The sequence below is a fragment of the Phyllobates terribilis genome, unplaced genomic scaffold, assembly GCF_046119375.1.
Source record: "Phyllobates terribilis strain yellow unplaced genomic scaffold, ASM4611937v1 Scaffold_13__5_contigs__length_258822181, whole genome shotgun sequence".
In the NCBI taxonomy this organism is placed as follows: Eukaryota; Metazoa; Chordata; class Amphibia; order Anura; family Dendrobatidae; genus Phyllobates; species Phyllobates terribilis.
The window spans coordinates 247,936,882-248,008,970 of NW_027362773.1; positions in this window are offsets into that span (position 1 = coordinate 247,936,882).

The following is a 72,089-nucleotide window of genomic DNA, read 5'->3' on the forward strand; positions in this document are numbered from 1 at the left end:
TACTAGAGGTCCCAGAGGACCAAGCAAACTGACAGAGATAGGCACCCAAGCACCAGGCTAGCAAAACAGTCAAACAACACTGAAGTCCAGCAAAGCCAGAAGGGCGGAGCTGGAATATATAGACTGATGGTCACGTGACCGCAAAACACAAGATAGAAAAAAGTAACAGGAGGGTTCTAACGGCTACATTTTTATATAACTTTGCTACAGTATTTTGACTGATAAGTAAAGCTTTGCTGATCTTCTTGTAGCCGTCTTCTTTCTTATGTAAACAACATATCTTGTGACATTTCTCTTCCATGTAGTGCTATAACTGATGGCATGAAATGGGAGGAGGTTTTCTTTCTTAATTAATGCCCTTTTATAGTCAACTCTCTACAGGACACCAGTTTAATGAATAATTCGACTTAACCGTGGTTGAATTCTTGTCAATTAGAATTTTGTAGTCTAAACTTTAGATTTGCTCTGGAGACTTTCATTGGGTTGTTTTTATTTTTGCAAAACACCAGACTGGCAAGATGTCTGAAAAGGCAGCAGATATATCAGAGAACCTGTAGTATTGAATTGCCTGCTTACCCTTGAAGGAGGAGAAGAACTTGCCCTGATACCCAGCTGCACCCAACTGTGTAGGATTCAGTGAAGGAAGAAAAAGAAGCAGGTAATTGGAGTGATGTGCACTACAAGTAATGATGATTAGCAAGGTAAACTGGGATTTTGGATGATTTTAGATGCCCAATGGGGTGTATCAACCCTGTATTGAGTGGAAAATTTGTGGACAGCATGTAGTTCAGCTTTCCAGTGTTAAAGGGAACCAGCCAGCTGATACATGCTGCCCAAACTGGGGGCAGCATGTATCAGCCCCTGGCTGTGTGATCACAGCCATATATGTTTTACTCTGAAACGGTGCTTCAGAAAAAAACATAGTTTTAATCAATGCCGGAGACCAAATCGCACTAATGACTAATCGTACAGGCAGGTCTCTGGCAGCTTCTCTCCACCCGCTAACAGCAATTGGCAAGCCTCATCCTACGTGTGCGTATAGTGTATATATACAAACATATATATAAACGATGGTGGCGCTTTACAGATGTAGAATTTGGAATGAATGAACACTGCAGTTAAGCTTCATTCAGACATTCCATGTTTTATCCATATTAATGCGTAGAACACATACCCATTATTGTCTGTTTTTGTTTTTTGCAGACAGTGTGCCCACGAGAAAATCATGGAGACATATCTGATTATTAAGCCAAGTCAGTGATCAACAGTACCTATTCAAGTCTATGGGTCCATAAAAATCATAGCACACATTGATTGCTTTCTGTTTTTGACATTGCAGTGGGTAGGAGAAACGTTGCAATTTTTTTTTTTTGCAGATGAGAAAATCACTCATGAAACACTGATCGTAAAAACTTTCACAATGACCAAAAACTGATCCAAAACGCAGATGAAACTCAATGTCCTACTATTGGATGACAATGTAGATAACTCATTGTCAGGTATCAAGGGTCTGTTCACAAATGTATAATGGAAACCACAGCACTCTTATGTTATTATTGTGTTGGCTACAAGTCATACACGGGTGATATAACCTTACATCATGATGTAGCCCGTTGCCAGCATACGCTCGTGTCATTAGTGTTTACTGGCCGTGCGGTGCCTGGTAATCATGTCTTGAGCTTCTTCACTCAATTTCTTTTTCCTAAAAATCTAATTTTCGGAGCACTGCTGAGCTGAGGACGTTCACAGCTTGAATAGTACCGATCTGTTTCCCCTTTCCACTTTTTGTGCATCAAGTGGAAGATTGCATTGATCTGTAATCTTTTGTCTCAAAGAATTTATGCATCGTATACATCAAAATATTTTTTTTTCAAGTCCTTAGATTTTCTTGTCCGCCACAGGGAGTGTGTATATATATTATTTTCATTTACTATGTCCACATCATTGGTCTTAATATTATTTTTCTAGCTTATAATAATTTATTTTTTTGACTTCTAAAGGGATTTAAGAATTGAATCCCAGTTGCAAGAGAAAATATTCTCATTTCAGATTTGTTGTTTTTATTTTACATTACAATACAGAATTTTTGTACATTATTATGGACACACACTATTGTATGCTGAGTGTATAATTATTCTGATTCACGTTTTATTTCATTTTTATTTTAATTATTAATTAAAGAGGTTTTAAATGCTTTTAATAGAGTCCTTTCTAAAAGTTAAACTTTATAATTACATTTTTAATGTTGCCCTTTATTTTTTTCCTTCGCTTATCTCAAAAGCCATAACTGTTTTATTTTTTTGTCAACAGAACAGTACAAGGGCTTGATTTTTGCAGGACGAGTTTCAATTTAGATTGACATTATTTCTTTATTAATGTGTTTTCATTTTTTGCTTCTCTTCTTCCCAGAGCCATAACTTTTATATTTTTCCGTCAATGTGACAGTGTGAGGACTTGTTTTTTGTGGGACGAGTTGTACTTTTGAACGACACCTTTGGGTTTACTGGAAAATGTTACGGATCCGGGTGGTGGAACCTCTGTGCTGCTGTGCAAGGAGGGACCAGAGGGGCGTAACTAGGTATCAACTCGGACTGACCAAGGTCGCACGGCGGCTCAATCAACTCCTTGAACCAGGGAAGGACCGAGCAGAGGGACCAGGTGCTACTCTGGACCAGTCCTTGTATGAGAGCAGGTGACTCCCATGGGTCAGAAGGCAGGGACTGACCGCTACAGCAGATGAGCACGGCAGGCAGGCTGACGGGTGATCCGGGAAGAAGGACTGGCAGACAACACGGGTAAATGGCAGGAGCCTCCAGATAGGCTGGCTGGTAGGCACGGCAGGTAACAAGCAGGAGCCTCCAGGTAGGCTGGCTGGTAGGCACGGCAGGTAACTAGCAGGAGCCTCCAGGTAGGCTGGCTGCTAGGCACGGCAGGTAACTGGTACGTTCTCTGGGCAGGCAAGCCTGGCCCATAGACAGACTGGTGGGTTTGGACCGTAAGCAGACTGTCGGGCAGGACTGGTAGTCAGGCTGGTGGACTGGACTGGTAGTCAGGCTGGTGGACTGGACTGGTAGTCAGGCTGGTGGACTGGATTGGTAGTCAAGCTGGCGGACTGGACTGGTAGTAAGACTAGCAGCGGGACCTGAGGGCTGTAGCAGAGTTTGAACACAGAGCTACAACCTTGCACGGGCACCTCCATTTTGGAGGAGGTGCCTTTTATATGAGAAGTCCTCCGGCCATTGGCCGGGGACTCCTTAGGATGGCGCGCACTGCCCGTTTAAGAGGGAGGGAGTGCACGCGCCCTAAGCACAGTGCCCCAGAAGCTGCGCGCGCCGGCAGCAGCAGCAGGAGAGCCGGAAGACGCCGGGCCAGGAGCGCGGCGGTAAGGGGGACGGCGTCTCTGCCTGTCAGGGGGCAGAGACGCCGATGCTACAGAAAACAGGGAAAAAAATTGCAAGTGCGGTGAAACTGCAAAAAAAATACAATTCCACAATTGTTTTTTTTTTTTATCATGTTCACTAAATACTAAAACTGACCTACCATTATGATTCTCTAGGTCAATACGAGTTTGTAGATACCAAACATGTATAGGTTCTTTTTATTTAAGTGGTGAAAAAAAGTACAAAAAAAAAAAAATGGTGCCTTTTTTTGCCTGCCAAGCTGACATTTTTATTGATAACATTTTGAGTTAGATACAATCTTTTGATCGCCCACTACTGCAATGTTGTGGTGACCAAAAAATGTAATTCTTGCAAGTGTGTAACAAAAATTCTCATCTGCTATGAGCGCCAACCATGGGGTTGCGCTCATAGCAGTTTGGTAATGACAACCACAGGGGTCTCCTGCAGACCCTGTATTGTCATGCCAATCCATCGGCGCCCGTGTTCATGTGACAGGGGCGCCAATGGGTGCAGCTAATGATATGCATCCGGTTTGCATGAGAATTAAATGCCGATGTCAGAGATTGACAGTGGCATTTAACTAGTTAACAGCCGCGGGTGGATAACAATTCCACCCGCGGCTGCTAGGGGCACATGACAGCTGATCAGATCAGCTGTCATATGCCGGAAAAGGTGAGTGATCAGCGCCTAAGCACCTACCAAAGAGAGGGAGGTGACCTATGACATACTTATACATCATAGGTCGTAAAGGGTTAAGGACACAATGTACCAGAAAACAAGTAAAAAAAAGTTTTTTAGTACAGGGAAAGGGAGGCAAAAGAAATTGAAATTCCGCTATTGTTTTTGGGGTTTTATTTTTACTTTGTCCATTGTAAGGTAAAATTGTCCTGGTAACATGATTTTCCAGGTCAACAGAATTATGGTGATACCATACTAGTATGGTTTTCTTTAAGTGGTGAAGAAAAATTTAGTAATCTGTAAAAAACACACATAAGTATATATATATATATAAAGCTATATATATATATATATTGTTTTATGTTGCCGTTTTCTTAGATCTGTAATTTATTTAAATGTTTCCATTTATGGAGCTGTGCAAGGGGTTTTCTTTTTTGCATAGCAAGCTGTAGTTATTATTTTGGGGTACGTACAATGGGTATACTATTTTGGGATACTTTACAATGTTTGATTGCTTTTATTGCAAATTTTGTTCAAAAAGATGAAAGTGGTTCAAAATAATGGAATTTGTCCTGGTTTTAGTCTTGGAATAATGTAGCAGAGTCTATGCCATTCATTGACATCCATCTCTGTCTTGATCTCGTGCTCTATGCATATTCGTCAGCATTAGAGATGAGCGAGCACTAAGATGCTCGGGTGCTCGAAGCTCAGGTCGAGCACATTGGAATACTCTGGTGCTCGACCCGAGCAACGAGCCCAATGTAAGTTTATGGGAAACTCGAGTATTTTTCTGGCGTTCACCCAGAAGGTCAAAAATTGCTCAAATCGATGGGATCAGTGCTCAATTAAAGTCAGGCAAGCAGAATATATAGGCAGACAGGCAGGCAGGATATATAGGAGGGTGCATGAAAAACATAGCAGGGCACTTGGAACACACTAGTGCCCTCCGATTTTCATGCACCTGTCTCTTTAAAAAAGCCGGTCGGCAATTCATCAGCGGCATACACCGGTACCCGACAATTTTGAACAGAAAGAATAGAGCATCACACATAGATTAGATAGATAGAAACATGTCAGTCACATATATAATAAGTAGAGTGACAGTATTGGTTGCTGTACTTGTCATTTAGTGTTAAAATAAAGGATTTATTAAAAAAAAAATTGGCGTGGGGTTCCCCGTAATTTTAGTCTCTAGCGGAGGTTAAGCAAACGGCTGGGGCAGATGTTGGAAGCCTGGGAAGGGGGTAATACCCACGGAGCTTCCCAGACTACTAATATCAGCCCCCAGATGAATACCTAGCCTTTACTAGCTATTAAAATGGGGGAGCAAAAAAAAAAAAATGACGTGGGGTCCCCCCTATTTTAATAGCTAGCAAAGGCTAGGCAGACAGCTGGGGGCTGATATTAATAGCCCAGGAAGGGTGCCATGAATATTGGCCCACTCCCAGGCTAGAAACACCAGCCGTCAGCCGCCCCAGAAATGGTGCATCCATAGGATGCGCCAATTCTGGCATTTGGCCTCGCTCTTCCCACTGCCCTGTAGCGGTGGCAGTGGAGTAATAGGTTTGGGGTTCATGTCAGCTTATAATGCCAGCTGACATCAAGCCCAGGTTAGTAATGGAGAGGCATCTATAAGACACCCCCAGGTCACGCGACCGCCGACATTACCAGTCGCGTGACCCGTCACATGACTAAATGACGTCATGGCAGGTGCTTTTAGACCATCGCGAGCTGCCAGGAAGACCGGACGCATCGCTATGGAGACCGGGGGCAACAGAAGGTGAGTATGATGTATATTTTTTATTTTAATTATTTTTTTTACAGGTACTATGGTACCCGGGTCTGGAGGAGAGTCTCCTCTTCTCCAAACCCGGGTACCATGCGCACATTGAATCGCTTAATATTCGCATGTGCACAAGGAGTCATGCGGATATTAAGCGATTCAATGCAAGTCAATGGTAGCGAAAACGCCATGATTACGCAAAATAATTGGTAGTGCTGTGGATTTTTCCGCAATGATAATCCGCAGCGGAAATTTCCGCAGCATGTGCACAGCACATGCGGATTATCATTGGGGAACATTGCAGACCTTCTACCAAGCGTTTTTTAAGCGTTTCTGCAGTGGAATTGCGGCTGCGGAAACGCTTAAACAATGCATAGTGAGCACACAGCCTAATACAGAATTATTGTAGTGCATGACCTTAGTGTTCAAAAAACTCTATGGTCTTGTCCCCTAATGGAACAAAAAAAATTAAAATAAGTGAAATGTTAAAAAAAAACAAGGCTGAGGTACCTCTTCAGCCTCTCAATCAGTATTAATTGATGTACTCCCTTTGAACAATGGTTTTCACGAATGCATTTCTTTTACTGAGGTTCATGATCCTACAATTACCTACCAGCCAGCAGGTCTGGCCTGTGCTGATGTCCACTCTGGGGCTTACATATCATTGGTGCATCCTGTGCAGTTGCACAGGGGCACAAGAGGTAAGGTGGCCACTTCTACCGCCAAAGCAAGTAGAATTGTGCATTATTATGATGAGTTATTGGGTAGTGTCTGGTGGAGGCATATTCATATTTAGGACACTCAGTATGCTACGATGATGAAAAAAGGCTGCTCGGGAACGAAAGGCAAGAGTGGTTGGTAATTACCATGTTCCCTTTTGAATATAGCTGAAGAAGGGTGTTCAGCATGAACGTATTTGTCACGTTTTCCGACCACTTTTCCTGCTAAAATATTTTTCCGGTGTCTTTCTATATCTATTAGAATTTGATGATGAAGAACCTTCTTGTGTTTTACTATTTCTTACACAATCAAGATAAATTCTTCACTCTTCAGCATTTACGCAACCAAAACCCTAGAGAAGTTAAAAAAGGATCAAACAAATCGAGCTTACGAAAGGCTATAATAGGACAATAGAAGTATTAGCAATAACCACACAAATCTGCATTTATTTCAACAGACCACAGGCAGCACGGACAATGCTGGCTGCAAATCTTACAACCTACAGATCCCTATGCCTCGACCATCTGCTTCCCTCAGCATGCTTCCATGCATAGTGTGAGAAAAAACACTGTCAAATATAGTGACAGATGCTTCCCGTGTGTTTTGCATGGTGTGATACTTTAAAGTTGTGTTACTGTCGGCCTCATTCCCTGGCAGTTTGACTATCAGTATATAACAAATCAACACACAACTGTCACCTTTTCTTGTTTTAGTCAAAGCTAGTAACCTGGTTCTTCCCTCTTCTGAGATACTTTACTACAAGAAATTTAGATCAAGGTTTTTTAAAGCAGATTCACGTTGCAAAACATTAGTAATAATGTTCATATTTTTTGTCTGAATAATGGATGCAGACAGATAGATAAAAATTATGATATTGGCCTTCATTACAATCTGTCTGTCAGCACAAAATGACTGTTCAAACCAAGCACAGGCTCTCAGTGCACCATTGATGTAGCCAAACCATTCAATGCATCTTCCAACTTACATGCCTTCCATCTTTCTCCAGCCCTCTCTGGTTCCTGCAAATCCAGTATACTCACCTTCCGATGGCCCCTGGTCTCCTTATCCGATGCGTTCGGTCTTCCCGGTGTCTCGCGGTTGTGTAAAAGGACCGAGTGGGGTTGAGATAAAGTGCTGTGCAAACGTTTTAGGCAGGTATGGAAAAACTAATCCAAAGTAAGAATGTTTTCAAATATAGATGTGTTAATAGTTTATTTTTATCAATTAACAAAATGCAAAGTAAATGAGTAAAAGAGAAATCTAAATCAAATCAATATTTGGTGTGACCAGGCTTTGTCTTCAAAACAGCATCAATTATTCTAGCTACAATTGCAGAAAGTTTTTGAAGGAAGTCAGAAGGGAGGTAGCGTCAAACATCTTGGATAACTAACCACTGATCTTCTTTCTGCAAATCCTTCTATTTCCTCATGTAATCCCAGACAGACTCAATGATGTTGAGATAAGGGCTCTGTGGGAGCAATATCACATGACTCATGGCTCGTAGTTCTTCTTTACACTGAAGGTCGTTCTTAATGACATTGGCTGTATGTTTGGAGTCATTGTCCAGGTGTAGAAAAAATTTGGAGCCAATCAGACACCTCTCTGATTGTATTGCATGATGGTCAATTGTCTTTCTGTATTTGATGACACCAAGAAATGGGCAACAAGAAGAATTGTAGATGCAGTGATCGGCCAAGGAAACTTAGTGCAGCAGATGAAAGACATATCACGCTTAACTCTCTTCAAAACTGGCATCTGTCCAGCAGTACCATAAGCTCAGAACTGGCTCTGGGACCTTGCTGCACTCAGATACCGTGCAGAGAAGCTTGGCCAGAAGTGGTCTTCATGGAAGAATTGTGAACAAAAAACATAATTTTGACAAGAAAACAAGGATAAGTGACTCATCTGTGCATGAAAACATGTGAACTGTGGTGCAGAAAATTGTCAGCAGGTGTTCTCAAACTGTGAAATATTTGGCTACAACAAATTGCTGATGAGCTGTACAGTGGCACAATATTGAGCATCTGCAGGCAGCAGTAAAGCATGGTGGAGGTTAGTTACACGTTTGGGGCTGCCTTTCAGCAAATGGAACTGGGGAGTTGGTCAAGAATAATGACATCTTGAATGTTGTGAAATGCTGACAGATACTTATGCATCATACAATACCATCAGAAAGGGTGATTGTTTCAAAATCTATTTTGCTGGGCAACAACCACATACTTACAGCCAATGTCATGAAGAACTATCTTCAGCATAAGGAAGAACAAGGAGTCCTTTAAGTGATTATATGGACCCCACAGAGCCTTGATCTGAATATCAAGACTTTCTTGGGTTACATGAGGAGACAGAAGGATTTGCACAAGCCTACTTCGCAGAAGATATGTGGCTAGCTCTCCAAGATGTTAGGAACAAACTCCCTGTTTTGACCCCTTACAATGACTTCTGCATTCCCTGCCTCAGACTTTTATAGTGGCTTTGATAGTTCTACCTTATTGACTAATATTTATGTATTTGGAATATAATTATTCATATTGTTTATTCAATTCTGGAATATTTTATGTATGACATGTATCCGCAGCTGGTATGTAGCAAGTTATATGTGGTTTATTTACTAGCATTTTGTTTCTATTGACAATTTGAGGTTCTAATTTGTATAGATTCATGTATGCTATATCTCTACAATAAAGATGTGCCCTATGCTGCTGAAGGAGGGATAAAGACTCATCTCATGTTACTAATTATTCACTAGTGTTTTAACATTGGCATGATTGGGACACTTAATACCAACAGTAAAATGACATGCTGTTCGCTTAGTGGCCCAAACTGACCATCAGGTTCCCTTTAAAAAAAAGTCCAATATCTAAAAGCAATATCTGTGTTTGACAGTTCGGTTTATAAAGAACTGAAGTAGAAAATAGTAAAGTTTATTATTTATGGTGGCTTCACCACACAGGCCCAAACAAAGATTCAGCTACATGTTATGGCTCAAGTAGAAGAATGGTGACATCTCCAGCAGGAGAGGACACCATATGTATATGATCAATGTCATGCAGAATAATATGAAGGCAGTGCAATGAAGATGGAATGCATAAACATTGGAAAAAGATGAAGGTTTATCGCCAAAAAGCGCATCGGGGTGGGCAAATTCCAGCAGAAGAGAATCTTTCTAATGGGTTTGTGCTTATATACTTTCCATTTAATGTCTTTTTCATATGTCGCAATTTTTATCGCAGGTACACTTCACCTGTGAGAGACAGAATCTTGAAAAAAAATCCAGAAAATCACATTGCATGATTTTTATATAATTACTATGCATTTTATTGCATGAAATAAGTATTTGATACAATAGAAAAACAGAACTTAATATTTGGTACAGAAACCTTTGTTTTCAATTACAGATGTCAGACGTTTCTTGTAGTTCTTGACCAAGTTTGCAACCACTGCAGCAGGGATTTTGGCCCACTCCTCCATACAGATCTTCTCTAGATCTTTCAGGTTTTGGGGCTGTCGCTGTGAAACATTGAGTTTCAGCTCCCTTCAAATATTTTCTATTGGGTTCAGGAGACTAGTGGCTCAGCCACACCAGGACCTTGAAATACTTCTTACGGAGCCACTCCTTAATTGCCCTGGCTGTGTGTTTTGGGTCATTGTCATGCTGGAAGACCCAGCCATGACCCATCTACAATGCTCTTACTGAGGGAAGGAGGTTGTTGGCCAAAATCTTATGATATGTGACCCCATTCATCCTCCCTTCAAAACTGTGCAGTCTTTCTGTTCCCTTTGAAGAAAAGCACCCCCAAAGTATGATGTTTCCCCCACCATGCTTCATGGTTGGGACGGTATTCTTGTGGCTGTATTCATCCCTTTTCTTCCTCCAAACATGGCGAGTGGAATTGATACCAAAAAGTTCCATATTGGTCTCATCTGACCACATGACCTTCTCCCATGCCTCCTCTGGATCATGCAGATGGTCATTGGTGAACTTTAAACAGGCCTGGACATGTGCTGGCATGAGCAGGGGAACCTTGCGTGCCCTGCAGGATTTTAATCCATGACAATGTAGTGTGTTACTAATGGTAATGTGTGAGACAGTGGTCCTAGCTCTCTTCAGGTCATTGACCAATTCCTCCAGTGTAGCTCTGGGCTGATTCCTGAACTTTCTCAGAATCATCCTTACCCCACGAGGTGAGATCTTGCATATCGCCCCAGATCGAGCAAGATTGACAGTAATCTTGTGTTTCTTCCATTTTCTAATAATTGTGCCAACAGTTGTTGCCTTCTCACCAAGCTGCTTGCCTATTGTCCTGTGGCCCATCCCAGCCTTGTGCAGGTCTACAATTTTATCCCTGGTGTCCTTAGACAGGTCTTTGGTCGTGGCCATGGTGGAGAGGTTGGAATTTGATTGAGTGTGTGGACAGGTGTCTTTTATACAGGCAACGAGTTCAAACATTTTCAATTAATAGAGGTAATGAGTGCAGAGTAGGAGGGCTTCTTAAAGAAAAACTAACAGGTCTGTGACAGCAAGAATTCTTGCTGGATGGTAGGTGATCAAATACAGCACAATTCATGCAATAGAATGCAATTTAATTATTTAAAAATCATACAATGTGATTTTCTGTTTTTTATTTTAAGATTCTGTCTCTCACAGGTGAAGTGTACCTACGATAAAAATTACAGGCCCCTCCATTCTTTGTAGGTGAGAAAACCTGCAAAATCAGCAGTGTATCAACTACTTATTTTCCCCATTGTATATATACACTGCTCAAAAAAATAAAGGGAACACTTAAACAACAAAATATAACTCCAAGTAAATCAAATTTCTGTTAAATCAAACTGTCCACTTAGGAAGCAACACTGATTGACAATCAATTTCACATGCTCTTATGCAAATGGAATAGACAATAGATGGAAATTATTGGCAATTAACAAGACACACTCAATAAAGGAGTGGTTCTGCAGGTGGTGACCACAGACCACATCTTAGTACCAATGCTTTCTGGCTGATGTTTTGGTCACTTTTGAATGTTGGTTGTGCTTTTTTTACATAGTTACATAGTTACATAGTTTATAAGGCCGAAAAAAGACAAGCGTCCATCCAGTTCAGCCTATTTCTTGTGCACTGCAGCTATTCCGCAGCGTTGATCCAGGGGAAGGCAACAAAAAAACATGCGGTATAGGCCAATTTACATCATTGAGGAAAAATTCACTTCCCGACACCAATCTGGCAGTCAGATTAAATCCCTGGATTAATTAACTAAGCATAAGTGCTTTCACACTCATGGTAGTATGAGATGGACTCTACAACCCACAGAAGTTGCTCAGGTAGGGCAGCTCATCCAGGATGGCACATCAATGCGAGCTGTGGCAAGAAGGTTTGCTGTAGTGTCCAGAGACAGAAGGCGCTATGAGTAGACAGGCCAGTACACCAGGAGACAAGGAGGGGGCCATAGGAGGGCAACAACCCAGCAGCAGGACCGCTACCTCCGCCTTTGTGGCCTGCTGGAGGTCATTTTGCAGGGTTCTGGCAGTGGTGCCACTGCCAGAACCCTGCAAAATGACCTCCAGCAGGCCACAAATGTGCATGTGTCTGCAAAAATGGTTAGAAACCGACTCCATGAGGGTGGTATGAGGGCCCGACGTCCACAGATGGGGGTTGTGCTCACAGCCCAACACCATGCAGGATGCTTGGCATTTGCCACAGAACACCAGGATTGGCAAAGTCGCCACTGGCGCCCTGTGCTCTTCACAGATGAAAGCAGGTTCACACTGAGCACATGTGACAGACGTGACAGAGTCAGGAGACGCCGTGGAGCTCTATCTGCTGCCTTCAACATCCTTCAGCATGACTGGTTTGGCAGTGGGTTAGTAATGGTGTGGGGTGGCATTTCTTTGGAGGGCTGCACAGCCCTCCATGTGCTCGCCAGAGGTAGCCTGACTGCCATTAGGTACTGAGATGAGATCATTAGACCCCTTGTGAGACCATATGTTGGTGCGGTTGGCCCTGGCTTCCTCCTAATGCAGGACAATGCTAGACCTCATGTGGCTGGAGTGTGTCAGCAGTTCCTGCAAGATGAAGGCATTGAAGGTATGGACTGGCCCGCCCATTCTCCAGACCTAAATCCGATTGAGCACATCTGGGACATCATGTCTCGCTCCATCCACCAACGTCACGTTGCACCACAGACTGTCCAGGAGTTGGCGGATGCTTTAGTCCAGGTCTGGGAGGGGATCCCACAGGAGACCATCCGCAACCTCATCAGGAACATGCCCAGGCATTGTAGGGAGGTCATACAGGCACGTGGAGGCCACACACAATACTGAGCCTCATTTTGACTTGTTGTAAGGAAATTACATGAAAGTTGGATCAGGCTGTAGTGTGTTTTTCCACTTTAAATTTGGGGGTGACTCCAAATTCAGGCCTCCATTGGTTAATAAATTTGATTTCCATTGATGATTTTTGTGTGATTTTGTTGTCAGCACATTCAACTTTGCACAGAACAAAGTATTCAATGAGAATATTTCATTCATTCAGATCTAGGATGTGTTATTTGAGTGTTCCCTTTAATTTTTTGAGCAGTGTATTTTTTTTCTGTAAGTTGGCTTTATATATATAAATAGATATATCCTTCTTCTTGGGGTCATGTTTGTGAATACCCTCTAAGTCCATGTGCATTAGACTGACGTCAGCCGAACCGCAAATGTTGATGGATTCTGCGGACAGTCTAATGCATAGATGGCATACTCTGGCCCGCATTGTAGTTATACTTAGCCAGTGAGAAGATATCAAATGTCTACTAGACCTGGCCCGCCAATAGACAAACTACACTACAAATCCTGCATTTCTAGTTACTGCTCCCTGGTTACTGTGAGGCTGTTTATAACACGCCCATAGTAACTCGATTCCCAGCTATGACGCACTTCCTGACCAGCATTCACCTGAGCCGGAAGTTCTCTCCTCTTCTCCCTACTTCAGGGCGCACTCTCCTTGTGCTCTCCTATACAACTCAGCACACATAGCACCTACTACCCGCTATCTCCACCACAAACTGGCACAGGTGTGCTCATGCCATGATTTATTTTATTGTTTTATTTGGTCATGTATTGTCCATTTTGTTTTTTATATATTGTTATCCTTTCCCTATGTATTGAGATCTTACCCCTTTTTGTTCACTCCCTCCCTACCCTCTTGACTCTGCAAATATTATTGTTTCAGTGCTATTTATGGACTTCCGATCTTCTCTACTTCCCTATATTTCCTTCTGTTTGAGAGTCACCACACCCTGTGCATTCTCCTGTATACTGTTATCTACCATCCCCACAATCCTAGCATCTCCTGTAGTATTGGGGTTCTCCCTAACTTAGGTAAATTCCACCCAGCCCATCCCCCCCTTTTTTTCTGTCACGATTAATGTTCTGAAAATCAAGGTTGGGCCACGACTTTCTCCAAGAATTTTAATTTTGGCACGCTGTGTATTTGAGTTTGACATCTCTGATGTAATGTACCTGGGAGCTTCCAACAGATGATTGTCAGGGAAGTTAAAAGGCCTGGGAGGGTGACATCCGAAATGCAAACCAGCACAGCACACAGGGGGGCAATCACCAAGCAAAGAGACTAGCACTTAGCCAGGACAGGAAGTAACAATTTTATAAATGGACAGGGATTTGTATGTCAAAAGGGCAGAAGCTAAAGTAGAGAGGGGCAAATTGCCATTGACTTTGTTCTGAGACTTTAATGGGGATTCCAGCTGTATTTGTGTTTTGGAGAAAATGTCTTAGTACCAGTTCAAGTTTAGAGGATAAAAGATGAAGGGGATCAAAGGACAGTCCTGATGGATTATTTGTGATAGAAAGTTTTGTAATAATTCCATAATGATGTTGACGGCACCAAAGGAGCGGAATATGGGCTACTACTCTAGAGAAGCTTTAGAGGCCCTATATGGAGTAATGTATGTAAAGAAAGTTCCAATTTTTGGGCTGGGCAAACACCTTTTCAGCGTCGATTGACAGTAGTAATATTGGGGTGGATGAAAGGGAGATACGGTTATGGTAGTTTAGGCTTTAGTTTCTTCAGACAACTTGATCCCTGTGGATAATGTGTAGAAGGCACAGCACCATACGGTCTCATTAAGATAGACAGCAACCTTAAAATTAAATTTCTAGTTCCAAGAGATGAACTAAGCCTAGCTAAAAATTTAATTTTATATGTCTAATCAATTTTGCAACTGGGATGGCAACTTTTTGGTGGTCCGACCATGATTCAGAGACAATAATAATATTTCCAAATACTTGTATCTCATTTCTAAGAATAGTTTATTTTTTATTAGACAGGAACACAAGGGATTATCCTGGCAGCACCAATTTACCGTACATCGGCACTCATCAGACTTATCATGAAGTACAATTTATCTGCAATACTGGCAAGCATATGATTATTATTATAGCTGTTACTGCAAGAGGAAAATGTACTACTTCTTGTAATTCAATTGAAGTCAGGGGTGATTGTCTAGCAGTGATCATTCCCAGCAGGCAGTGTAACTTGCTATTCACTTACGTTGATTTATATACATGTCTGACATACACATATTTGATATTGCCTCATCCGGAATGACCTGACCTATAAAACTGTCCTACTAGTTAACCCCTTTAGTGAACACAGTATAAAAAAAAACGATGCAAAAAACTATGCTTTATCATCATACCGCTATACAAAAAATGGACTAAACCACGATAAAAAAACGAATGTACATAAAAAGGTACCGCTGACACCGTCATCTTGTCCCGCAAAAAACAAGCCGCCATACAGCTCCAAAGGCCGAAAAATAAAAAAGTTATAGCTCTCAGAATAAAATGATGCAAAAACAATTCTTTTTTCTATAAAATAGTCTTTATTGTGTAAAAGCGCTAAAACATAAAAAAAAACAATATAAATGTGGTACCGCTGTAAACGAACTAACCCAAAGAATAAAGCTGACTTATGAATTTTACCACACACGGAACGGCATAAAAAAAATTCATGAATTGTTGGTTTTTGTTTATTCTGCCTCCCAAAAATCGGAATAGAAAGAGATCAAAAAATGTCACGTGCCTGAAAATGGTACCAATAAAAGCGTCAACTCATCCCGCAAAAAACAAGCCATCACATGACTGTCAGCCGAAATATGGAAAAACTATTGCTCTCAAAATATGGCGATGCAAAAACTCGTCTTTGCAAAAAAAGGGTTTGACAGCTGTCATTCATAAACCCCCCATATCAATCTGGTATCGCTGTAATCGCACTGACCTGAAGAATAAAGTCATCTAATGACTTATAATGCATGAGGAACGGCGTAAAAAATAAACTCTAGGGTTAGGGTTGTACTAGGGTTAGGGTTGTACTAGAGTTAGGGTTGTACTAGAGTTAAGGTTTGCTAGGGTTAGGGTTTTGCTAGGGTTAGGGTTGGGCTAGGGTTAGGGTTGGGCTATGGTTAGGGTTGGGCTAGGGTTAGGGTTGGGCTAGGGTTAAGGTTGGGTTAAGGTTGGGCTAGGGTTGTGCTAGGGTTAGGGTTGGGCTAGGGTTAGGGTTGTGCTAGAGTTAGGATTGTGCTAGGGTTAGGGTTTTGCTAGGGTTAGGGTTGGGCTAGGGTTAGGGTTGGGCTAGGATTAGGGTTGGGCTAGGGTTAGGGTTAGGCTAGGGTTAAGGTTGGGCTAGGGTTCGGCTAGGGTTAGGGTTGGGCTAGGGATAGGGTTGGGCTAGGGTTAGAGTTGGGCTAGCTTTAGGGTTGGCGTTAGGGTTGTGTTGGGGTTGGGATGTTTTCAGAAGTAAAGAAAAAAATTGATGACGATATGGCGATTATTGTTGAGCGCAAGTGCTACTTGAGTTTGCATCGGGTGCTCGGGTATGCACCGAGTATCACGGGTGCTCGAGTGACATGCTTGAGTCTCCGCCCCATATGTTTTGCAGCTGTTATACTGCCATAAAAATCTCGCTGGGATTGCCTGCCATGTACGAACGATCCCCGCATGTTTTTTTTTTGAGTGTCTAATAACCGCCCAAACAGTGGTTTTCCCCCACGTATTGCATGGTGCAATTTCTCTGGTTACCCTTATGAAAATGCAAAATTGGAGGCTGAAAAACATTTTTGAGGGAAAAATGTGAAAATTTTATTTTTATAGCTCAATGTCATAAACTTCTGTGAAGTACCTGGGGGTTAAATGTGCTCACCACACATCTATATAAGTTCACTGAGGGGTTTAGTTTCCAAAATGGGGTCACTTGTTGGGGGTTTCCACTGTTTAGGCACATCAGGGGCTTTCCAAATGCAACATTGTATCTGCTAATTATTCAAGCAAATTTTACACTGAATAAGTCAAATGGCGCTCCTTCTCTTCCGAACCCCGCCGTGCGCCCAGACAGTGTTTTGTTTTTTCCCCACATATGGGGTATCGGAGTGCTCAGGAGGAATTGCACAACAAATTTTGGGTTCCACTTTTTCCTGATACCCTTGCAAAAATAAAAAAATGGGGTCTAAAGTAACATTTTTGTGAAAAAAATAAATGTTAATTTTTTCTTCCACATTCCAAAAATTCCTGTGAAGCACCTGAAGGGTTAATAAACGTCTTGAATGTAGTTTTGACCACCTTGAGGGGTGCAGTTTTTAGAATGGTGTCACTTTTGGGTATTTTCTGTCATAAAGGCCCCTCAAAGTCATTTCAAATGTGATGTGGTCACTAAAAAAATAGTCTTGTAAATTTTGCTGTAAAAATTAAAAATCGTTGGTCAACTTTTAACCCTTATAACTCCATAACAAAAAAAAAATTTGGTTACAAAATTGTTCTTACGTAAAGTAGACATGTGGGAAATGTTATATATTAACTATTTGTGTGACATATCTCTCTGATTTAAGAGCATGAAAATTCAAAGTTTGAAAATTGCGAAATTTTCAAACTTTTCACCAAATTTCCATTTTTTTTCACAAATAAACGTAAGTTATATCAAAGAAATTTTACACTTTCATGAAGGACAATATGTCACGAAAAAACATTGTCAGAATCAGGGGAATCCGTTAAAGAGTTCCAGAGTAATAACCTCATAAAATGTCAGTGGTCAGAATTGTAAAAATTGGCCTGGTCATTACCGTGCAAACCACGCTCGCGGGTAAATGGGTTAAAATCCGAAATGTTGGCCTACTGAAATGTATGTTCAGTAAATGCACTCAATACTTGGCCGGGGCTCCTTTTGCATCAATTACTGTATCAATGCGGCGTGGCATGGAGGCGATCAGCCTGTGGCACTTCTGAGCTATTATGGAAGCCCAGGTTGCTTTGATAGCAGCCTTCAGCTCGTCTGCATTGTTGGATCTGGTGTCTCTCATCTTCCTCTTGACAGTACCCCATAGATTCTCTATGGGGTTAAGGTCAGGCGAGTTTGCTGGCCAATCATGCACAGTGATACTGTTTTTTTTAAACCAGGTATTGGTACTTTTGGCAGTGTGGACACAGAGTATGCAGATATGTGGAAGCACGGTACACAGACATGCATGCGTGCGCGGTATGCACACATGCACGTGGTATGCAGTCATGCACGCTGTATGCAGACATGGTACACAGATATGCACACATACAATACGCAGACACGCACATACACAAACAGATACACAGATAAGTACACATATAGGCATATGTACATATTTGAACACAAATTCTTAAAAACACATAAAATAGACATAAATATTAGTGTTGAGCGAGCATGCTTGACACTGCTCGGTACTCGCCCGAGCATCACGCTACTCGGGATGTTTGGCGAGCACCGAGCATTTCCAGGTTACTCGGGCGGGAGCTCGGGTCTCCGCCCTGCATGTTTGGCACTCTTTACAGAGCCAATGAACATGCAGGGATTGCCAGCCAGTCACTGTAATGCCGCAGCCATGTTGTTTGTGTGCATTACAGTGATTGGCTGGCCGCACATCATCACCTCGAGTATTCAAAACCGGGCACCGCCATCTTGGACACACTCGCTCCCGATTAGACAGTTTAGAGACAACGCTGCTGAGCTAGGGAGAGATTTATCCTGCAAAATAGTTCGTGTAGGGTCAGTAAAGGCTGCCAGATCAAAACAAACAGTCCTTCTCAAGACTAATATCCATCCCAGATATCAAGCAGGCATGCAGGCAGGCTGTGTAGGAGACGCAGTGGTTATACCAGCAAACACTGCATTATAGTCCTGTGAGCTCCTGTTTCTGAAATTGCTGGACTTAGCTCCAGGTCTCGGGGGCCAGTAAAAATCCTTTTTTTTCATGTAAATCCTCTTTTTTTTTCCTCCTTCACACTGTACAAATACCCATCTTATTAACCTATTGGTGTCGCCCCCCCAAAAAAAAAAAATGTGTGTCTCTGATTTTTCAGACACAAATATATCTGTTGAAAAGAGTCTGGTATAGGCCACATAAACAGAAGTGTAGTTTTGCAGTTCCACGGGTCAAATCTCTGTAGTATCCAGTTATGGGCCTTTTGTATCTAAAAAAAAAACATTTTGAGTGTGTCGCTCACTGTTAAGCCACAAATCTATATTTTTAAAAAAGTCTGGTATACACCAGTAAATTAAAACTGTTGTTTTGCTGTTCCATGGTAAAAAAGTCTCTATTATCCTGTTTTTCGCATTTTTTGCCTTAAAAAAAAACAGTAGTGTCTCCTGACTGTTGTGACACAAAAATATATCTGTTGAAAATAGTCTGTTGTAGGCCCGACAAATCCCAGTGTGGTTTTGCAGTTCCACGGGTCAAATCTCTGTAGTATCCAGTTTTGGGCCTTTTGTATCTAAAAAAAAACAGGTTGAGTGTGTCGCTCACTGTTCAGCCGCAAATCTATATTTTTAAAAAAGTCTGGTATACACCAGTAAATTAAAACTGTGGTTTTGCTGTTCCATGGTAAAAAATCTCTAATATCCTGTTTTTCGCATTTTTTGCCTTAAAAAAAACAGTAGTGTCTCCTGACTGTTGTGACACAAAAATATATCTGTTGAAAATAGTCTGTTGTAGGCCCGACAAATCCCAGTGTGGTTTTGCAGTTCCACTGGTCAAATCTCTGTAGTATACAGTTTTGGGACTTTCGTATCTAAAAAAAAAAAAGGTTTGAGTGTGTCGCTCACTGTTCAGCCGCAAATCTACATTTTTAAAAAAGTCTGGTATACACCAGTAAATTAAAACTGTGGTTTTGCTGTTCCATGGTAAAAAAGTCTCTATTATCCTGTTTTTCGCATTTTTTGCCTTAAAAAAAAAAAAAAACAGTAGTGTCTCCTGACTGTTGTGACACAAAAATATATCTGTTGAAAATAGTCTGTTGTAGGCCCGACAAATCCCAGCGTGGTTTTGCAGTTCCACTGGTCAAATCTCTGTAGTATCCAGTTTTGGGACTTTCGTATCTAAAAAAAAAAAAGGTTTGAGTGTGTCGCTCACTGTTCAGCCGCAAATCTACATTTTTAAAAAAGTCTGGTATACAACAGTAAATTAAAACTGTGGTTTTGCTGTTCCATGGTAAAAAAAGTCTCTATTATCCTGTTTTTCGCATTTCTTGCCTTAAATAAAAACAGTAGTGTCTCCTGACTGTTGTGACACAAAAATATATCTGTTGAAAATAGTCTGTTGTAGGCCCGACAAATCCCAGTGTGGTTTTGCAGTTCCACTGGTCAAATCTCTGTAGTATACAGTTTTCGGCCTTTTGTATCTAAAAAAAAAGGTTTGAGTGTGTCGCTCACTGTTCACCGCAAATCTACATTTTTAAAAAAGTCTGGTATACACCAGTAAATTAAAACTGTGGTTTTGCTGTTCCATGGTAAAAAAGTCTCTATTATCCTGTTTTTCGCATTTTTTGCCTTAAAAAAAAAAAAAAAAACAGTAGTGTCTCCTGACTGTTGTGACACAAAAATATATCTGTTGAAAATAGTCTGTTGTAGGCCCGACAAATCCCAGCGTGGTTTTGCAGTTCCACTGGTCAAATCTCTGTAGTATCCAGTTTTGGGACTTTCGTATCTAAAAAAAAAAAAAAGGTTTGAGTGTGTCGCTCACTGTTCAGCCGCAAATCTACATTTTTAAAAAAGTCTGGTATACACCAGTAAATTAAAACTGTGGTTTTGCTGTTCCATGGTAAAAAAAGTCTCTATTATCCTGTTTTTCGCATTTCTTGCCTTAAATAAAAACAGTAGTGTCTCCTGACTGTTGTGACACAAAAATATATCTGTTGAAAATAGTCTGTTGTAGGCCCGACAAATCCCAGTGTGGTTTTGCAGTTCCACTGGTCAAATCTCTGTAGTATACAGTTTTCGGCCTTTTGTATCTAAAAAAAAAGGTTTGAGTGTGTCGCTCACTGTTCACCGCAAATCTACATTTTTAAAAAAGTCTGGTATACACCAGTAAATTAAAACTGTGGTTTTGCTGTTCCACAGTAAAAAAATCTCTATTATCCTGTTTTTCGCATTTTTTGCCTTAAAAAAAAACAGTAGTGTCTCCTGACTGTTGTGACACAAAAATATATCTGTTGAAAATAGTCTGTTGTAGGCCCGACAAATCCCAGTGTGGTTTTGCAGTTCCACGGGTCAAATCTCTGTAGTATCCAGTTTTGGGCCTTTTGTATCTAAAAAAAAACAGGTTGAGAGTGTCGCTCACTGTTCAGCCGCAAATCTATATTTTTAAAAAAGTCTGGTATACACCAGTAAATTAAAACTGTGGTTTTGCTGTTCCATGGTAAAAAATCTCTAATATCCTCTTTTTCGCATTTTTTGCCTTAAAAAAAAACAGTAGTGTCTCCTGACTGTTGTGACACAAAAATATATCTGTTGAAAATAGTCTGTTGTAGGCCCGACAAATCCCAGCGTGGTTTTGCAGTTCCACTGGTCAAATCTCTGTAGTATACAGTTTTGGGCCTTTTGTATCTAAAAAAAAACCAGTTTGAGTGTGTCGCTCACTGTTCAGCCGCAAATCTATATTTTTAAAAAAGTCTGGTATACACCAGTAAATTAAAACTGTGGTTTTGCTGTTCCACTGTAAAAAATCTCTATTATCCTGTTTTTCACATTTTTTCCCTTAAAAAAACCCAGTAGTGTCTCCTGACTGTTGTGACACAAAAATATATCTGTTGAAAATAGTCTGTTGTAGGCCCGACAAATCCCAGTGTGGTTTTGCAGTTCCACTGGTCAAATCTCTGTAGTATCCAATTTTGGGACTTTCGTATCTAAAAAAAAAAAAGGTTTGAGTGTGTCGCTCACTGTTCAGCCGCAAATCTACATTTTTAAAAAAGTCTGGTATACACCAGTAAATTAAAACTGTGGTTTTGCTGTTCCACAGTAAAAAAATCTCTATTATCCTGTTTTTCGCATTTTTTGCCTTAAAAAAAAACAGTAGTGTCTCCTGACTGTTGTGACACAAAAATATATCTGTTGAAAATAGTCTGTTGTAGGCCCGACAAATCCCAGTGTGGTTTTGCAGTTCCACGGGTCAAATCTCTGTAGTATCCAGTTTTGGGCCTTTTGTATCTAAAAAAAAACAGGTTGAGAGTGTCGCTCACTGTTCAGCCGCAAATCTATATTTTTAAAAAAGTCTGGTATACACCAGTAAATTAAAACTGTGGTTTTGCTGTTCCATGGTAAAAAATCTCTAATATCCTCTTTTTCGCATTTTTTGCCTTAAAAAAAAACAGTAGTGTCTCCTGACTGTTGTGACACAAAAATATATCTGTTGAAAATAGTCTGTTGTAGGCCCGACAAATCCCAGCGTGGTTTTGCAGTTCCACTGGTCAAATCTCTGTAGTATACAGTTTTGGGCCTTTTGTATCTAAAAAAAAACCAGTTTGAGTGTGTCGCTCACTGTTCAGCCGCAAATCTATATTTTTAAAAAAGTCTGGTATACACCAGTAAATTAAAACTGTGGTTTTGCTGTTCCACTGTAAAAAATCTCTATTATCCTGTTTTTCACATTTTTTCCCTTAAAAAAACCCAGTAGTGTCTCCTGACTGTTGTGACACAAAAATATATCTGTTGAAAATAGTCTGTTGTAGGCCCGACAAATCCCAGTGTGGTTTTGCAGTTCCACTGGTCAAATCTCTGTAGTATCCAATTTTGGGACTTTCGTATCTAAAAAAAAAAAAGGTTTGAGTGTGTCGCTCACTGTTCAGCCGCAAATCTACATTTTTAAAAAAGTCTGGTATACACCAGTAAATTAAAACTGTGGTTTTGCTGTTCCATGGTAAAAAAGTCTCTATTATCCTGTTTTTCGCATTTTTTGCCTTAAAAAAAAAACAGTAGTGTCTCCTGACTGTTGTGACACAAAAATATATCTGTTGAAAATAGTCTGTTGTAGACCCGACAAATCCCAGCGTGGTTTTGCAGTTCCACTGGTCAAATCTCTGTAGTATCCAGTTTTGGGACTTTCGTATCAAAAAAAAAAAAAGGTTTGAGTGTGTCGCTCACTGTTCAGCCGCAAATCTACATTTTTAAAAAAGTCTGGTATACACCAGTAAATTAAAACTCTGGTTTTGCTGTTCCATGGTAAAAAAAGTCTCTATTATCCTGTTTTTCGCATTTTTTGCCTTAAAAAAAACCAGTAGTGTCTCCTGACTGTTGTGACACAAAAATATATCTGTTGAAAATAGTCTGTTGTAGGCCCGACAAATCCCAGTGTGGTTTTGCAGTTCCACTGGTCAAATCTCTGTAGTATACAGTTTTGGGCCTTTTGTATCTTAAAAAAAAAGGTTTGAGTGTGTCGCTCACTGTTCAGCTGCAAATCTACATTTTTAAAAAAGTCTGATATACACCAGTAAATTAAAACTGTGGTTTTGCTGTTCCACAGTAAAAAAATCTCTATTATCCTGTTTTTCGCATTTTTTGCCTTAAAAAAAAACAGTAGTGTCTCCTGACTGTTGTGACACAAAAATATATCTGTTGAAAATAGTCTGTTGTAGGCCCGACAAATCCCAGTGTGGTTTAGCAGTTCCACGGGTCAAATCTCTGTAGTATCCAGTTTTGGGCGTTTTGTATAAAAAAAAACAGTTTGAGTGTGTCGCTCACTGTTCAGCCGCAAATCTATATTTTTAAAAAAGTCTGGTATACACCAGTAAATTAAAACTGTGGTTTTGCTGTTCCACGGTAAAAAATCTCTATTAACCTGTTTTTTGCATGTTTTGCCTTAAAAAAAAACAGTAGTGTCTCCTGACTGTTATGACACAAAAATATATCTGTTGAAAAAAGTCTTTTGTAAGCCCGACAAATCCCAGTGTGGTTTTGCAGTTTCACGGGTCAAATCTCTGTGTTACGGGTCCGGGGGGTGGAACCTCTGTGCTACGGTGCAAGGAGGGACCCAGAGGGGCGTAAATAAGTATCAACCCGGACCGACCCTGGTCGTACGGCGGCAAATGACTCCGTGACCAGGGAAGGACCGAGCCGAGGGACCAGGTGCTACTCTGCGGACGACCTTGTAAGGGAGCAGGTGACTCCCATGGTACAGATGGCAGGGACTGACCGGAATAGCAGGCAGGCACAGCAGGCAGGCTGGCGAGCAGAAGCCTCCAGGTAGGCTTTCAGGTAGACACGGCAAGTGATGGCAGAAGTCTCTAGGTGGGCTGGCAGGTGGTCACGGCAAGAGACGGCAGGAGTCTCTAGTTGGTCACGGCAATTGACGGCAGGAGTCTCTAGGTGGGCTGGCAGGTGGTCACGGCAAGTGACGGCAGGAGTCTCCGGAAAGGCACGGCAGGTAACAAGCAGGTAACAGGCAGGTCACAGGCAAGTGCTCCCAGGTGAGCGGGATGGCAGGCACGGCAGGTAACAGGCAGGTAACAGGCAGGTAACAGGCTGGCGGGCAAGACTGGTAGTCAGGCTAGCAGCGGGATCTGAGGGCTGAAGCAGAGGTCAGAAACACTGTGCAACAACTTTTGCTCGGGCACCTCCATTTTGGAGGAGGTGCCTTATATATGGGAGGACCCTCGGCTATTGACCGGGGACTCCTTAGGACGGCGCGCGTGGCCCCTTTAAGAGGGAGGGAGCACGCACGCGCCATGAGCACAGTGCCCCGGGAGCCGCGCGCGCTGGCAGCAGGAAAGGGAGCGCTGGTGAACGTAGAGCGGGGAGCGCGGGGAGCGAGGAGGTGAGTGGGACGGCGTCTCTGCCTGGCAGGGGGCAGAGACGCCGATGCTACAGTACCCCCCCCCCCTTTATGCCCCCTCTTTTTTAGGACAGAAAGGAATTTTTCAAGGAGAAGCGGGGCATGAATGTTCTTCCTGGGTTCACAAGTTCTCTCCTCTTGGCCAAACCCCTTCCAATCCACTAGAAAAATGGTCTTTCCTCTTACCCTCTTAGTGACCAGAATGTTCTCTACCTCAAAAACGTCCTCAGCAGAAATCAGAGCAGGGGGAGTATCTAGATTGGAAAAAGAGTAAAACACAACTGGTTTGAGGAGAGATACATGGAAGGAGTTGGGAATTCGCAGGGTGTCCGGGAGTTTTAACTTGTAGGCCACTGGGTTGATTTGTTTGAGAACTTCAAATGGACCGATAAACCGAGGACTCAACTTATAGGAGGGTATTTTGAGTCGGACATGTTTGGAAGAGAGCCAGACTTTATCTTCCAGGCGGAATTGAGGCGGATCCAGACGTCTCTTGTCAGCATGTTTCTTCATCCGCTCAGAGGACTGAAGAAGTGCGGACCTAGTATTTTCCCAAATGGTGGAGAATTCGCTGACAAGAGCCTCCGTGGCAGGGTTGTCCACCGAGGCGGAGATGGGAAAAGGAATCCGGGGATGTTGACCGTAGACCACAAAGAACGGGGATTTAGAAGTAGATTCGCTCTCATGGTTGTTGTAGGAGAATTCGGCCCATGGTAGGAGCTCCACCCAATCGGTATGGTGAGCGTTAACAAAGTGCCGGAGGTAGCCGGTAAGGATTTGGTTGATAAGCTCCACTTGGCCATTGGACTGTGGATGGTAGGCGGAGGAGAAATCCAGGGTGACATCCAGTAGCTTACAGATAGCGCTCCAGAAACGTGAGGTGAACTGGACCCCTCGATCCGACACAATGTGGAGGGGTAGGCCATGGAGACGGAAGATATGACGGAAAAAATCCTTGGCCCGCTCCGATGCAGACGGGAGACAAGGCAGAGGGATGAAGTGGGCCATCTTAGAGAAGTGGTCTGCGACCACCCAAATGACTGTACAACCGGCAGAAACAGGAAGATCAGTAATAAAGTCCATGGCAATGTGCTGCCACGGGGCAGCAGGTACGGGAAGAGGCAGGAGGCGACCAGCTGGAAGATGTCTGGGAACTTTGTTGCGGGCACAGGACGAACAGGCTGAGACGTAGTCTACCACATCCTTGCGCAGGGTAGGCCATCAGTAATGTCGGGTAATGAGTAGGAAGGTCTTCTTTTTGCCAGCATGGCCGGCTAGTTTAGATGAATGACCCCAGTGAAGAACCTTCTCACGATCTGGTACCGCTACAAATGTCTTACCGGGTGGAAGATGAGTCAGATCCAAGGGGGCCACATTCATCACTTTGGAGGGATCGATGATGTGCATAGGCTCCTCCTCTTGATCGGAGGACAGGAAGGATCGGGACAAGGCGTCGGCTTTGACATTCTTGTCCGCCGGGCGGAAATGTAGGACGAAGTCGAAGCGGGCGAAGAACAAAGACCACCGGGCCTGACGCGGATTGAGTCTTTGGGCATTCTGGAGATATGCCAGGTTTTTGTGATCCGTATAGATGATCACCGGGTATAGAGCCCCTTCAAGCAGGTAACGCCACTCCTCCAGCACCAATTTAATGGCTAACAGTTCTCAGTCTCCTATGGAGTAGTTGCGCTCAGATGAGGAGAAGAGTTTGGAGGAGAAGCCGCAGGTTACCATTCTCCCGGATGAAGACTTTTGGGTGAGCACCGCTCCGGCTCCGGAGGAGGAAGCATCAACCTCCAGGTAGAACTGTTTGTTGCAGTCCGAACGGTGCAGCACTGGGACAGAGGAGAAAGCTTGCTTTAAGGAAAGGAAGGCCTCCACAGCTTCGGGCGACCATTCCTTGGGATTTGCTCCCTTACGGGTGAGCGCAGATATGGGAGCAGTCCGGGAAGAGAAGTGCGGGATGAAGAGAAGATAGTAGTTGGCGAAGCCCAGGAATCGCTGAATCGCCTTCAACCCCTTCGGACGGGGCCACTTTAGGACAGCAGAGAGCTTCTCGGGATCCATTTGTAGGCCTGTCTGGGAGATAACATAGCCCAGGAAAGGAAGAGAGGTCTGCTCAAAGAGGCATTTCTCGAATTTTGCATAGAGGTGATTCTGCCTGAGCCTAAGCAGGACCTGACGAACATCCCTCCTGTGTGTGGGAAGATCCGGAGAGAAGACCAAGATATCGTCCAGGTACACCACCACGCAAGAGTAAAGAAGATCACAGAAGATGTCGTTGACCAATTCTTGGAAGACGGTGGGAGCATTGCAGAGACCGAAGGGCATGACACTGTATTCATAGTGACCGTCCCGGGTATTGAATGCCGTCTTCCGCTCGTCTCCTTGACGGATTCGGACCAGGTTATACGCCCCACGTAGATCTAGCTTGGTAAAGATCCTAGCTCCCTTAAGACGGTCAAACAACTCGGAGATGAGGGCAGGCGGTATTTGTTTTTTACCGTGATTTGGTTGAGTCCTCTATAGTCAATACAGGGGCGTAATGAACCTTCTTTCTTCTTGACGAAGAAGAATCCGGCTCCAGCCGGGGAGGTAGATTTCCGGATGAATCCTCTGGCCAGATTCTCCTCAATGTACTCCGACATGGCCCGGGTCTCGGCCGACGACAACAGTTATATATGCCCACGGGGTGGAGTGGCGCCGGGTACCAGGTCGATCGGGCAATCATATGGCCTATGGTGGCAGTGTCTCAGCTTCATTTTTACTGAAGACATCTGCACAGGGCCAGTAAGGTGCCGGATGACCGGGTAAATTAGCCGGGGTAGATGGAGGATGAACCGGGTGAACCGGAACCAGGCAGATCCTATGGCAATCCTGCCCCCACCGGAGTACTTCACCAGATTGCCAGTTCAGCACGGGTTCATGTGTCTGGAGCCAGGGTAGACCTAGCAATAGGGAGTGAGAGAGTCCAGACAGCACATGGAAGGAGATCTTCTCAGAGTTCAGCATTCCCACCTGCAGGGTTATGGGTTCAGTGGCGAGCAGGATGGTCACCGGAAGGAGTCTTCTATCCATGGAGGCGACTGACAATGGTTCAGCCAGAGGTTTGGTGGGAATCCGGTATCTCTCTACCAGGGACTGGGAAATGAGGTTTCCAGCAGCTCCAGAATCCAGGAGAGCAATTTCAAAGAGACGAGTCTCTCCCCAGGAGATAGAGACAGACAAAGTCAGGGATGGAGAGGGCTTACTTTTGCCTAGGACGACCTGTCCGAGTGGTCTTAGACCCTGGAGTTTCCCGGCTTCTCCGGGCAGGAACGGATGAAGTGCTCCTCACTGCCACAATAGAAACAGCTCCCCTCGGCTCGGCGTGACTCTTGGTGAGATTTGACCATCTTGGTCTGGTCGATCTGCATAGGTTCGGGCAAGTGCACCCGGGGAGTGACTGGTTGAGAGGCAGGTCTCTGGAAAGTAGGAGCAAGATGAGGAAACTTTCCCTCCCGGGTAGTCTCTTTGGTACGTTCATGGAAACGGATGTCAATCCATGTAGCTAGTGACACCAGGTCATCCAGGGTGGTAGGAATGTCCCGACCGGCTAACTCTTCCTTAATCCGACTGGAAAGACCCTCCCAGAAGACGGACACCAGAGCCTCGTTGTCCCAGGCAAGTTCGGAAGCGAGGGTACCGAACCGTATGGCATATTGGCCACGGTGAGACTCTCTTGGCGGAGACGTAGCAGAGAGGAGGTTGAAGAGGATTTTCGTCCTGGTTCATCGAAGACTTTCTGGAAAGCAGCGAGGAAAGACGATAGGTCGGACACCAGGGGATCCCCTCTCTCCCACAGGGGATTTAGCCATGCCAGTGCTTCCCCAGTGAGATGAGAAATGATGAATGCCACCATGGCCCGGTCGGAGATGAACTGATGTGCCAAGAGTTCAAAGTGCAGGGTGCACTGGTTTATGAAACCTCGAGCTAAGGCGGGGTTGCCAGCAAAACGTGGAGGTGCCGAGAGCCGGGGTCCATAGCCGGACGCCATAATAGGACTAGGTTGTGGTGCCGCGGAAGCAGGCGCTGCCCGACCAGAGATGGACACAGACGGATCGGACAAGGCGCCTAGGCGAGAGTTAACAGACGGAAGGAAGGACAGGACCAACTCCTGTTGAGCCCTCTGACGTAAGACCTCCTGGTGCAGGTCGAAGATTGCGGGGGTCTGGTAGCCACCGGGTTCCATGGCCCGAGCAAACTGTTACTGGTCCGGGGGGTGGAACCTCTGTGCTACGCTGCAAGGAGGGACCCAGAGGGGCGTAACTAAGTATCAACCCGGACCGACCCTGGTCGTACGGCGGCTAACGACTCCGTGACCAGGGAGGGACCGAGCTGAGGGACCAGGTGCTAATCTGGGAATGACCTTGTAAGGGAGCAGGTGACTCCCACGGTACAGATGGCAGGGACAGACCGGAATAGAAGGGAAGGCACAGAAGGCAGGCTGGCGAGCAGAAGCCTCCAGGTAGGCTATCAGGTAGACACGGCAAGTGACGGCAGGAGTCTCTAGGTGGGCTGGCAGGTGGTCACGGCAAGTGACGGCAGGAGTCTCTAGGTGGTCACGGCAAGTAACGGCAGGAGTCTCTAGGTGGGCTGGCAGGTGGTCACAGCAAGTGACGGCAGGAGTCTCTAGGTGGTCACGGCAAGTGACGGCAGGAGTCTCTAGGTGGGCTGGCAGGTGGTCAAGGCAAGTGACGGCAGGAGTCTCTAGGTGGTCACGGCAAGTGACGGCAGGAGCCTCCGGGAAGGCACGGCAGGTAACAAGCAGGTAACAGGCAGGTCACAGGCAAGTGCTCCCAGGTGAGCGGGCTGGCAGGCACGGCAGGTAACAGGCAGGTAAAAGACAGGTAACAGACTGGTGGGCAAGACTGGTAGTCAGGCTAGCAGCAGGAACTAAGGGCTGAAGCAGAGGTCAGAAACACTGTGCAACAACTTTTGCTTGGGCACCTCCATTTTGGAGGAGGTGCCTTATATATGGGAGGACCCTCGGCTATTGGCCGGGGACTCCTTAGGACGTATCTAAAAAAAAACAGTTTGAGTGTCGCTCACTGTTCAGCTGCAAATCTAAATTTTTTTAAAAGTCTGGTATACACCAGTAAATTAAAACTGTGGTTTTGCTATTCCACGGTAAAAAATTTCTATTATCCTGTTTTTCGCATTTTTTGCCTTAAAAAAAAACAGTAGTGTCTCCTGACTGTTGTGACACAAAAATATATCTGTTGAAAATAGTCTGTTGTAGGCCCGACAAATCCCAGTGTGGTTTTGCAGTTCCACGGGTCAAATCTCTGTAGTATACAGTTTTGGGCCTTTTGTATCTAAAAAAAAAACAGGTTGAGAGTGTCGCTCACTGTTCAGCCGCAAATCTATATTTTTAAAAAAGTCTGGTATACACCAGTAAATTAAAACTGTGGTTTTGATGTTCCACGGTAAAAAATCTCTATTTTTCAGGTTTTGGTATTTTTTCCGTAAAGAAAAACAGTAATAGTTTCTCCCTGATTGTTCTGATTGTTTAAAAGAGTCGGCTGTAGGCCAGAGAAATAGAACTGTGGTTTTCCTCTTCCACGGTTCTAATCTACTTTTTATTACACTTTTTCCATTGATAGTGCGAGTGTAAGCTATTTTACTTCCTTTACAATGGGCAAGGTGCGTGGCAAGGGACGTGGAAGTGGACGTTCTGGTGATGGTGCGTGCAGAGGACGGGGCCGTGGCCAAGGTGAAAATGTGTCACAACCAACAGCCACATCTTCTCGCTCCCACTTCTTGACCGAATTACTAGGGAAGCACAGAACAACACCAGTATTGCGAACTGATCAGTGTGAACAGGTTATTAATTGGATAGCATATAATACTTCCAGTTACCTGGGCACCACCACCTCCGGTCTGTCTTCCACATGGTCAACTCTTAGTAGCCGTGAGTCTCGACCGCATACTCCTCCTCACCCTGATGCTCCTTCCTCCCACCATGCCGAGTGTCGTCAGACAGCAACTGATCCCACACTTGGACACTCTGATGAGCTGTTCACTGGTCCATTTCCATATTTGTGCCCCTCGCCTGCTCCGCTTGAAGTGGTGGAAGAGGAGATCCCATGTAACGATGCCCAAATATTTGAACAGCCATGGCCACAGGAAGTCTACGCTGGCAATTTGTCACAAGAGGTGGACAATGACGAGACACAATTGCCAGGAAGTGAGGAGGAGCATCGTGGTGAACAAGTGGAAGAGGAGGAGGTGGTGGATGATCTAGTAACTGACCCAACGTGGCAGGAGGACATGCAGAGTGAGGAGAGCAGCACACAGGGTGAGGGAGGCAGAGTACCCAAACAGGCAGAAAGAAGCAGTGTGGTGGCCGCAGACAGAAGGCGGGCAACAGTTCCCCGTAACACCAACACCAGGGACGTTGCCAGTACATGCGGTAGGTCTTTCAGAGTCTGGAATTTTTTTAAAGACTCTGCAGATAACCCCAAAAAGGCCATTTGTACCACCTGCCATGCCAACATCAGCAGGGGTGACAAAACTACCAGCCTGACCACCAACAGCATGATCAGGCACATGGCAGCAAAGCACCCGACTTTGTGGGGCGAACCTCAGGGTCCACGACCAGTGTCAGCGGGTGTCACCTCTGCTTCTTCCGCTGTTGTGCGTGCAATAGAACCCCCTGTTGTGTGTGCAAGGCAATCCCCTGTCCATACTGCATGTAAAGATGCCCCCTACTCTCAGTCTTCACTTGTTATGGCAGTTTCTCAAGAAACAGCATCAACGTCCACGTCCGCGTCCCACCGCAGCGTTCAATTGTCCATATCCCAGACATTTGAACGAAATCGGAAATTCGCAGCTAACGCCCCACAGGCCGCAGTCCTAAATTTGCACATTTCACGACTGCTTGCATTGCAAATGCTGCCTTTTAGGCTGGTGGAGACAGAATCCCTCCGCAACCTTATGGCGGTGGCCGTCCCTCGGTACTCGGTCCCCAGCCGACACTATTTTGCCCGGTGTGCCATCCCCGCACTACACAAGCACGTGTCCCAAAACATCTGCCATGCCCTCAACAGCGCACTTACTGGAAGAGTCCACCTGATAACAGACACGTGGACAAGTGCTTGTGGCCAGGGACGGCACATCTCCCTGACGGCACACTGGGTAAACATAGTGGAAGCCGGGACCCAGTTGGACCTTGGGACGGAACACATCCTCCCCACACCGAGGATTTCGGGCCCTATGTCAGTCAGAGTTGCCCCCACTGTGTACAGCTCCTGCGCATCATCCTCCTCCTCTTGTTCAGCCTCCATCTCAGATATCACCACATCAGTTACAAGCTAGAAGCACTGCAGTTCTGCCTCTGCCAAGCGGCAACAGGCTGTGCTGAAACTCATAAGCTTAGGTGATAAACCTCACACTTCTTGTGAGTTGTGGACAGCTGTGAAAGAGCAGGCAGATCTGTGGCTGAGACCGCTGAACCTACATTCAGGCATGGTCGTGTGTGACAATGGCCGTAACCTGGTGGCGGCTCTGAGGCAAGGCGAGATCACACACGTACCATGCCTGGCTCATGTGCTTAACCTCGTGGTTCAGGGGTTTCTTAAATCGTACCCCGAGTTGCCAGACCTGCTAGTCAAAGTATGCCGACTGTCAACTCATTTTCGGAAGTCAGTTACAGCTTCCGCCACCCTTGCTGTGTTGCAGCAGCGTTTGCAGCTTCAGGCACACCGACTGGTGTGTGATGTCCCCACATGTTGGAACTCTACCCTCCACATGTTGGTAAGGATTTGTGAGCAGAAGAGAGTAGTTGTGGAGTACCAGCTGCAACAAGGCCGTCAATATTCAGGTCAGACTCCACACATAAAACCTCAGAAGTGAACCTGGATGTCTGACATATGTTCCATCCTGACAAACTTTGAGAAGGCCACCAAGATGGTGAGTGGCAATGACGCCATCATTAGTGTCAGCATCCCACTTGACTGTCTTTTGCAATGCTCTCTGCAGAGAATTAAAGAGGAGGCATTGCAGCCAGAGTATGATGAGATGGATCAAGAAGCCGTAGCGGGCGATTACACACAGCCCAGCCTCATCTCATCCCAACGTGCATTGGGGGACAATGAGGGAGAGGAGGAGGAGGATGAGGAAGAACAGGAGCTGGTATCATGCGCTGTAGACGGTAGTACCTGTACAACTGTCATACCGTTGGTTCAGCGTTGGTGGCCTGAGGACAGGGGGGAGGAGGAGGAGAGCATGGTCAGTCGTCATCTTGGTGAGGACACGGAAATCTTGCCCGTTACCAGTCTGGCACGCATGGCTGACTTTATGTTACGCTGCCTTAACCGTGACCCTCGCGTTGTCAAAATGTTGGGTGACAGTCATTACTGGTTGGTGACACTTGTAGACCCCCGCTACAAGGACAACTTTCACTCTCTTATTCCTGAGGTGGAGAGGTCTACAAAAATGGGTCAGTACCAGAAGGCCCTTGCTGCAGAACTGTTAAAAAAATTCCCATCTGAACACGCTAGCGGCAGAGGTCACAGTTCGCTACCCAACCAAGACGTACATGCGAGAGAGGCGCAACTCCAATCCATCAGAGGCAGGGGAACACTGTCAACGTTCTGGGACAGTTTTCTCAGACCCTCCATTTGGACAGACCCTGAGGCGTGGGGTACTCTCACAAAGAGTGGAAAGTTTCAAAAGATGGTGAGGGAGTACCTTGCCGACCGTACCAGTGTCCTCCGTGATTCCTCTGTGCCTTTTAATTATTGGGTATCCAAGCTGGACACTTGGAATGAACTCGCTCTGTACGCCTTGGAGGTCCTGGCCTGCCCTGCCACTAGCGTGTTATCGGAGCGTGTTTTTAGTGCCGCTGGGGGGATTATGACTGATAAGCGCACTCGCCTGTCAACTGACAATGCTGACAAGCTGACCCTTATCAAAATGAACAAGGGCTGGATTGTGCCAGACTTCTCATCACCACCAAATGACAGCAAAGTAACATAAAGTCAAATCCACTGTGTTATTTCGGGAGGTGTATTCCCATGCACCGCTTCACACCCACACATGGGTATACGCTTCTTCATTTCGGCTGTATTTTGCTCTTCTCCTTAACCTCAGCCTCCACCACCACTATACCACCAGGGTGACCGTGGTCCGTGTTGCCAGCATTGCAAGTTCCTCCGTCCTAATTTTTGGCAGATTTTGCTTGGAAGGCATAGGCAAAGACTATGGGAGAACAACTCCCCAATAATGGGAATAATGTTTTTAATATGCTGTACTGCATGACTCTTGTTTGACAGCATTGCCAGTTCCTCCGTCCTAATTTTTGGCAGCTTTTGCTTGGAAGGCATAGGCAAAGACTATGGGAGACCCACTCCCCAATAATGGGAATAATGTTTTTAATGTGCTGTACTGCATGGCTCTTGTAAGGGGCATTAAAACCATCTTGTTAAGCTACTGTGACCTCCACCACTCTTCCAAGGGGCATTAAAACCATCTTGTTAAACTACTGTGACCTCCATCACTCTTCCAAGTGGCATTGATATTGTCTTTTTATTCCACTGCGACCTCCACCACTCTTCCAAGGGGCATTAAAACTGTCTTGTTAAGCTACTGTGACCTCCACCACTCTTCCAAGGGGCATTAAAACCGTCTTGTTAAGCTACTGTGACCTCCATCACTCTTCCAAGTGGCATTGATATTGTCTTTTTATTCCACTGCGACCTCCACCACTCTTCCAAGGGGCATTAAAACTGTCTTGTTAAGCTACTGTGACCTCCACCACTCTTCCAAGGGGCATTAAAACCATCTTGTTAAGCTACTTTGACCTCCACCACTCTTCCAAGGGGCATTAAAACCATCTTGTTAAGCTACTGTGACCTCCACGTCTCTTCCAAGGGACATCAAGACCGTCTTGTTAAACCACTCTGAACACCACGTTTCTTCCAAGAGGCATTAAAACCGTCTTGTGAACCCACTCTGAACTCCACGTTTCTTCCAAGAGGCATTAAAACCGTCTTGTTAAGCTACTGTGACCTCCACGTCTCTTCCAAGGGGCATTAAAACCATCTTGTTAAACCACTCTGAACTCCACGTCACCTCCAAGGGGCATTAAAACCATCTTGTTAAACCACTCTGAACTCCATGTCTCTTCCAAGGGGCATTAAAACCATCTTTTTAAGCTACTGTGACCTCCACGTCTCTTCCAAGGGGCATTAAAACTATCTTGTTAAACCACTTTGAACTCCACGTCTCTTCCAAGGGGCATTAAAACCATCTTGTTAAGCTACTGTGACCTCCACGTCTCTTCCAAGGGGCATTAAATCCATCTTGTTAAACCACCCTGACCTCCACGTCTCTTCCAAGGGGCATTAAAACCGTCTTGTTAAACCTCTCTGAACTCCACGTCTCTTCCAAGGGGCATTAAAATCGCCTTGTTAAACCACTCTGAGCTCCAAAGCTCTTCAAAGGGGCATTGAAATGTTGTTTTTAATTAACTCTAACTTCCACGACTCTTCCAACGGGCATTGCATTTCCTCCTAATTTTAGTCAGCTTTTGCTTTTCAATGCATAGGCGAACACTAAGGGAGACCCACTCCCCAATAATGGGTAGAAGGTTTTTAGTACGCTGTAATCCACGTCTGTTTCAAGGGGCATTGCAGTTCCTCATAATTTTTGGAAAGCCTGTCATTCACTGCTTAGGTCAACAGTGTTCAGGAGACCCAGTTGCTATAAATGGAAAAAACTGTTTAGTTAAGGCCCTCTGACCTCCATGTCACTTCCAAGGGGCATTGGAGTGCCTCGAAATTTTTGGAGGCACTGCACTCACTGTATGCCCAATAACTGTGTAGCCGAACTGCTCCTTTTGGTACAGAAACATATCCTACAAGACAAGTGTGGTTGACTGGCCTGATATTGATGTGAATGGTCCCTGTCCCTCCTGCTCTTTCTCCTTTGCCACCAGCTCATCCATCAATCATGACCTGAAGCTTTGTTTTATCGAGAGTCATAGAACTGGGATAGTAGCTGGAAAACATCCAGCTATTCTCGGAGGAGGTAGGATATGCGCCAAAACGCTGACCACCTCAGGCCTAGCCGCTATTACATACAAGCGCTTGCATTCCAAGGAACAGAAAGCTAAAGAGATGGATGGCCTCACGATCATGAATAATTTACTCGTTGTGTAGGAGGTCGACCACTGCTGCTGTCTACCTTCTGAACTTTGTGTTGAAGCCTGATTGACCCAGGACCCACAATCCTCTATGTCTGGAGGACGTGTTGCATCCCAGTGTTCAACTGTGTCCCGGCTTCCACAATATTAACCCAGTGTGACGGCATCAGTCAGATGGACCATCCCTGGCCACATTCACTTGTCCACGTGTTTGTGTTTAGGCTGTCCTTCAAATAGGGGCGGCTGGGGACCGAGTATGGACACCCGGCCGCCCCCTGGCGGCTGGGGACCAAGCGTGGACACCCGGCCACTGGGCGGCTGGGGACTGAGTATGGATACCAGACCATCGACGCTGCCATGACGTGGTGGCCAGATTCCACCTCCACATGCCTAAGAGGCCCAATTTCAAGTGCAAGCAAGCAAGCAATATGGTATTGCAGCCTGGGGTTGGGTGGGTGGCAGGCTGCATACTTGCGCTTGCATTGCAAGGAATGGGGGAGGTACAATTGAACACTGCCCTGGGACAAGGACTTGCACCGGGATAGTTGCAAGTCTGCATCTTCTGATGCGGCAAGGATCACTTCTGATTGGCACACTTTTAGGCAGTGACCTGGGTGTCAGAGATACTTCCAGGGGTCTTCCCCATGCTGTTTCCATGTCTTTTCAGCACTGTATGCATGTGTCACACAGCACATGGCCAGATAAGGTTGTAAAATTTTTAAATGACAATTCCTGGTGAATGCATTTGTCACGGTTGAAAGCAATACAGAAGGGCAAAAACGCATAAAAAATGCTACTTGTGAACATAGCCCAAGGTGTGGAGGAGTATTTTTGTTTTTGGTTATTTATTTTACCTTATACACAAGTCTTTACCATGGAAAGGATGTCCCTTAACATATTTCACAGGAAAACAGTTTCAGTTTCTTTTTTGAACATTTTATTGTGAGCCCGTAAAAGTGGCTTAATACCTCTGACCACGTTGTTGACAGCAGTGACCTGGGGGTCAGAAATGCTTCCTGGGGCGATGCCCATGCTGTCCCCATGTCATTTGAGCACTGTCACTATCGTTTTGGGCACTTTTTAGGCTTTCTACAGACTGCCGGGGGTGCCGCCGCAAAAATGCTCGGGTCTCCCATAGACTAACATTGGGCTCGTTGCTCGGGTCGAGCACCCAAGTATCACGGTGAGCTTCGAGCACCCGAGCATTTTAGTGCTCGCTCAACACTAGTCATCAATATTAAATTAGTGGACAGCCCCTTTAAATTACCATGTGCAACATATTAGAACCAAATCAGCCACCTTTTTGGAGGCAAGCTCTAGTAACCTCTTATATGTTGCTGATATTTAGGATAGGGCGAAGATTTGATGTACGGGGATGCTACATCACAGTGCAATGAAAGTGAATGTGTTCCCTTTGTGATCCACAAGATTCTGTGGCCATGACACACAGGTTGCCAGAAATTCTGTCCTGCTGCAACAAATTATGGGTTGCTAAGCAACCATCTTCACTTTTAATATATTGTGATGTAGCATCGCAATACTGCAGTTTATGACATGTCAAGCAGCTGTAGCGGCTGTGTAGCCCTTGCCTTAGAGAGAATAAAAATACCAGCACATTTATCTTGGTATCTTGTATATCAATGACTATTTTTATTTAATTGTCAAATTAGAATCATAAGTGCAAAGAACATAGGTCTCCTTGTATATACTGTAACATCGAGGCAGTGAGATCTACTGCTAAATAATTTAGCTGTTAATCGGAATGACAACATCTTATAACTGTTTCAAAGTATCAATAACTTATATGACAAAACTTGACATCGCTCTCAGCAAAGTTTCATTTGTTGAAGAATCCCATGTTGAATCTTTCTTATCTCAGCATTTTTTCCACAAATAGTGGTAGCGATATCGTTTACTAAATCTCATTCATCCTACTGGAATAGATAGGTTAACCTTCATATTAAGGACCACATTTATGACAAAGAGAATTTGTAACCAGGTTTTTGATACCTCATCTGAGAGCAGCATAATGTAGGAAAAGAGACCCTTATTCCAACGATGTGTCACTTAGTTTACTGGGGGCAGCAGCTGACGCGCCCCCTGGGGCCGTGAGGTACTCGGTAGCCGGGCCGGTCCTTTTGGGGGTGTCACGGTGGCAGTGACCCTTCCGTGGCCCCTGGCGGTCAAAGAATTATAAAAAAGTGGAATAAAGTTTTTGAAGATAATGTTCGTGACTGCACCTGTGGTATGCGGCTATATGGAGCCGCCGCTCAGGTGCAGATCCACTGGAGCTGATGGTGACGCAGCAGAGTTGGTTCAGGTCTCCACAGGCAGAGCTAAGCTCCAGGGCAGTGTAGAGGATTTTAAGACGTAGATGTTGTTGTTGCAGTGTAGTGTAGGGCTGGTGACGCAGTAATGAGTCAAGGACACAGTGGGGTGCAGTCTTCAGGCTTTACTCTCAGTTCTAGGCAGTTCCAGGATACCGCTGCAGCCGGTTATAACTGCCCACGTCGTCATGTGTCCTCCGGTGTAGTGATCCAGCCGTCTCTCAGGAATCTCCGGAGCACTTGGACGGGACCCCTTTCTGTGTACCTCTCCAGGTCGTCTCACTGTGCTGGCTCTCACCCTCCTGCCCTGCGCCTCACACCCAGTGTCCCAAGCCAGTGGCCGATGGCCTTGTCGGGCGGCATCCTCTCTGTCCCCTTGGTCCTCTATGGCCACCTTTTTGGCGATTAAGTGTGGAGTGTGGCTACAGCACCTGAAATGCTGCAGCCTCCGGTTTGCTAGCTGAGACGTAAAGTACTCCACTAGGCTGGGGCCGGTCCCCTACTGCGGCCTGATCCCTCCACTTCAGAGTGAATTCGGGTGTACGGGCGGCATCCCACACTCGCCGTGCCCCTGGGATCCCCTCTGTCTTTCTGGAGCCTTTCCCACTCCTGCTGTATTCTCTCCTCGCTTTCCTCCTGGGCCTCTCTGACTGGGCCCGACTCCTCTCTCTCTCCTTTCTTGCTCTCCTGAGCAGAGCTCCTCCTGAGCTCCCAGCTCCCAACTCCTCCTATACTCCACTCTGAACTCGACCCCTTCTAGAACTTTGTAGCCTTCTTTTTATACCCCTACTCTATCTGTGCTCCACTGAACTTCTTCCTCCACCCACCTCCTCTACCTAGTTCCACCATCCAGACAGGGACCAGGGACTGTGCTCTCCTTTAGGAGCAATCTCGCCCTTCCCTTCTGAAGTGGAGTTGTGTTGGATGTGGGTGTGTGGGTCCCGGGTAGTGCTCGCTCCTTACCTGAGAGTGGGGTACCACACCTCTCGGTGAGATGCAGTACCTCTGTGGCCACTAGACCCACAGGGGCGCCACACAGTTGTGACACAATCAGAGTTCTTAGATGTAGCAGAGCTCAGAAATCTAACCCCTCCCACATCACATCTTTCTGTGTACATTGTCTACTGACAATCAGCTAATCAGTGCTTGTGGCGTGGTTGGACCAGGATGTATGTGGGCGCTAGTCCAGCACTAATCTCAACACTCATTGAATTGAGACAACAGCACACAGCCTAATAAGTGACACATCCCTGAAATCAGTGACTCAGCCCCTACCTGATGCTGTCCTCAGAATTCATAACAAAAACCTGCTCACAGATTCCCTTTAAAGGGGTTGTCCATTACTATTTAAAATATGCCAAACCATTTTTATGATGAAAACCAACTTCTTTATAATTACCTCCCTCTGCCTTTTCTGCCTGTGAGCGGCGCTATCAGTGGCCGCTCACAGGCAGCACATGACCCCTGGCTGCAGCCGGCTCAGACATCTGCTGATGTCACGACAAGTTGTGGCTGCAGCCGGGGTCTCCCTCTTCCGCATTCCACGGTGGCTGCTGGGTTGTGGGCGGGGTTATACATGTGCATCACACCCGGCATCCACCGCGCGCTCTGCCTCTCCCCATTCATTGGAAAAGCATGTGGTGGATGCTGGGTGTGACATGGGCTGTAACTGTGTCCACAACCCAGCAGCCACCGCGGGGACCCCAGCGCTGAGTCACGTCTCACTTGTTGTGAAGTCAGCATGGGGTCACGTGATGCCTGTGAGCAGTCACCGATAGCGCCGCTCACAGGCAGAAAGGGCAGAGGGGGTAATTATAAAGAAGTTGCTTTTCATCTTAAAAAAGCTTTGGCATATTTTGAATAGTAGTGTACAACCTCTTTAAGAGACATTTTCCTGACAAGCCTTGTCTTGAAGTCACATCTGATAATTTTTTTTTTTTAAATAAGGTTGGATTTATTTTTTTTCCATGGAACTTTTCAATCAATTTGATTTTAATAAGTATCGACGGGTACTTTTTGTAGGAATTTTAAAATATTGTGATCACCTGTATATATTCAATTTTGTATTTTTTGCATTTGTTATGATTTAGTTAGCTCTTTTATTGTTAACATTTAAACCCCACATTTGGCAGCTATAAATGTGATAAGGGCGCACTTCGAATACCTCCGGAATACATTTACCGTTTTAAGAAGAAAATGTTCACCCCGAAGAGTTTAACATGAGAAATCAAATATCGGGATTACCAGTTGATGTCTACGAGAAATGACATTGAGTTGTGCTGATTTAGTTGAAATGCGTGAGACTAAGATATATGGTTGTCCCAAAATATTACACTAGAAAAACTTTTCCAATTGTTTTATTTTTCTTAGTGGGTATTTTCTGTGATCTTTGTATTAATACCTGTATGTTATACAGAGCAGTGCTTCATTTTATTTTACACAGAAGAAGGCTCTGCACAAATATGAGTATATGAAAGATATTGCATTATAGTTTACTTATTGTTCTTTACCGTGCTGTTTGCATAACTCATACGTTACTCAACACAGTGGAATAATTATTAGCTTACCTTGGTAAATGTCATCATTTGATTGCAGCTGGTATGGGACTCTCCGAAGAAGAAGTAATAATGTTTTGTAAATAACAACTACTAAATTTACTCTTTCTAAACATCCAAGTTTTTATAGCCTTTGATGACATTTTTTTTTAATTATTTCTTAATATTTTTTATCTCGTTCTTCACATTTTTGATGCTATCTTCATTGTCATTGTACGTTTAATATCTAGGGCTAAACTAAATTGTACAAAATGTGCTATATTAAAAGGGTTGTCCTCTACAAAAGGGGTCATTTTTCAAGACTTATATTATTTGACTTTGTTTCAACTTCTTATGCTTACTTCTTACTCTTTCTGTATGTTTTTCAGGATGAGGTTATTGCTGAGCACTTACTTGGCTTCCAGTTAGAAGGAAGCTATCATTGTAGACCTCAGAAGAGCATCACAGTAGCAGTTTTGTATTGTCAGATCCAGGACCCTTTTTCTTAGAGAGGAGTCAGGAGAAGACCATATTAGGATGTCAAGGAGAAAAGTGTGGTTATGGCAGCAAGTGCAGCCAAAATAATTTTCTAACAGTGTTATAAGAGCAACAGCATGACTGACCCATCAATTGCTTCACACTTCAGTGGTAAGGAGAGGACATCTGCATTGAAGTAAGCAACAGGGAGAACACTGCCATAATACCCTAAAAATGTATCCCTCTTTTAAAGTGTCTAGAAGTAGGTCATGTTAAAGAATTATCATTTTTAAGCAAATATCTTTATACACCAGAGTTGAGGGTGGAAACAGCACCTTGGAATAACAGAGACTAGTAGACTGGCAGGCATCTTGATGCAGCAGATTTGAGTATGCAGAAAGCACCTTGTATCAGCAGAAACAAATAGACTGGCAAGTAGATTGATGCAAAAGATTTGAGGGTGTGGAAAGCACCTTGGATTAGCAGAGCTGAGATAGTAGTGTAATAAGAAGTTGAAAAGCACTCAGGAGCAGTAGAGTAGATAATTTGGCTCCTGACTGAAGCAGAGCCACGTAGGAAGTGTTGATACACTTCTGAAAAGCATGTTATAGCAACAGAGATAAATAGACTGGCATGTAGATAGATACAACAGATTTGAGTGTACGGACAGCACCTTGGATTAGCAGAACTGAGACAGTAGTAAAGCTAGAAGTTGGAAAGCACACAGGAGCAGCATAGTAGATAATCAGGCACCTGACTGAAGCAGAGCCAAGTGAGATGTGTTACTAGACTCCAGTAGAGCACGTGATAGCAGAGTGCACTACTACATTATTACTTAGATGGCATACAGTTGCCTGTGCCAGACTTAAAGGAGTTGTCCACTACTTTATATAATCCCCCAATGTATTCCCCTCAGTGCTCATAAGTGTTTCTCTAAATACCTTGTGGTGCCTTTTCTGCCTGTGAGCGGTGCTATCACTGGCCACTCACAGGCATCACGTGACCCCCGGCTGCAGCTGGCTCTGACATCCGTTGATGTCACGTCACATTCCGGCTGCAGCAGGGGGTACTCACATCGACGTTCCACGGTGGACACTGGGCTGTGAGCGGGATTAGCCCGCACGTCACACCCGACATCCACCGCGCGCTCTGCCTCTCCTCATTCACTTGGAAAGCGTACGGTGGATGCTGGGTGTGACGCGTGGGGTAACCCCACCCACAGCCCAACATCCACCGCAGGGATCCCGTCACTGATGTCACGCCTCACTTGATGTGTCATCAGTGACGGGTCACGTGATGCCTGTGAGCGGCCACTCAGAGGCAGAAAAGACACCGCAAGCTATTTACAAAAACACTTCTGGGCCCCGGGGGGATACATTGGGGGGTTCATATAAAGTAGTGGACAACTTCTTTAAAAGGCCTTGGATGATGACATCTCAGATGCGCGTAAGTTACTATAGAAACCTCAATGCACACTAGCACAGAGGGAGGTGGACATAGTAGGAGGAAACAAAGCCTGGCACTGGAGCTGGGACAGGTGAGTAACAGACATCATACCATGAATAATTCATCCACTCAGCACTGTGATAGGCAGAAAAAGAACAATGCTACAAACATTAATATATTAATCCATAGCTAGGTAAATTTTAAATAAAAAGGTATTGAATTAAATCCAACTACTACAAGACACAATATACATGCATTATTAGTTATGTATTGTATAATATCTATATACAATAACCAAAAAGAAAAAAAATGACTATTTTTTTACCAGTGGAATTGCTTCTTCAAATATACTTAGAGATTTAGACTACAAAACTGACCATAATGTATTTCATTCATGGTAAGGTGCAGTATTATATGGCAGCTCTATGGACAGTGCAATTAAGTGTTCTTTCCAGCATGTAAGAGATTGACAGCTGTGTCACAGTATAGTTGGGTTTATTCAGTTATCTACCAGAGCTGACAGTCACACTCTACCTCTTCAATTCCTCTTTATCAGACAGACTCCATTTAATCCCCTGCTTGACATCTCTTTCAGGAGTAAAAAGAATGAAGGGTTCTATATCAAAAGCTATAGCAGCTCATTAAAAAAAGGTCCTTGCACCCATCCTCTCCGTATGATCTCCCTCTGTGTAATATTATGATATTACAGCAAAGGCTTGTAAAAACTAAAATAAATGGTCAATCGCAAAGATGCATTATCATATTGTAAAATGGAGTTAAATCTCCTATCAAAGAAGCACTTGTAAAACTATATTAATAAAGATAATACAATATGATCAGTCTAGTTTCTGCCAGAAACAATTCCAAGCCTTAAGTTCTAGTAGTGCAAATGGATGTAATAGTGTTTGTCCCCACTCCGACCTACCCCTCTATGTCCATTTCAAACAGTAGCTCTGTATTTGGGGGTCTTGTCTCACATAGAGATGGTGCAATGATGGAGTTGGAAATTTCAGTAAGTGAAGAAACTCTCCAGCATCCAACGTCATGGCATAAAGAAAAATAGAAAAGTTGCAAATTTTGATGCACATTGCACAAAATGTTTACTCCAAAATTTGTGAATTTTTACTTCTCTAGCCACTTTTGAAAAGTGATAATAAAGGTGAACACATTTAAGCAGAAGGGAATGAAGTCATCATTGGTCCAACAGATATTAATTTACTGGTAGATACTAGCTACTGCTATTATGGACCAGCCATTAAAGGGGTTTTCCCATGAACAAAAGTTGTTTTTAATCAATAGATCTTGGAATAATATTAAGTTCCATAATTGGTCGCGTTAGAGAAAAATGTTCCTGTGCTGAGATAATCTTATAAATGTGCCCCCTGCATTTGTGATCCCATGCTGTAATGTCTGTATACTCTTTCGCTTCCTCCCCTGCCCAGGAGCTGTGGTATGATCAGACCATGTTCCTGCACGGTCAGACACAGCCATTACACAGTACACAGCAGGGGCACATTTATAAGATTATCTCAGCACAGGAACATTTTATTTAAACACATCCAATTGTGGAAATTATTATTATTCCAAGATCTATTGATTAAAATGAACTTTTGTTCGTTGGGAAAATCCCTTCAAAACTCTTTTGGAGAGAACAGTTAAAAATGTATCATATGTTGAGTACATCTGTAAGATTTTGGAGTGCTTTATCTCCCACAATGATATTTTTTTTTGCTTTGGTGATCAGTACTGGCACCGCGATGGGTACGTCAGTGGCACTTATCCCTATAGACAATTCCTTAGGCAAAGAAGCATTAATAGCACATATGAATCCTTCTTGAAGCAATTGCTGTAAGTTACATTATACAGGCTAAGTTAAAGAGTTACTTCCAGAGCCTTCGCTAGGGCCATCAATCAGGAACGCAACTCATAATTGAATACAAAGTGTAAAATGTCTAACAATGAGAATTTTTTCTTTCCTTCAAACATACTCCCCAAGCAGATAATATTTTATTATCTGTAAATATTGGCATATAATTGAAGCAGATGAGGATTTGGCTGAATGAGCAAAGCTCTATTATGTCCTTTGGGAGGTGTAAAATTTTGAGGGATGAACTTGTTAGAGGTCGATATAAAATTTACAAACAAAACTGGATTAAGGATTTAACACCAAATGGGAATGATACATGTGGCACTGTTTCTATTGTCATCTCATGCATACCGGGAGATTGGTTCACAGGAGAGCGGTACATCATACTGTAGATATAGTTTTATATGTTTTTGTATTATCTGTTACTGTGTATGTTTTTTTTTAATTGAATTGTACCGAGCATCATGTGATGAATTGAAGGAGATTTGAAACTAGTGACATTCATCCTGTTTTAAACCTTGAGAAAACATCTCACCACCTGAAACAAGTGTTTTCTGTCGTCCCTGTTTTTCCTTCTGTTTTTCACTTTTGATGATCAGATGAGTGCCGTAATGTTAGTTCCATACCCGATTACTATGAATTGTATTTTCTGATCAGAGAGCACCACTGTGTTTTAATTGGACTGACAACAGTGATTAAATTTGAGTTAAATACCTTGCAAAAATTCTTTAGCTCACCTGATTCTGCTGCTCTTTTTGGTTTTGCACTGTGTCACTCCGTTAAAAGGATATTCCCATTTATTGATTTTGGAGCACAGTATGTGAAATCTCTACTTGCAGACGAGCTGGCGTTTCATCACAGTCTTCTCTGTGGTTGAGTGCTTTTACTCCTCCTTCCCAGGTGCTGCCTATCACAATTTGGAGGGTGATCTAGCAATCTGAGACGCTGCCAAACTGTGATTGGCAGTGCCTAGGAGTAAGGAGTGAAAGTAAACACCTCCAGTGAAGATTCTGAAGAAACGCCCATTTGGTCTTCAAGCAGAAGTTTCTCTTACTGCGCTCCTCAAAGTAAATGTGAATATCTCTGCAATGAAGTGACACTTTGCAAAAAGGAAAACAGTGTCAGAATCTGGGAAGCTTGTAATGGACCATTCATGGCGAGGTTTGCTTCACGGTCCCAAAGCACATGGTTTGGTACCCCTAGGTGTGTTTAAGCGATCTGGGAGTTTGCTGTCGACTAGAGATGAGCGTTGTTCGACTCGAACTGTTCGCCAATCTCAAATTCGAGCTGTTTAGGGCGGTGTTCGAGCCGTTCGGCGAACACGAACGATTTGAAAAAAATTCGGCTGTTCGAGGTTATGTTCGATAACTGTTCGTGCACCAAAATCATAACTGGATTTTTTCTCAGTAATGCTGAAAATTAATGTTAATACGCAGTTTGAGTGTACAGCGGGGCGGGGGAGGGGCAGGGGATGGATCTCTGCAGGAATAATGAAGATCTCCATTTTTTTTTCTCTTTCCCGCATTTACAGTGGGGAGGAGCAATCTGTCAGCCTATCAGCAGCGCACACACGGAGCGAAGTGCTTTTTTTCACACAAGCAAGGGCATGTGTCATTGGTAGTGTATGTCACATGTCCTTGCACTATAAGACCCAGCCATTTTCCCCGTCGCCACCATTTTCTCACTGCTGCAGCTGCGTGTTAGACGGCACCGCTGTTGCTGTGTGCGCTATACCTTGTTAATTTCAAGCCAATTTTCGCACAAATCTACAGATAGCTTGGGAGTAGGGAAGAGTTGTGATTGCAGTTCTTTTAAGGAATAGGTTACAGCATTTCCTACGACTTTTATCAGGCTGGTCTGTGCTCTTAAATAGATAGGTTGGGAGTAAAGACTAATTGTAATTGCAGTCCTTTTCAGGACTAAGTTACATCAGTTCCTATCAGTTTTTGCCAGGCAGGTCTGTGCCAGTGCTGTGCAAGTTTTTTTCACAGCATTTAGCTAAATCTAGCAAAGCTAATCCTTTTTGGCCTATTGCAGAGTGTGTTAGTCTGTGGAGCAGCCTATCTGTGTTGCAAGCTACACCACCTGTGTATAGAATACCAATTTTTTTACTGCACCTAGTGATGTAAAACCTTTTGGGCATAGCATCATTCTATTAGTCCATCTATACTGACCTCCATCAGGTTGCAAATTGAATATAATTTTTTTCTGCATCTAGCTCGGAAAAAATATTTGGGCTTCTAGCAGTGTGTGGGACTTGTTCTAATAGTCCATCAATACTGACCTCCATCAGGTTGCAAATTAAATAAAATTTTTTTCTGCATCTAGCTCGGAAAAAATATTTGGGCTTCTAGCAGTGTGTGGGACTTGGTCTACTAGTCCATCTATACCGACCTCCATCAGGTTGCAAATTGAATATAATTTTTATCTGCATCTAGCTCTGAAAAAATATTTGGGCTTCTAGCAGTGTGTGGGACTTGTTCTATTAGTCCATCTATACTGACCTCCATCAGGTTGCAAATTGAATATAATTTTTTTCTGCATCTAGCTCTGAAAAAATATTTGGGCTTCTAGAGTGTGTGGGACTTGTTCTATTAGTCCATCTATACTGACCTCCATCAGGTTGCTAATTGAATGTAATTTTTTTCTGCATCTAGCTCTGAAAAAATATTTGGGCTTCGAGCAGTGTGTGGGACTTGTTCTATTAGTCCATCTATACTGACCTCCATCAGGTTGCAAATTGAATATAATTTTTTTCTGCATAGAGCTCTGAAAAAATATTTGGGCTTCTAGCAGTGTGTGGGACTTGTTCTATTAGTCCATCTATACTGACCTCCATCAGGTTGCAAATTAAAAATAATTTTTATCTCCATCTAGCTCTGAAAAAATATTTGGGCTTCTAGCAGTGTGTGGGACTTGGTCTATTAGTCCATCTATACTGACCTCCATCAGGTTGCAAATTGAATATAATTTTTTTCTGCATCTAGCTCTGAAAAATATTTGGGCTTCTAGCAGTGTGTGGGACTTGTTCTATTAGTCCATCTATACTGACCTCCATCAGGTTGCAAATTGAATATAATTTTTTTCTGCATCTAGCTCTGAAAAAATATTTGGGCTTCTAGCAGTGTGTGGGACTTGTTCTAATAGTCCATCTATACTGACCTCCATCAGGTTGCAAATTGAATATAATTTTTTCCTGCATCTAGCTCTGAAAAAATATTTGGGCTTCTAGCAGTGTGTGGGACTTGTTATATTAGTCCATCTATACTGACCTCCATCAAGTTGCAAATTAAAAATAATTTTTATCTCCATCTAGCTCTGAAAAAATATTTGGGCTTCTAGCAGTGTGTGGGACTTGGTCTATTAGTCCATCTATACTGACCTCCATCAGGTTGCAAATTGAATATAATTTTTTTCTGCATCTAGCTCTGAAAAATATTTGGGCTTCTAGCAGTGTGTGGGACTTGTTCTATTAGTCCATCTATACTGACCTCCATCAGGTTGCAAATTGAATATAATTTTTTTCTGCATCTAGATCTGAAAAAATATTTGGGCTTCTAGCAGTGTGTGGGACTTGTTCTAATAGTCCATCTATACTGACCTCCATCAGGTTGCAAATTGAATATAATTTTTTTCTGCATCTAGCTCTGAAAAAATATTTGGGCTTCTAGCAGTGTGTGGGACTTGGTCTATTAGTCCATCTATACTGACCTCCATCAGGTTGCAAATTGAATATAATTTTTTTCTGCATCTAGCTCTGAAAAATTTTTGGGCTTCTAGCAGTTTGTGGGCTTGTTCTATTAGTCCGTCTATACTGACCTCTATCAGGTTGCAAATTGAATATAATTTTTTTCTGCATCTAGCTCTGAAAAAATATTTGGGCTTCTAGCAGTGTGTGGGACTTGGTCTATTAGTCCATCTATACTGACCTCCTTCAGGTTGCAAATTGAATATAATTTTTTTCTGCATCTAACCCAGCCAATAGTTTTGGCCTAATACCACAGTTTGGCCACTCAGCTCTGCTCGGTTCCCATCCATTGTTTTTTTGTGCAAACAACTCCAGAGTTGTGAATTAGTTAACCACCAAAATGAGTGGAAAAAGGCCTGCTGCTGGTGGAAAGGGGAATAGGCGTGTTGGGAAGGGGAAAAAAGGTTGTGTCCATGGGGTAGGTGTTAAAGCAACAGTAACATCTGCAGAAGAAAGACCATCTTCCAGCCAAACTAAAATGTCTACTTCTTTTAGCGGACAATGTGATAAGATCCCTTTCTTACGGCCATGCCAATCGCTACAAATTCCAGATGAGGCACAAAAAAAGCAGGTGCCTCAACGGATATCAAGTGCTCCTTTAAGTGGGCTCTCCTCCACATCAACTTCAACATCACAAATACTCCAGTCCTCAGAGGTGTCACCCCAATCGCACTTGCTTCCTCACAGCTCCCAAATCTCCAGCTGCCCGTCTGAGTATGAGGTAGAACAGATGGTTGAGTCTGCAGAGCTGTTTACTCATACTATAGCCTGGGAATCAGAGGTCGGCTCCAGCGCTTCTGTGAATCCAGACGAGGAAATGATCTGCACTGAAGCCCAGAATCTTTATGAGTCCGATCCAGGACCAGACGCAGAAGGTTCTGACCATAATGTAGACCCTCATTCCCAAACTGTAACTCCTGTTGGTGGAGACAATGAGGAAGACGATGATTAGACTCAAATACCTGATTGGAGCGACAACTTTAGTTTTTTGTCAGGGCAGGAACAGGTTGGCTCTGAGGACGACGGTTGTGATAGCACACAGGGTGATGATGATGAGGTTGGAGATCCCACTTACTGTCAACCCACAGTCAGCCAAGAGATGAGGTCAGCAGAGGAGGTGGAGGAGAATGCTAGTGACGACGAGGTCAGGTTGCGCCTTCCTGGACAGAGACGTAGTACTGGAAGCACGTCAACAACTGCATCCTCAAACACAACTCTGCCTCTGACCACAATTCGTGGTGGCTCTTCAGGTCGCATGGGTGCTAAGCCTTGCATAGCCTGGGCATTTTTTCAGATCAATAAAGATGACCCAACTTGTGTTATCTGTAACATTTGTCAGCAAAAGCTAAGTAGAGGCCAAAAAATACATAGTTTGAGTACTTCATGCATGAACCGGCACATGGACATGAAGCATAAGTTGCAGTGGGAAGCTCACTGTGCTACAATGCGGCCTAGCCGGCAGGGCCAACCACCGTCTGCCACATCTTGTGCATCCGTGGCCTCTTCATCCTCTGTCACTGGGGGGACAGCAGTCACACCTGTTTTGGGACGCAGACCTGCCACCTCTTTACCCGCAACAGTCAGCGTGATTAGCAGGTCATCATTTTCTTTGGAGGTGGTAACACCAGCTGGTGTTGAGCGCTGTCCGACATCGATAGCACCACCTTTGGATCAAGGCAACCTAACATGTCTGCCTGCATCTTCCTCACAGACCGGCAGTTTGCCGGGGACACCCTTATCAACCCCGTCTAAGCACAACAGCCAGCCCTCGGTCCCTCAGATGTGGACAAGTAAAAGACCATTTCCTCCTAGCCATGAGAAAGCTAAGAGGTTGAATTTCACCATCTGCAAGCTCTTGGCTACAGAAATGCTGCCTTTCCGCCTGGTGGACACAGAGAATTTTCGAGACCTTATGATCTTCGCAGTGCCCCAGTACCAGATGCCCAGTCGGCACTACTTCTCAAAGAAAGGTGTGCCTGCACTCCACCAGCATGTCGCACACAACATCACCGCTTCTTTGAGAAACTCTGTGTGTGACAGGGTGCATTTCACCACAGACACTTGGACGAGTAGGCATGGACAGGGGCGTTACATGTCGCTGACTGGGTAACTATGGTGACAGCAGGACAAGGGGCTGCTGTCCAAGTCTTGCCGTCCCCACGAGTTGTGCATCAATCCTCTTTATCTCAAAGTTCCTCCACTGCTTCTGCCTCCTCAACCTCCTCTCGGTCCTCCACCTGCACCCAAAGCCTGTCTGGTCATGCCACAAGCTTTCTAACTGCGCAGAAGGGATCCTGCACACCTCCTTACTATGCTGGGAGTAGGGCTCAATGTCATCAGGCGGTTTTTACTTTGAAATGTCTGGGAAATGTGAGTCACACAGCTGAGGAGTTGTGGTCAGCTCTGGAGAACCAATTTCATGAATGGTTGTCTCCACTGGACCTGAAACCAGGGAATGCCGTGTGCGACAATGCTGCAAACCTGGGTGCGGCCCTTCACCGGGGCAATGTCACACACGTGCCTTGTATGGCTCACGTGTTGAACCTGGTTGTCCAGCAATTTTTAGCCCACTATCCCGGACTAGATGGCCTTCTGCAGAGGGCACGGTCGTTGTGTGCTCACTTCCGCCATTCGCATCCCGCAGCTCAGCGACTTACATCTCTACAGAAGTCATTGAGCCTGCCACTTCACCGGCTAAAATGCGATGTGCCTACCTGGTGGAATTCAACTCTGCACATGTTGCAGCGACTGTGGCAGCACCGACATGCCCTGGTGCAATACGTTCTGACGTATAGCCTGGGCCAACGAGATCCAGAGGTGGGGCAAATCACGCTGGAGGAGTGGTCTCAGATCAGGGACCTATGCACCCTTCTGCACAGTTTTGAAATGGCAATGAAGATGTTTAGTGCTGACGATGCCATTATCAGCATGACTATTCCGGTGATATACATGCTGGAGCACATGTTAAACAGAATTCGGAGTCAGGTGGTGGCACAAGAGGAGGTGGAGGAAGTAGAGGAGGAGGAGTTGTATGCGGAAGGGCTAACATCTGCAAGGTCCAGACGGTCGGCAGCACCAAGGCGGCAGGCATGTGAGGGTGGGGGAGATGGTTTTACCATGGCGCATGGTAGCAGCCAAACTAGTGAGGAAGGTGCAGGAGCCCAGGAAGAAGTGGAGGACGAACTGATGGAAGACTCATCAGATGAGGGAGACCTTGATCACATTTCTGTTGTGCGAGGTTGGGAGGAGGAGGAGAGGACTGAGGAAGGAAGCATGATTGTTACCTCGCCACCAACACAACAGGGACTTGGTGCTCCTGGATGCGCAAGACACATGATTGCCTTCTTGCTGCACTACCTGCAACATGACCCTCGAATTGTGAGAATAAGAAATGATCCTGACTACTGGGTTGCCACACTGTTAGATCCCTGGTACAAAAGTAAATTTGCAGAAATTATTCCTGCCATAGAAAGGGATGCACGCATGCAGGAGTATCAGCAGAGACTAGCAGGACCAGGGTTGTATATAACTTGTTAAAACTTCACTTTTAATTTCAAATTGTAAAAGCCAAGGATGAGTTACAAAATGAACAATATAGCGGCTCTTAGGTACAGCACATTCCAACGCGTTTCGGCTAATCCTTATTCATGGAATAATGTGAGAACTAAGCCTACTAGCTGAAGTTAAATAAAACACACTTCTTGGTGATTGCTTCAGGTGTTGGACCACAGCCCAGAGGAGAATTAACCCATTATTGGCAGCTAAAATTAACTACAGCAAAAAAGCACAAAAACTGCATAAAATTGGACATGAGATAGAATGGAATACAAAATTAGTGGAAATACAAAATGAGTGAGAGATACATGCAGAAACAAAAACAACCTTTTTCCATAAAAATTTTTATTTATTTTTTTTTCTCAAAAAAATTTTTTTTTTATATATGTTTTTTTTTTTTTTTCTTTTATAGGACTGCATATACTAACTATATTTATACTCTAATGGTGTTTAAACAGTCATGCTCACCAGACATAAGGGATGCTTAGTGATTACTATGATCAATATTATGTGTTTTACTGCTCCACGGCATAAAAGATCTTTTTGTTTTTGTTTCTGCATGTATCTCTCACTCATTTTGTATTTCCACTAGCCCGGAAAATAATTTTGGGGCTCCGAGATGCACAAGACACATAAGTGCCTTCTTGCTGCACTACCTGCAACATGACCCCCAGATTTTCAGAATTCGAAGTAATCCTGACTACTGGGTTGCCACACTCTTAGATCCCCCACACTCTTCGATCAACCTTTTCATTTTAATAAAGACCAAAAAAATGGTCATTTTTGAAATTATAAGCATTAGCAGGTTATTAGAAACTGAAATCATACAGTTTTCAACTCAAAACTTTATTCTAGGTGATGTTACATTTGCACATAGGACCCTTTGTTCGAAAGGAGCTTCTGAACTCTCTCATCCATTGAATTTGTCAGGTTTTGGATGGTTTCTGCTTCAATTGTTTTGCATGAGGACAGAATACCCTCCCAGAGCTGTTGCTGTTGCTTAGAGGTGAACTGCCTCCCGCCATCATAGACACTCCTTTTGATGATGCTCCAGAGGTTGTGAATGGGGTAGAGGTCAGGGGAGCATGGGGGTCACACCATAAGTTTGTCCCCTTTTATGCCCATATCAGCCAGAGATGTAGATGTGTTATGTGCAGCATGAGACGGTGCATTATCATGCTTGAAAATGATCTTGCTGTGGAATACACGGTTCTTCTTCTTGAAGCATGGCAGGAAGTGCTGTTTGAGAAACTCCACATACATTATGGAGTTCTTCTTTACCCCTTCAGGGATCCTAAAGGGGCCGGCAATCTCTCTCCCCATGATTCCAGCCCAAAACTCCACCTCCTCCTTGTTGGCGCTGTAGCCGTGTTTGCGTGGGGTGTCCATCAACCAGCCATCCTCCACTCCATCCATCTGGACCATCGAGCGTTGCACGGCACTCATCCGTGAACAAAACAGTTTTAAAATCAGTCTTCATGTAATGTTTGGCCCACTGGAGCCGTTTCTGCTTGTGTGCAGTGGATAGAGGAGATCGACAGGATGGCGTACGCACATCTGCAAACCTCTGAAGGACCCTGCATCTTGTTGTTCGGGGGACGTTGGAGGCACCAGCAGCTTCAAAAACTTGTCTGCTGCTATGACAAGGCTTTTTTGCCGCTGCTCTTTTAACCTGACATAATTGCCTGTAGGAAAGAGTCCTCAATTTGCCCTTATCAGCACGCACACGTGTGTACTGTGAATCAGCTACATACTTCTTGATTGCCAAGACACTTCATCCTGATCATCGCACAATGTTGATTGTAGTCATGCCTTGACCTAAACACTCCACAATTTGTTGCTTCTCAGCAGCCGACACATCCTTTTTCTTTCCCATTTTGGCAGAAAATATAGGCTGCTTATATTTGTGGGACAGCCTTCTTAAGTAGTCTTGCCTTTCATTGGACACACCTGCCAAACTAATTAGCACAGGTGTCTGCAATTGCTTGCAGTGATATAAAGAGCCCTGACACACATCACCATCAATGAGTTTAACTGACAAACAAACAAATTCTTCCCTTATCACTTCTAAACACTTTTTGCATAATAATTTGGAACACAGTGTACATGTGCTTTTACACAAAACACCAGTGGTTCACGTAGTGAATCTTACAGTTCTAACTTGCCAACCGTGGTCTGTATGGAGTTGTTCAATAAAGGGCCCAAAATTAAGATAACATAGATGGAAGAGGTCTCTTCAATGAATAGGAATTCCTAAGTATTTGATACCCTGTGAGGGCCAGGCAAAGGGAAAGTTGGACTGGATGGAATCCTGTATGGATTTGGGGAGGGAGACATCGAGGGCCTCAGACTTCGCTGCATTGATTTTAAAATTTGACCATGTAACAAAGTGATCTATTTCAGCCATAACAGCAGGGATGGATATATGTGATTGAGTGATATATACTAGGACATCATCAGCAAATAGAGAGCACTTGTACTCGGTGACTCCCACCTCAATCCACCTAATATTGGGGTTATGGCGAATTGATGAGACCATGCGCTCCGTCACTAGGATGTATAAGAGAGAGGACAAAGGACATCCCTGCCTTGTCCCATTGGTGGTTATGAAAGGTGATGAAAATGTTCTGACGCGCCACCTGGGCCTAGGGACACCGGGAGCCGGACCCTTTTTGGTGGATGCTGGTGGTTGTAGTCTCCGTGGCGGCGACCCGGTTCCGTGGCTCAGGGCGGTCAAACCAGTGGCGGAACTATTTATGTGGTTTTGATGTTTAAATGTCCGACTACGCTACCCGTGGATTGCGGTCAGAGTGAACTGCTGCTGCAGGGCAGACCGCTGAGGCTGTTGTTGTGGGTGCAGCAGAGCGTAGCATAACTCCCCACGGGGGGAGTATAGCCTCAGGGAAGTGTATGCGGAGGATGGGGGTGATGGTGCAGGGCAGCAGCAGTAACGACACAGAGTCAGTGATGCAGTCCAGGGCCTTTACTCACAGTTCTTATTATCCAGACCACTTCTGCAGGTAACGGCTGCCCATGTCGTACTGTGCTCACCAGGTGAGGGGCTCAGACAACTCCCAGATAACTTTGGAGTGCTTCACAGTACCCCTTTTGTGTTTCCTTTGTCTGGCCTTTCTTACCAACCCTTCTGTCCGGCTGCCTCGGGCCTCCTCTTGGTAAGCTTGGTGCCAGTTTCCCTGACCCTATGTGGTGCCTTCCTAGCGGGTGTAGCGAGTGGCTGCGCCACATAAAATGTCACAGCCTCCAGTTTCTAGCTGAGGGTCGTTTCCCGCCTCCACTAGACCGGTCTCCCCTTTGGCCTGACCCCTCCACGCAGGTGGATTCGGGCGTGGGGTGGCGACTCGCCCGTCCGCACCCCTGGGATCCCTTCATTCCTCGTTCCTGGAGCCTTCTCCGCTCCTCTTCCTTCCTTCTCCCTCTTCCAGGCCTGGGCCTCTGTTAATAGGCCCGCCTCCGGAGCAGAGCTCATGCAGAGTGTTAGAACCTTGCTCTTAGGTTTTTTCTATTGCTGGTCACATGACCTTGTTGGCCTATTTAGTCCTGCTCCGCCCTTCTGGCTTTGCTGGACTTCATTGTATTACTACACTTTAGCTAGCCGGTGCTCAGTATCTAACTCTGTTAGTTTGCTTGGTCTTCGGACCTCTGTGTTCTATTTATATTATTTGTTCGTCTGTCTGCTACTCTTTCTGTTAGGAGGTGTCCATTTTGCTCCCAGTCCCTAGTACTTGTAGAGATTCCTTCCCCACATCTATAGGTCTCCATACAGACTAACTGAGGACTTTAGCAGGTCTGATCGCAGGATCAGGTCCCCTGTTACATCATAGGGATCAAGCTGAGTTCTATCGTAGGGACAGATCTCCTCTCTTTCCTTAGCTCTGGTAGCAGAACATAACAGTAAGTCCAGCCCGCAAATTCTCTAAGGAAAGATTTTTCTGTTCCATCATGGTGTCGGTTCAGGATTTGGCTAAACGCCTGCAGGGACTCTCTCTGGAGGTGGCCGAGCTCCATCAGCACGTGAGTAACTATTCTGGAGCACATTTCTTGGAGCCTAAGGTACGTTTGCCTGATTTATTTTTTGGTGAACACCAAGAATTTTTTTCATTTAAAAATGCTTGCTTATTGTATTTTCGTTTGAGACCCAGGTCCTCTGGGGATGAATCCCAGCGCGTAGGGTTCATAATGTCACTTTTGCGCAAAGAACCTCAGGAGTGGGCCTTTTCTTTGCTACCTAGTGATACATGCCTTAGATCAGTGGACTTCTGAGGCCATTGAAGCTTTTGTGTATCTCAAGGAGAGGTTCACCTCTGCTCCCATCCTTATGCAGCCTGATGTGACTAAGCCGTTTTTGGTTGAGGTTGATGCTTCCTCTGTGGGGGTTGGCGCAGTATTGTCTCAGGATAACGGGGATGGAGTACATCCCTGTGCCTTTTTTTCAAAAAAATTTTCGGAGACTGAACTGAATTACGATATTGGTAATCGGGAATTATTGGCTATTAAACTCGCATTTGAACACTGGCGCCACCTCTTGGAAGGTGCTGAATTTCCCGTTCAGGTTTTTACGGATCATAAAAATCTGATATATCTTGATGCTGCCAAGCGCCTGAATGCCCGTCAGGCTAGGTGGGCAATGTTTTTCTCGCGGTTTAATTTTTCCGTTACTTACATCCCAGGTACTAAGAATGTTAAGGCGGATGCCTTGTCTCGCAGTTTTTCTCCCATAGTCGGTGCTGAGAAAGAGGAGAACATTTTACAAGAAGGTGTTGCGATAGCTGCTTTGGACTCCGTTTTGGAAGATGAGATTCTTAAAGCACAGGAGAATGCCCCATCTAACACTCCCCATGGGAGGTTGTTTGTGCCTGGGACCTTTAGGAGAGATTTGTTTGTTGAGTGTCACGAATCTCGGTTGGCAGGTCATCCCGGAATCTCTGAGACCAAGAGACTGGTGGGTCGCAGTTTTTGGTGGCCTGGATGGCAGAAGGAAATCATTAAGTGGGTGCGTCAATGTACTATATGTGCTAGATCTAAGTCCTCACATACTCCTGCTGCGGGGTTGCTTTGCCCTCTGGAGGTTCCCAGTGCTCCTTGGACACATTTGGCTATGGACTTTATAACTGACCTTCCCCCCTCTGAGGGTTTTACTGTCATCTGGGTGGTCGTGGACCGTTTTAGCAAGATGTGTCATTTGGTTCCCTTCGTCAAACTGCCCTGCGCTAAGACTCTCGCTAAGGCCTTTGTCAAGGAAATTGTCAGACTTCATGGCGTTCCTACTGACATTGTTTCTGATAGGGGACCTCAGTTCGTGGCTCATTTTTGGCGCGCCTTTTGTGACAGGTTGGGAGTTCATTTGTCGTTCTCATCCGGATATCATCCTGAATCTAATGGCCAGACAGAAAGGAAAAACCAGGATGTTGAGCAGTTCTTGCGTTGTTTTGTGGCAGACAATCAAGAGGGGTGGTCTGAGTTTCTGCCACTTGCTGAATTTGCTTTGAACAATCATACATCTTCTTCTGCTGGTTGTTCGCTTTTTTTTTGTTGTTCTGGGAGACATCCGTCGTTTGGGTCGTTCTCCAAGTTGGTATCTGCCGTGCCTGAGGAGGAGAATTTTTCTGGCGATTTGGAGAGAGTTTGGACGGATGTGCGTGGTAATCTTCAGGAGGCTAACAGAAAATCTAAAGACTACTTTGATAGGAAACGACAGGAGGTTTTGTTCGCTGTTGGTGACATGGTTTGGTTGTCCTCTAGGAATCTGCGGTTGAGGATTCCTTCTAAGATATTGGGTCCCAAGTTTGTAGGGCCCTTTAAGGTGCTTCAGGTTGTCAACCAATCTGCTGTTAGGTTGGAGGTTCCTACCTCCTGGAGAATTAATCCGGTGTTTCATGTCTCTCTGTTGAAAAAAGCTGTTGTGTCGGATTGTGACGCCTCTGCCTCTGTTCCTCCGGTGGTGGAGGACGGGGAATATGAAATTTCTCGCATCCTTAATTCTAGACGGTATAGAGGTAGTTTGCAGTATCTCGTTGCCTGGAAAGGTTTCGGACCCGAGGATAACTCATGGGTGAGGTCGGATGATGTTTCCGCATCTAGACTTATCAGAGCGTTTCACAGGAGATTTCCTGATAAGCCTGGTCCTAGGGGATCCGGAGGATCCTCTTAGAAGGGGGGGGTACTGTTAGAACCTTGCTCTTAGGTTTTTTCTATTGCTGGTCACATGACCTTGTTGGCCTATTTAGTCCTGCTCCACCCTTCTGGCTTTGCTGGACTTCATTGTATTACTACTCTTTAGCTAGCCGGTGCTCAGTATCTAACTCTGTTGGTTTGCTTGGTCTTCGGACCTCTGTGTTCTATATATATTATTTGTTCGTCTGTCTGCTACTATTTCTGTTAGGCGGTGTCCATTTTGCTCCCAGTCCCTAGTACTTGTAGGGATTCCTTCCCCACATCTATAGGTCTCCATACAGACTAGCTGAGGACTTTAGCAGGTCTGATCGCAGGATCAGGTCCCCTGTTACATCGTAGGGATCAAGCTGAGTTCTATCGTAGGGACAGATCTCCTCTCTTTCCTTAGCTCTGGTAGCAGAACATAACACAGAGCTCCTGCTCCCTGTCACTTCTGCTCAGACTCCTCTGCACTGAACTAAGATGGTGCCCACCTTTTATACTCCCTTCTCAATGCACCCAGGAACTGCTTCCTCCCTGCTCCTCCACTACAGGGTTCCCCTTCCTCAGTGTTTCCTCCCCCCACTCCAGCTAGGGACAGGGACTGTCGTGCCCATCTCAAGGGCATATTGGTCGCCCTGCCCCACGGCAATGTGGAGTAATGCATGCAGGTGTCAGGTCCTGATCCACACTCCATCCTTACCTGAGAGTGAGATATCACACCTCTGGGTGAGGTGCAATACCTCTGTAGCAACCGAGCCCTCAGGGTGCTACAGTTCAATTTATCTTCAGCCTAGGTGACGTATTGCGATACAGGGCCGTGATTTTGGCTATAAAAGGGTCCCCTAGACCCCTACCCCAAGCTTTTAAGAGAATAATATATGGCGTGCCAGGAGACTCTATAGAATGCTTTCTCAGCATCCAACGAGAGAATCTAATTACAAATTTTTAACTGCATCTAGCCCAGGAAATACTTTGTGCTTAGTAGCAGTGTCTGCTAGTAAGCGGATTATCCCGGCTGTTAAGCAAGCTACACCACCTGTAGTTTGAACACTTAATTTTTTCAAAGGAAATGCTTCGGGACCACGGGATACTCAGTGAAGAGCATCAGGAGGCACCCCAAGGCATAGGGGCTGGGACTGGCAGTAGGATGCCTTGCAGTGGACAGCCGAGCTCGATCCTTATAAAAGCTTTTTAACTGCAGCAGCTTTAGTGGACGCTACTGGAGCTGGAATTACTAGGCTGCTGACATGAGACTTGCCCTCCAATAGATCCTTGTAAAAGGATTTAAAGTGTATTCATTCAAATTAGAGAGACAATTTAAATTAAAAAGCTTAGAGCTGCCTCCACCACAGGGGGGCTCGCTTGACCCACCAGCGGACAGGCACCAGTATTGGGAGAGGGGGGCTGGCCGTCAGGGTCCACCGCGGCTCTGGCACAAACCCGGCGACACGGAGGTGGCACGGGCAGGACATGTCTATATCTGTGTCTCCCCCTCCTTTTACTCCTCCACCTCTTTTCTTTTCGCATGACTATATGTACTTGTCACTTTTCCATGTGTTAGTTATGTCTTCTGAGCAGTTTGTCAGCTTTTGGACACCTTTGAAGGTGTTTTCTATGTGTTTCTATGTGTTTTTGTTTGCCTGCCATTGGTTTTAACGGTGTTCGAAGGTGTTCAACGAACAGTTCGACGAACAGTTCGGCAAACACACGGGTGTTCGACGAACCGAACTCGAACACTACGGGGGTGGCTCAACACTACTGTCGACCTCAATTCAGGCCATAAGTGGTTCAATGGTATGGGGACCTTGAAAATATATGATAAATCAGGGAGACCAGAGTCCAATGTAAAAAAGATAATAAAATCTTTACTTGAATTCCTTAAGTAGAACTAAAACAATCGATAGCACTCAATGCATTTTCAGTACAATTCTTCTGTATCATACAGAGGCCTATTTGTTATATGTAACATACATTGCATTTTGATGGTACAATTTGACAAGTGTAGGAGTACTTTCCAAGCTTTCTTTCATCTTTCTTATCCACCACTGTTACAGGTGTATTTCGGCATCCCCTCCTGGTCAGAATATAAACTACTATTTTCCAGGACCATAACACGGTGCCCTTGTAGCCCACTCCTTCTAGCTACCTTGAGGAATTCAGCACCAACAGCTCGGTTATGCTATGGCCATACTCGCTGCAGATTAATAGATGCTTTCATCCTTTTCGTTCTAAATCCACACTTCGGCCTCATAAGTAATAGCCAGTTGCCGGTAGAACTTCTTTCAAACTTGCTATCTTTTTAATTCATTTGAACTAAACACACTCTCCACTTGTGGCCTTTTCCTAAGAAACAATACTGTTTACTCCTTCATAAGCTGCTCTCTGACTCACCTAGCTAACAGGAAACAAGTTCCTTGTTTTTACTCCTCCCACCATGGGCTGGCCTCTAATAGATAACCTGGTTCATAGGCTAATTAACTGTTGCTGCACAGAATATATAAAAAACAGGTCAATGCATCACATTCATACAAATGTTTTTCAGAATGGGTGCTGACAGCTCTACCACTCCTGAGATTTTACAAAGTATTTAGCTCAATTTTTGGCAGTTCTTGTTGGATTTTTGGTCCATATTTGCAATAAAATACATTGACATCAAGTTATACCTCTGCATATTGTCACAGCAGATGTAATATTTTCAGGAAAAGAGACCTTAGAAGGACCATTAAGGGACATAATTTCATTTTTTTCACAAAGTTGTTATTTTGACCGGCAAACTCAACATAGACATCGATGGAATATTAGACATGTCACAAATTTCTGAGTTAGGAATGATTTTTTACTTTTGTCAAATTATGAATTGAAGGCTCATGTTTAAGCACAGTCCTACATATACAGGTGCTTCACACAAAATTAGAATATGATCAAAAAGTTAATTTATTTCAGTTCTTCAATACAAAAAGTTTAGCTTATATATTATATAGTCATTACAAACAGAGTGATCTATTTCAAGTGTTTATTTCTGTTAATGTTGATGATTATGGCTTACAGCCAATGAAAACACAAAAGTCATTATCTCAGTAAATTAGAATACTTTATAACACAAGCTTGAAAAATGCTTTTAAAATGCGAAATGTTGGACTACTGAAATGTATGTTCAGTAAATTCACTCAATACTTGGTCGGGGCTCCTTTTGCATCAGTTACAGCATCAATGTGGCGTGGCATGGAGGCGATCAGCCTGTGGCATTGCTGAGGTGTTATGGAAGCCCAGGTTGCTTTGATAGCAGCCTTCAGCTTGTCTGCATTGTTGGGTCTGGTGTCTTTCATCTTCCTCTTGATAATACCCCATAGATTCTCTATGGAGTTAAGGTCAGGCAAGTTTGCTGGCCAATCAAGCGCAGTGATACTGTTGTTTTTAAACCAGATATTGGTACTTTTGGCAGTGTGGACAGGTGCCAAGTCCTGCTGGAGAATGAAATTTCCATCTCCAAAAAGCTTGTCGGCAGAGGGAAGCATGAAGTGCAGTAAAATTTCCTGGTAGATGACTGCGCTGACTTTGGTTTTGATAAAACACAGTAGAGCTACACCAGAAGATGACATGGCTCCCCAAACCATCACTGATTGTGGAAACTTCACACTAGACCGCAAACAGCTTGGATTGTGGCCTCTCCACTCTTCCTCCAGACTCTGGGACCTTGATTTCCAAATGAAATGCAAAATTTACTTTGCATTTACTTAGTGTCAATGACTGCCTTCTGGACATCTGTCAAGTCAGCCGTCTTCCGCATGATTGTGGAGCCTACTGAAACAGACTAAGGGACCTTTTTAAACGCGTAGGAAGCCTTTTCAGGTGTTTTTTGTTAATTATTTCAATTTACTGAGGTAATGCCTTTTGTGTTTTCATTGGCTGTAAGCCATAATTATCAACATTAACAGAAATAAACACTTGAAATAGATCACACTGTTTGTAATGACTCTATATAATATATGAGTTTCACTTTTTATATTGAAGAACTGAAATAAATTAACTTTTGGATGATATTCTAATTTAGTGAGATGCACCTGTATATCACCCACATAGTGCCAAATGACAAACTGAAAAATATGTCTGTAGACAGATATGGAAATACTTTAAAAATATAAATTTTTAACCTCACACTTTATTTTTTTTTTTTTGCAGATTTGTCGCTTGGATTGAGTGGAAACATGATGTCTTTTTCCTTAAAATTGTCTTGTTCATCAAATCATTTGACCTTGCAGCAGTAAAAGGAAGGGCTTTACCTAGAAATGAAAACAAATGTTTCTTTGTGAGAAAAATCTTACCTAGTCTTAAGGGAAATCAGTTCTCATACTTTTGTTCATTACTATAAATTGAATATCTTTACAGGCATATATTGCATTAACCCTTCTAATGCAATAACACGCTGAATATGTTTTTGACATCTCAGGATTGTAAATCTATCTTTTAGATTTGCTTTTAGTATACATCTAACTCCGAGACACACATGATTTTATTGTCATTACTTCATGCACTCTACGGTCACATCAATTTCAGTAACCAGGAGTGTGGTCCCTTTATTCAGAAAATACTTATTTATTATTAAAGTGTCAAAACAAAATGACATAATATGTAAATCTGTTATGTATGAACTATTTTATTTTCATTTTTATTCCTTTTTCCTTTCTTTATCCATATGATCACTAGAGCACAGACAAAAACTACATTTTCCTAATTTCTGCAACTTACTGGTCAGCTTTGCTGTGTAGACTGGAAGAGTATAAGCACAGGATGGAGCATTTAATGACAGTTCTAGCATTTTGATAGAAGCCCAAATAAGGGAGGACTTTAACATTACTTCCTACTAGAGATGAACAGATCTTTTAAAATTTGAATTTGCCATCTTTGTCGAATTTTCCCCAAAAATTTGAGTTTCAGCGAATAAATTTGTGCAAATCTCAATACTTGAAAGCTTGCAATTGGAAATTACACGTGGGGGAGAAGACAGAGAAAGAGGACCCCGCTGACCATAAAAGCTTACACTCTACATGAGGGAGATAGAGGACCCCGCTGACCATAAGAGCTTACACTCTACATGAGAGAGAGCGGACCCTGCCCCGCTGTTCATAAGAACTTTCACTCTACAGGAGAAAGAGAGAGGAACCTATTGACCATAAAAGCTTACACTCTACAGGAAAGAGAGGACTCCACTGATAATAAGGGCTTACATTTTACAGAAGAGAAAGAGGATCCCGCTGACCATAAGAGCTTACACTTTATAGAAGAGAGAAAAGACCGCACTGATCATAAGAGCTTACACTCTACAGAAGAGAGAGAGGACACTGCTGACCATAAGAGCTTAAACTCTACAGGAGAGAGAGAGGACCCCACTGACCATAAGAGCTTACACTCTACAGGAGAGAGAGAGGACCCCACTGACCATAAGAGCTTACACTTTATAGAAGAGAGAGAGGACCCTGCTGACCATAAGAGCTTACACGCTAGAGGAGAGAGAGTGGACACTGCTGACCATAAGAGCTTACCCTCTACAGGAGAGAGAGAGGACCCCACTGGCCACAAAAGCTTACACTCTAGAGGAAAGAGAGGACACTGCTGACCATAAGAGGTTACACTCTACAGGAGAGAGAGAGGACCCTGCTGACCATAAAGGAGAGAGAGAGGACCCCGTTGATCATAAGAGCTTACACGATACAGGAGAGAGTACTCTGCTGACCATAAGAGATTACACTCTACAGGAGAGAGAGAGAGGACCACACTGATCATAAGAGCTTACATTCTACAGAAGAGAGAGAGGACCCTGCTGACCATAAGAGCTTACACTACACAGGAGAGAGAAGACTCCGCTGATAATAAGGGCTTATATTTTACAGAAGAGAGAGAGGACCCCGCTGACCATAAGAGCTTACACTTTATAGAAGAGAGAGAGGACCGCACTGATCATAAGAGCTTACACTCTACAGAAGAGAGAGAGGACACTGCTGACCATAAGAGCTTACACTCTACAGGAGAGAGAGAGGACCCCACTGACCATAAGAGCTTACACTCTACAGGAGAGAGAGAGGACCCCGCTGACCATAAGAGCTTACACTCTACAGGAGAGAGAGAGGACCCCACTGACCATAAGAGCTTACACTCTACAGAAGAGAGAGAGGACACTGCTGACCATAAGAGCTTACACTCTACAGGAGAGAGAGAGGACCCCACTGACCATAAGAGCTTACACTCTACAGGAGAGAGAGAGGACCCCGCTGACCATAAGAGCTTACACTCTACAGGAGAGAGAGAAGACCCCACTGACCATAAGAGCTTACACTCTACAGAAGAGAGAGAGGACACTGCTGACCATAAGAGCTTACACTCTACAGGAGAGAAAGAGGACCCCACTGACTATAAGAGCTTACACTCTAGAGGAGAGAGAGGACACTGCTGACCATAAGAGGTTACACTCTACAGGAGAGAGAGAGGACCCTGCTGACCATAAAGGAGAGAGAGAGGACCCCGCTGACCATAAGAGCTTACACTTTATAGAAGAGAGAGAGGACCCTGCTGACCATAAGAGCTTACACGCTAGAGGAGAGAGAGTGGACACTGCTGACCATAAGAGCTTACACTCTACAGGAGAGAGAGGACCCCACTGGCCACAAAAGCTTACACTCTAGAGGAAAGAGAGGACACTGCTGACCATAACAGGTTACACTCTACAGGAGAGAGAGAGGACCCTGCTGACCATAAAGGAGAGAGAGAGGACCCTATTGATCATAAGAGCTTACACGCTACAGGAGAGAGTACTCTGCTGACCATAAGAGATTACACTCTACAGGAGAGAGAGAGGACCGCACTGATCATAAGAGCTTACATTCTACAGAAGAGAGAGAGGACCCTGCTGACCATAAGAGCTTACACTTCACAGGAGAGACAGTACTCCACTGATAATAAGGGCTTACATTTTACAGAAGACAGAGAGGACCCCGCTGACCATAAGAGCTTACACTTTATAGAAGAGAGAGAGGACCGCACTGATCATAAGAGCTTACACTCTACAGAAGAGAGAGAGGACACTGCTGACCATAAGAGCTTACACTCTACAGGAGAGAAAGAGGACCCCACTGACTATAAGAGCTTACACTCTAGAGGAGAGAGAGGACACTGCTGACCATAAGAGGTTACACTCTACAGGAGAGAGAGAGGACCCTGCTGACCATAAAGGAGAGAGAGAGGACCCTGCTGACCATAAGAGCTTACACTTTATAGAAGAGAGAGAGGACCCTGCTGACCATAAGAGCTTATGACTCACCCCCTGGGCCGCGTGGGGAACACGGAACCGGGCCTCTGGTGGGATGCTGGGGGTGGTAGTCTCAGTGTGGCGGCGACCCGGTCCGTGGCTCAGGGTGGTCAAACCAGTGGCAGTCTTAGTGTAATAACAAATGTCCGACTACGCCACCCGTGGATTGCGATCAGTGGGGACCGCCGCTGCGCTGCAGGCCACTGAGGCTGATGTTGTAAGCGCAGCCAAGTATGGGATAACTCCCCACGGGAGAAGTATTGCCTCAGGGCAGCTAGTGTGGATGATGGGAGTGATGGTGTGAGCATCCCAGTACTAATGGTGCTGGTGCAGCGATGAAACACAGAGAAGTGTGGTGCAGTTCAGGGTCTTTACTGATGGTATAAAGCAGACCCTCCCGGGAGTACTGGTTAGCAGTAGAGGCCTGGTCAGTCTGTGAGCAAGCAGGATCTCCCCCTGGCCAGGTGGAGTTGTAGGCCTCCCCGTCTATCTGCACTCTTTCCTGGCTACCTTGCTCTATGCAGGTAGAAGTAGCCCACGTCCCTGAGTATACCGTGTGTTGCTCACCGGTATGGCCGGTGACTTGGGGCCTTCTGTTAGCCTCCGCTCCATGACGGCGGTGCTGGTCCCTTGCTTGTGACCGTGCCTCCGGGCTTCTAAGGCCAGAGGACCTGGAATCCCCTGCCGGTTGGATTCTGCTGCTGGACCTGGATGTCCCCACAGCCTTGGACTCCGTGTCCGGGTTTAGTGTCCTCAGCCAAGGCGAGCTATCTAGCTTCCAGCCTCTGGCTCTCACTCCTGCTCCTACAGAGCTCCTGCTGTATCTTTCCCTCTCCAAGCTCTGACTCCCAGACTCTGACTTAATCCCGACCCAGACCCAGTTTATAAGGGCAGATTCCTCCTCTCCCAGGTCTGGGCGGGCAGTGTTGCATGCTTCGGACTCCTGACCAGAGAAACCTCCCACTTGCTCTCAGACATAATATTTCTATTACTGTGGCAACCAGACCCCTGGGGTGCCACATTCCCCCTTAGTAAATTTTAGTACTCCGGGACTAAACACATTTTTAAAGAAGCATAAATACAAGGGTATAAACGATAATACAATAACATATTTACAAGAAGCTTTAGTTCTTTAAAGGTCACGGTGTGTCCGCAACCGGGTGTCCATATCACCCAAGGTGAAGTTTGTGAAACAAGAGGGTGTCCATGTCACCCAAGGTGAAGCTTTAAGCGAAGTAGGGGACCTGTCCAAAGCAAACCCCTTGTGTTGGCCTTGGGCGTGGCTGCAAGGCTGAAGCTAGCTACTTTGGGCCGCAAGGAGGCCACGCCAGACAGGTTTTCTCTTCCGCGGCCGTCTTCGCAAGAGGCACAATGTGCAACTATCTAAAAGATTGCTCCGGTTATCCAGCGTCCATAACCTGTTAGTCCAAATAAATCTGCAGGTTAACTGAGAAACATAATTAATAACAGGCAACAACAAAAACCATAAACATTTTCAAGAAACAGGTAAATTTACAGTGCATTACTTTATATTTTCCAGCGAGCGGGCATCTGACCTCTAGTGACTCTAGTGGACCTACGGAGCTCACTAACTGGTCCTGCACTACAGGGTGTAGGAGGTGTTATGGGTAAGCTGGGCAGCTGTCTGCGCACTCTTTGGCTCACTAGGGGCATGGCAGGCTCACTACTAGCAGAGGGTTGATCCTCCTGCGCTGCTGGTGTGGACTCTTGTGCCTCCTGGGCCGGCTGCTCTTCCAGCTCTACCTGGTCTTCTGTAGGCACTTGAGGGGCTGGCTGGAGAAAGGTGAGGACGGGCACCACGATATCATTGTTTACTTGTGTCCAGGACCGGGGAATGTCTCCGAGTATGGTGCTGATAATTTCCTCCTTTTCCTCTACGGGTTGAGGGTCTTCCTGATCTTCATCCGTGCTTTGCAACTTCTCGGGACACTTTTTCAGGTGGTCTCTGGAGACAGTGGCTGTGGTCTCTCCTCCATCCTTGCTGATGACGTACACCTTTGGATTATTGTGGCTTGAGGGCAGTACGGTGTACGGGTCCTTTTCCCACTGGTCGTCCAACTTATGGAGCCGCCTTTTTCTTTTCAAGACCTGCTCTCCAGGTACCAGGGGAACAGCGGGGGCATGTTGGTTATAAGTCCTCTCCTGCCTTTCTCTTGATTGACAGAGACTTCGCTCGACGCTCTCCTGTACTTTCCGGTACTGCTGCTGCCGTTCTGTATTCCAGTCTGCCTCTGGCGAGGTGTCCTCAGGTGTCAAGACTCCCATATCCAGGTCAATAGGCAGCTTACCAGGTCTTGCTCTCATTAGGTAAGCCGGGGTACAGTTGGTGGAACCTACCGGGATGTGGTTGTACAGGTCCACCAGATCGGGCAGTTTCTCAGGCCACAGGCTGCGTTCTTCCAGGGACAATGTTTTTAGCAGATCTATCACCACCTGGTTCATCTTCTCGCAGAGTCCATTGGTTTGGGGGTGATAGGGTGTTGTTCTTATCTTCTTGCAGCCATACAGGTTGCAGAACTCCTGGAAGACCTCCACTTCGAAGGCTGGTCCTTGGTCTGTCAACACTTGCTCCGGGTACCCGTGTGGACGGCAGAAGTGCTGCTGGAAGGCTCTAGCTGCTGTTTGAGCCGTTAAGTCCTTGACGGGAACCACCACCAGGAACCGGGAGTAGTGATCTATGATTGTGAGGGCGCAGACATACCCAGATCTGCTCGGAGCCAGTTTCACATGGTCCAGGGCTACCAGTTCCAGTGGCTGTCTGGTGATGATGGGCTGCAGGGGAGTCTTCTGGCTGGCACGGTCCTTTCTTCTAAGGTTGCACGGGCCACAGTTTCTGCACCACCTCTCGATGGCTCCTCTCATGCCTACCCAGTAGAACCGTTCACGCAACAAGTACTCCAGCTTCTTCCATCCAAAATGTCCTGCTCTGTTGTGGTATGCCTCCAGAACCATAGCCGCATCTCGTCTTGGGACCACTACCTGCCAGGTCAACTCATGTTTTCGAGAGTTAACCATTCTTCGGCACAGCTTCTCCCTGTAGAGGAACAGCTTACTTTTCTCCTTCCACATTTGCTTGGTCTCCTCCGGAGCGTCTGGGTCAAGAAGGGCATCGGCCTGTGTCAGCATTTCCTTCACCAGACGGACTGCGGGATCACTGTCTTGCATTTCCGCCCAGCTGTAGTGGGGCAAGTGATTGAACGTCACAGAGCACCTGTCCTTCACACGGTGGGAATACAGGGTAATCCCATGACGGTGGAAAGCAGGGAACTTGAATTCTTCCAGATCTTCTGGATCTTGCCCTACGTCCAGTAAGTTTGGCTTTCTAGACAGGGCATCCGCGTTGGCATTTGAGCGTCCCACCCGGTATTTGATGGTGAATTCATAGTTGGACAGGCGGGCCATCCATCTCTGCTCCAGGGCACCGAGCCTTGCAGTGTCCAGGTGTGTCAACGGGTTGTTATCCGTGTACACGGTGAACTTGGAAGAGGCAAGGTAATGCTTGAAACGTTCGGTCACTGCCCACACCACTGCCAGGAACTCCAGCTTGAATGAGCTATAATTCTCAGGGTTCCTCTCCATAGGCCGTAGCTTTCGGCTGGCGTAAGTGATTACCCGTTCTTTCCCCTGCTGGATCTGGGACAGTCCGGCTCCTAGCCCGATGTTGCTTGCGTCCGTGTGGAGGATAAAGGGCTGGCTGTAATCAGGGCACGCCAGGATTTCATCCCCCGTGAGGGCCATCTTCAGCTGGCAGAAGGACTCCTCTTCCAGCTTTTCCCACCTGAAGGGCGGCTTCTAGTTTTTGGCCTTCCTGGGCTGGCCTATCAGGAGGTCCTGCATAGGAGCTGCCTTCTTGGTAAAACCGGGAATGAATCTTCGGTAGTAGCCTACCAACCCGAGGAACTGCCGCACTTCCTTTATGCTGGATGATCTTGGCCAGTCCTTAATCACGGTGATCTTTTCAGGGTCGGGGGCTACTCGGTCAGCACTCAGCGCGTGTCCCAGGTACTGTACCTTTGGCTTCAGTAGATGACACTTTGAGGGTTTCACCTTTAGGCCGTAGCTTGCCAGGGCGTCAAACACTTCTGCCAGGTGTTTCAGGTGGTCCTCGTAAGTCTTGGAATAAACGATGACATCGTCCAGGTATAACAGGACCGTCTCGAAACTCCGGTGTCCCAGACAGCATTCCATCAACCGTTGGAAGGTTCCTGGTGCGTTGCAGAGCCCGAACGGTATACAGTTAAATTCGCTGAGACCCATCGGGGTGGTGAATGCGGTCTTCTCCCGGTCCGCCTCTGCTACAGGAACCTGCCAGTACCCGCTAGTGAGGTCCAAAGTAGAGAAGAAGTTAGCAGATTTTAATGCACCTAAGGACTCTTCTATCCTTGGTAACGGGTAGGCATCTTTGTGTGTGATACGGTTGACCTTCCTGTAGTCTACACACATTCTCATGGTGTTGTCTTTCTTTTTCACTAAGACTAGTGGAGCTGCCCAGGGGCTACAGCTGTCCCTAATTACTCCAGCCTCCTTCATGTCTTTTAGCATCCCCTTGGCGTGCTGACAGTGTACAGGGGGTACGGGTCGGTATCTCTCCTTTATGGGAGGATGGTCTCCCGTTGGGATGTGATGTTCCACCCCCTTCACTCGCCCAAAGTCTAGCGGGTGTTTACTAAACACTCTCTCGTACTCCTGAACCACCCGGTAGACTCCCTGTTTTTGGTGTGAGGGAGTGGAGTCAGTACCCAAATGCAGTTGCTGACACCAGTCCTCCATTGGTTTCTTAGAGCTGTTATCTTCCTCTGGTTGAGATGGAGGCAAGGGTTCCATGGCCTGTACAGAGTTCTGGTTTATGGTGAACAATTTGGCTAGCGTGGCATATCGGGGAAGGTATACTTCTCTCTCCCTGATATTTATGATGCGGACGGGCACCCTCCCATGATGTACATCGACCACCTCCCGTGCTGTCAAAATGGTGGGCCTACTGTCTGAGTAGACGGGTTCTACCATTGCTTGGTAGTCTCTACCTCTTAGACCAATAGCTGCCCGGCACCAAATCATCATCTCACTTTTTGGGGGCATGGCAATAGGGAACGGGTCACACATTCTCACGCTACCTATCTCACCACCAGATAGTTCCACTTGTTGCCGCTTCATCAGTGCCCGGATCTCTTTTTGGAGCACACGCTGCTAGCCGGAACTGGCGTTCTTGGCAACCTGCTGCAAAATAAGAATCACCTCTGCAAGACAGTTTTCAATTACGCTAGGGTTATTTTTGGGTGACTCTCGCGACGGTCAATGTCCACAATGATCAGTCCTTGTGCCGGCAGTTCAACTTTACCGACCTTGATGGTCACTTCTTTAAATCCTATCTGTGGCACAGGCTGACCATTGCTGGCGATAATGCTCAGGTCGTCATCTGGGTAGCGGGTTATGTCCGAGTCATTGCAGTACCGCTTGAAGAGCACGGGATGGTGGTGACCTGTGACCCGGTGTCCAGTAGGGCACTCATAGGAATGCCGTCCAGTACCACAGGCAAGACCGGACGTCCCCCTACGTACTTGTCACGCCAGTTCGATGGGCCTGATGATCTTAGGCCTGGGGGTTGGCCCTCTACCCCAGGTTGTGCCCGTTTAAATGACAGTACCTTGCCATATGTCCGGGTTGATTGCAGAGGCGGCAGATGGGTCGTCCGTCCTCGTTGTACCTGTCGCTGGGTCTCCCTCTGGCCGGTGGGGTCCTCCTCAGTCGGCGCCACGGGACGTCCTCTGGTCCGGATGCCAGCTGGATCTTTCCTGGAGAAGAGACCTGTAAAGACTGCACAGTTCTGGTTAGCGCGGCAACGCTCTTAGTCAGCTCTTGGACCTGATGGTGCAGGTCTGTAGCCGGGTTATTGTTCAAAGCCTGCGCATCACCTCCCACAGGCCCTGCAGACAAGGGCGCCGCGTCCTGGTGATAAGTGATAGCAGGGCGCCTGTGGGTCACAGCGCCACCTGGTGCCGGTTCTCGGAGCACCCGGATGGCTCTGTCCTTGAACTGTGCAAAGTCCAGGTCAGGGTCCTGTAAGGCCATTGCCCGCAACTGGGTTCGGTGGGCGTTGCACAGTAGACCCTCAATAAATTGTTCGGTCAACAGCTTGTCTTCATTCCCCACGCTGTCAGGGTCTGCCTGTTTAATGGCTCTCAGGGCCTCTTGTAAGTTTAGAGCATAGTCCCTTATAATTTCATGTGCCCGCTGTTTGCACCTGTAAAATCTGAGCTTTATTTCGGCTGAGGTGCGGGTGTCAAATGTGTCTTTCAGCCGGGCTAGTATTTCTCTGACAGTCCTCTTCTTCCCAGGTGACCAGGACTTTACCTCCCTTTGGGCCGCCCCGATTAACTGGGCCACCAGGATGCTTACTTTTTGCTCTTCCGTGAGGGGGTATACCTGGAAGAGGCTATCCAATCTTTCCCTAAAGTCACTTAGGGTATGTGACTCCCCTGAGTACTGGGGTAGCCAGGTTGCTCCCAGGATATAGGGCATGGTGAATGGCATGACCGCTGCAGCGGTTGCGCTGGCGGCAGGTGTGGCAGTGGAGCTCCGCTCGGTATCCGACATCCTTCTAACCCCCTAGTGGACCGTGGCCTACCTTGCGATGCTCTTCTTCCATAGGCCGCGGCTCCGCAGTCAATTGTCGGGGTAGAGGACCTGGGGTCGCGCTCCGATGACGTCAGCGTCGCTCTTCCTCCCTTCCAGGACCTTGCGCAGCGTCAGT